The sequence below is a fragment of the Ammospiza nelsoni genome, chromosome Z (genome assembly GCF_027579445.1).
Source record: "Ammospiza nelsoni isolate bAmmNel1 chromosome Z, bAmmNel1.pri, whole genome shotgun sequence".
NCBI classification, from domain to species: Eukaryota; Metazoa; Chordata; class Aves; order Passeriformes; family Passerellidae; genus Ammospiza; species Ammospiza nelsoni.
Window position 1 is genome coordinate 54,223,884 of NC_080669.1, and position 60,948 is coordinate 54,284,831.

The window sequence follows — 60,948 nt, forward strand, 5'->3', positions numbered from 1 at the left end:
TTTAATTAACATAAATAAGGGGTTGTTTCCTAATACAGTTTTGGCAGTCTTTCAGGAATGGTGGTTTGCAATGTCTTCAATCTGAAGTCATGGAGGGAGAAGGTAAAACTTCCTTGAAAAGTCTTTCCATTTGGGAAGAGCCACAGTAGCCAGATAAAGTATATTGCTGAGATGTGAGTGTTCAGCTCTCCTAGATGAACACACAAGAGAGATGACCCAGGGGACAGAGCTACTGTTGCCTGTGGCTCACTGTGCCGAAATTGATGTGTGAGTGAAGCACCAAGCAAATACTATCTCCTTGCATCATCTTGTACTGGACAGTCTTCTTCCCTTCTCCCTTCTCTCCCTCCCTCATTCCTTCGCTTGCCTCTCCATGTTCCACTGAGAGAACTGCAAAAAGGTACACATAAAAGCTGTGGCAGAGATAACAAGAACTGAAGGAGTCATAGCAGGTGTTGAGCATTACAGTACCATCTGGGGCTGTCTAATACCAGCTAAAACAGTCTCCTCCACAACCACTCAGAAGGGTGGGATGCCACAGTTACTCGAGGTCAAGCAGGCAGAAAGAAAGGGAAGCAGAAACTCTGGCTCAAGCTTGAAGATGTTTACAGGAGCCAGCAAGATTGACCTATGCTATTAATTACTAGGCAGTATTCATACAAGTGCCAGCTCACATTCTTTCTCTAATTACTTTCACTGGTGTATCTTGAAAGTATTGGACATCTTGAAATCACCCTTGACTCTGGCTGTGTGAGCCAGATTCCAGAAATGCAGTGTAAACCACATTAGCAAACACAGGAAAAGTATAGACCCTCCCTATCAAGATTAAATTAAGCTGAAATATTTCTCATCCTCCTCAGACAAAAACAGAACAGACTTGAGGCCACCAGAATACACTGAAACTCAAGCACATCTCAAAGCCTGGCACATGAGCCTCAGCAGGTTATTATCAACATTTGAAAGGTGAACCAATATAACTCACTCCAGGCTTCACATCTGCTGTTTTGTTTATCAAGCATCCCCCCAAGTCTAGCAATATTTAGTTATCTGTATTCTCTATCAGCTGCAGCTAATGGGGGAACTTAGTGATTCTCTGCTCCAAAACATGGTCACTGCTAAATGTTTCTGCAGTAATGATCAGCTGAAATGCCCACATTTTGCGTCTGGCGATACTGTGACGATCAACTAGGAAAACTCTTGTAAATTCCTTTAATATAAGAATGCATTTGACTCTGGATCTACTCTTTTATTGGGAAATTAACATGCAATTTTTAATTATAATTCATAACATTTAAGGTATCTCACATGCTCAAACTAAAATATGGTGAAGATCTACAAAATCAGACTTTAGATAACTGGAAGACGATGAAGCTCTCTCTTTTCTGCTCTAGATTTTTTAGGGTTTTTTTTTTTACTAACTTATTTGTATAGTTCTTGTTAGGTAAGATTTTATTAGATGCTCTAGAGAAATGCTAGCAAGCTATTTTGCGCTTGTAGTTCACAAACTTGAAAAAAAAAGTGTTATGATTCCAAATGAACTATCCAGGTGAAGAATGGCTATTCTGATTCAGAAAGCAACCTGTGATTTTATGCTATTGCATTGTACAGCAGAGGATTTATGCAGAACTGATGGTGCATGCTATGATCCACTGGGGATGCCATGCCTGGCAACACTGCTGGTCATTCATACTGTCTCCTCAAACGTTCAGACCAACACACAAAACAAGCAAACCAAAAAAAATCCAGAGGGCCATAAATGAGATTTTAGAATGTAAATTCTATAACTGCCTTTTAAATATATGTACAGCTCATAATGCTACCAGTAGGAGAGAGAGATCTTGAAATTCAATTGGCCAGAATTGCATTTAAGTTTCCCAGATTTCTATTTCATATCAGGTAGATGATTCTGAAGAGCTGAAGCCAACAAACTGAATCATGGAATGATTAAAGTTGGAAATGTCCCCTGAGATTTCAGAGTCCAGCTGTTAATCATCCAGCACCCCCATATCTCCTGGTGTGACATCAACACACCTCTTGAACACTTCAGGACTGGTGAGTCCACCGCTTCCCTTGGCAGCCTGCTGCAGTACAAGAGACATTGGCAAGGACTTGGGTGCACTTTGAGCTTACCCAGCTGGCTGAACACAGACTGAATACTTTGCAAGTTCCACCTTATCACTGTGTCATCTTGTTCTAATGTAAATACATGGACTTCATGATCTTGCTGAGGTTATGTTTAATCATCATTTCTTCTTTGTCATTCTTCAAATGACAGGATCAATTAGTTAGGTAAGACAAATATTCTTTAATTATATTCTCCTCATACATGCTGATTTTTATTTTAAAAAAGGATCAGTGTGAAGGAAGTTGATGCAGTTACATGCAATATGTATATACATATACATTTTGTGTTTGTTATTGCCACATTTGTAATGCTGAGAGGAAAACAATGCTGTAATATTATGATCACAAAAGCTATAAGGCTCTTACATATTTTCATGTATGTTGCATATTCAAGGCCAGCAGCTACCTGTATGATCACAACCACCTCACAGGAGTTAGAGGCCATATCTTCCACTCTGAGCTCTTGGTTGAGTCTTATGATGCTAGGAAAAAAGTGAATGTGCTGTCTTGTAATGTGGAAAGGATAAAACCCAAGTGCTATGATTTTTTTTCCTATATATTTCAAAACCACACCATGCTTTGTAAAATCTACATGTAGGTTTGTTCAGAGGTTTTGGATTCAGTTACTGGTATCACAAAGCCAATATGGTATTTCTAAACATTAGGATTTTTCTTACTGTAATACATAGGAATCAACTGCAGATGGAGCCCTGGAAGGAAATCTTCTGCATAGATGTGCCCTCCTAGGCAGCTCCTGCTTTTTTAAGCAGTCTGTTGATGCAATACAGTAACATCTCAGCTCGTTTTGCATTATGTGTTAGAGTTTGGAAAAGGTTAGTCTTGACATATACTTCTTTAAACTAAATCCAAATGTCAGTGCTAAGCTTATAACTACTGGCCTCTCTTCAGAAAAGCATGCTTTATCACAGATTATAGGCATATAAATGATGGAAAAGACCTCTGATATCATCTTGTCTCTCCCTCTGAGCATGGGGTTTTTCTCCACAATATATGTCAGGCAGCTTTGTTCTTTCTGATCTTAATGAATCTCAGGCTTTCATCAGACGTTTTTACAGTCTAATTTATCTTACTATCATGACATCTATCCAGATGTTCAGCCTACATTTTACTATGCTATGTTTCATCCAACACTTTTGAATTGTTGTCCTTCATTCTAAGCAAATAATTGGGATTTGTGTTCTGTTCTCTTTGAAAGTGGAAAGAATCTGGACTTAAGTAGAAAATGTAAGAGGGTCTCAAGTGCATACAACACAAACAGTAAAGGTGCTCACCATAATACAAACATCTTCACCTCAGAACTATTCAGAGAAAGAAATAAGTTAGCTCTTTTCTAATAGTTTTTTCCAAAATTAGCTTTCTCATTACAATTTTCTGGTTTGGTTTGGTTTGGTTTGAACTGCAGTCTGCACACATCTTCTGTTCAAATACAATAGGTACATTTGAATAGTAGTTGAATAGACACAGTTACTTCTACTTCTACAAACGTGTGTCTATTGTGGAGTTTTCCTAATAATGTCTTTTTAATTGGCTGTTTTAAAAGTACATCTGTGCTAACGCTCATGTTTGCACTGTCATATACTCTCCAGCGTCCTAACATTGATCTTGGTTTCACAGTCACTTGTCCTCCAAAGCATTCTGCTTCATACATCCACATGCCCTTCAGAAAAATCTAGCAGGCACCCACCCTAATTAACAAGAAATGTTATCCAACTAATCTCCTTACAGAGCAAAATCCTGATTAAAATGTCCAGGTGACCAGTATTTAATGGGATGAGTAAAAACATGGATCTAAAGAAAATCCGTAGTTTTAATTGGTTTCAATAAAATACTGGGTTCTTCTGAAGGCTGTTTACAAATAGTATTAACTAAAAAGGGTTCACAATAGTTTTCAGTCAACAGCACTTTCAGTACCTTTTCAAATAAGCAACAGACATATACATTAGGCTGGTCACTATATAGGTGTGTGTAAATGTGTATGGGAATGCTGTTTACAGATATTTGTATATACAGATGTGTGGACTGGCTGTTGTGCTGTTGTTCTTACGGGATTCTTAGCACCCAAAAGAGGGATGTGCAGCAGGAACACCAAATTAGTTGCATCTTTTGTACAAAGAGAAGCACCAACACCTGAAGAGTGCTGTGCCACATGAAACAACAGCTATACCTATCGCTACCTACACCTATTACTCCTCTTGTCACTCTGCCTTTACTTGGTTTGGCACTGTGCACACTTTCTACTACAAAGTGTGTGGCCCAGTCACTCCCGGAGTGGTATTTGCTCCAGCTCTGATGACAGCTCTTTGAAATACAGTCCTCCCTGCTCAAAGTAAAATGTTGCAGCAGATTGCAATAGAATTGGCCTTACTCTAAGCTAGAGTTTGCCAGTGTTTGCTAAGCAATTTAAAGCATGCTAAGCTTTCTAGCCTCTTTGCAGCCTAAGTAAGAACTTTATTGTCTCCCCTCTCTTGAGTACCCTTCTACCAGAAGAAAAGCAAACCTAAGATACTTTACAGCCTTTCTGGCAGGTATTTTAGTAGTATTTTGTACTATAACCTCTGCCTGCTATATTTAATTTGCTTTAGTAATTACAGGTCTAAATTCATCACTGCCAAAAATCCATAGATTCAGCAGAAGACCCCCTATAGCAACCTCTCCCCCAATTTTAACTGTCTGCTGTACATACTCAGGCTCAGCTCTACATTGACCATGAGGTCCTTAGAAAATGCTCATAGAAATATCTCCATCCCATTAGCTCTGCTATGTAGATATTTATTCCAGGAAAGTTTTTCATTATTTCATTCAGTTGATTTCACGGTGCTCAGTTGCAACAATCTGACAGAGAAAATGCATTTGTTTCCACTGGAAGAAATCACCACTTTTCTTTCTCCACTGTGGCAGATATTCACCAAACTCAAAACATCTGCACTAGCTACTGGCTTCAGTAACATTATATGGAAGGAACCAGAGACAGAACCTCAGAGGAATGTAGGTCCCTGAGCACCACTGACGGAGTTCCTACACTTGAAAGCACCTGCTTCTCATAGCTGCTGGAGAAGACACTATGGTAGATTCCTTTTTGTCCCATAAATATTGGAAATTCTGTAGTATCTTTGAAGAAAAATGTCCCCAGTGCCTCTGTCATCGCAGCCCTATTGCAGAGTTTTGATGAAATTATTTCATGTGGCCCCACCTGGGCTGAGTTTTAAATTTGCCATGAATTATGCAGAGATCAGTACAGCCATGAAGTGGATTGAGGAGGCTGCACAGCTGCTCTCCTTGCCTGTGACATGAAGCATGTGCCACTTAGGAGAAACAGGGACAGTCTCCTGCCCCCCTCCCCACCATCCACCAGCAAATCCTCTCCTGATTAAGCAAGTTCACTTAAAGGTTGTCTGTTATCTGGCTTTATTTCATACAGATTTCCCCTTTTTTTTCTGCATCTGAGCCCTCTGCAATGTCTTTTTGGTGAACTTTTATAATTTGTCTTGGCTTCCCATTAAAGATTGGTTAAGGCCCTACAGTGAGTTTGTGTGAAAATACAATGTGTTTTTCTGTGTCTGCATGTGTGTCAGTTTGCAAATCTCAGTAGGCAAATGACTGTAAACTATTTATTGTTCATCTTGTTTGAATGATCATCTACAGGCATTATGTGTAATAAAATTTACATACTAAAATGCTTTCTGGAGATCGTAAAGCTCCAGCCTTGCTTGCATAAACTTAAATCCCTGCACAGTCAGAATTGCCTGAAAAGATTTATGCATACTTATCTCTTCTGGGTGGAAAAGAAACAAGAAAAAAAATCTCAAAAAGGAGATAAAAATGGATATATTATTATAACAACAGAATAATATACACCAGCTAAAATTTCTTACTCATCCATAGAGACTCGTGACATTTTCGTGGTTTGCAGACACAACGATTTGATAATCATGCAGCTGCCAAGACAGTTGTGGATTATAACCAACCCCACAACTCATAGTAAACCAGCTGTGAAATAGAAAAAGTAATTTGTGAAGGATTTCTTTAGTGTTAAGCCAACTTGAATGTTAGCACAAACAAATCAAGCATGCTTTTTCACACACTTAAAAATATCTTGGTCGATTCCATAACACTCACTTTTTCTAAAAATGAAAGTGCTTGTTATACTTACTTCTATGCAAGCCTATCTGCCCCTGGTAATGTTACAATGAATAGTTTAGGACTTAGAGACTGCCAAAGTGACTCCAGTTACTTTAGAAAAGAAAGAAGCTATATAATAGATGAAAGTGCTATAACTTAAAATAATTCAAATACAGAAACATGCTCAAGGAACTTCCAAATGCTTCTGTCTTCAATCTGCCACACAGCAAATCACAAAACCACTTTTAGAATTTTGAGTGTTTTTCTCAAGGTTGTTCAAGTTGCTTTGCAAAGTGCCCAGAAGGGCTGCAGGGATGGGCCTGCAGGCTGTTGATTTTAAAGGCTGAGGTTAGTGAAAAGTGCCATCACCACCACTGAGCACCTCCCACTACACCTGCCTTCCTGCTGCTGGGAGGCTGGCAGGGTGAGACCTGGCTGCACCTGGCAGCTGCTCCCCGCAGCGAGGGCAGAGCGCGGTCCAGAGACCCTGGACAGGATGGGAACATCCTCCTGCCCCATATCCCACCCACCAGCCAGCAGGAAGCACAGCCAGCAGTCACAGGAGTGAGAGAGAGCCCAAATCAAAAGGCACACAGTCTGATAGGAAAAAGAGAGTTAATAATGGCATGGGCAGTACTTGCTTTCCTGTATATTCTCTCTTGCTGTCCTGAGCTTGCTGTAGTCACCTTGTCTGGGTAAGGAGCTTGGGCAGACATACAAACACAGGTGATTCCATAGCTCCTTCGTACAAAAATCACACTTCAGCACAACCCCAGGCTGACACTCAGGATGAGGGTAGGCCCAGAGGCATGGAAATTTGCAGGGAGCTGATGGGAGCTTGCTGGGAGCCCTGGCCAGCTGAGAAGCCGTGCTGGCCTAAAGGTGCTGCACAGAAATGCAGCTGCTGCAGGCACAGACCCCCCCTGACACCAGACAGCTGCTGTGGCCACCATGTACCCCAGTCAGGCTGGATATGCAATGTCCTTGCCACTGCTGACAGCTTCTGCCATGAAAGCTGTATTGTCAACCAGCTGAGACAAAGCAACATCATTTTCCCACAAGCTATGTCTCCAAAGAAGCTGCGCATGTTTCCTTAGCCTGCTGAACCAGACTGAAAAACATCTCCCTCTTTCTGAAAAACAACTGAAGTGGAGCAATTTTGCCAGGAAAGCCTGTACTTGTCTAACCACTTGTGCCACAGAAAGCCTAGCATGCATCACAGCACTGTGCTGCACCCCAGGCCATGTGGGACAGAGTCCTGCATGGGTGCTGCATCCCTTTCAGCTGCAGCACCTCCTCTTGTCCACTCTCATGCTCCTGTTCCTGCATCACATCTATGTGTGTCATCCATTCATTACTTCTAACCAATGTATATCAAGGTTTTTGTTACATTTGTAGCAAAAAAGTTCCTCTTTGCAATTATTTTTTTTCCATTCATATATGTTGTATATATGGACGGACACACCAAGCTGAGAAATTTGAGATTGCATAATTACAATGCTAGGCTTGAGCTAAAAAATCTGGCTTATCTTTGTGTGGGAGCACAAATCAAGGGAGTTTGTGCCTGTCCATCATATGCAGAATAAACACACACAAAGTATTCAAGGGGTCCCAAAGAGCTTTCAGTTTCTTTTGCCAGGCCATATTTTGACCCACTTAGATGGTTGTGCAATCTCTGAAAAGGTCCCCATAGTTCAAAATTATTTTATATAAAAGCCACTTGCCAGCACCAAAATATATTTTCTAAATTTGTTACACACTCATTCTAGATAGCACAGTGAGAAATGAGCACACTTTACAACAGCCCTCCTTCAAACACCCACTGAAGTATTTTAAAGTACATCAGTTCTGTATACGAACCTTTTTCTATTAATAACCAATTAGAATTATTACAGTATTATTATTTCCAGTAAACTGGAACAGCAAAGCCTGTGCAAGCAGACTGCAGCAAAAGAGAGCAGTCTCCCAATTTAGTATTTAACTGTTTCAGTAAGGCCACCTTGCTCCCACAGCCAGGATATCAAGTGACTGAGCACTGACCCATCATGGCCATTTGGAAGCCCTTTGCTAGTCCCAGAACTGCTAGCCAGGTGTGCGACCCTGCTATGGCCTTCCACATATATGGTACTTGACCTTGGCCACTTTTCCTAACCTTTGTATGTTCTTCTCTAGGTAGACTGGAAAACATTGGGAGCTCAAGACTTTCAGGCTGGGTTTCAGTCCTGTAGGACACCATGGGAGCACAAGGCCTGCTTGGCCCTCCCAGTGCCACCATAATTTCACCATAACTACAAAAGTAATTGTACAGGTGAAGGGGATGTCCATAAAGAGGTCTGTAAGTCTGAGAACTATCACAGCTGCATCAAAGCAATAATTAATTCTGCTGCAATCTAGAGTCCAGATGAGTTGCAAATCTGATGCCGCTTGGGATGTGGTCATAGTGTGAGTTTTCTAAAGGATCAGGTTGTTTAGCCCAGTGTTTTTGGACTTCTCCTGAACCTGCCTTTGCCTACTGACCTGCTTAACTTCAACTTCTGACAGTGAGTGCACTACATATAGTGAGATACCAGTTAAATGTTTGCATTTTTGTTTGAGTTTCATTGGGACATGTGTAAGTTGCCACTTCTGGGCAAGTACAACAATGCCAAACCACAGACTTGCATGCTCCATTACTGCTAATGCACTTGTTACCTTACAAACCTGAAGTAAATCTCATAATCCTGGGTAAGATATCAACAGGAGCCCCAGGTATGCCAGGAATGCAGGACTAAATCCTTTGTGTCATAATTTACAGTTTGCATGTAACAGACACCTTTTTTTTCTGTTTGTTTCTCATATCTGGGGCTCTGGCATACTTTGGCAGTGAAATGTAAAATATAGCAAATCAAATGGACATGTACCTTTAACTATCCCAAATACAAGGAAGTAAAAATATGTTAAGCTTTTCTTGTATTTTACTAGTGCATATCTACTACCACAAACGTTTTCAGCAAGGCTCTCAAAGCTTACCATTCATAGATGATTAGTCATGCTCTATACTGTTCTTTGATATCTGGAATGGGACTTCATTAATTTGCAGGCATTCTTAATGCACTGCATAAGGTCAGAGATTACTGGTTTCCCACAAATGAACTTTTCTTCCTCCATTTAGAAGGATTTAATGGAAAGTAATATAAATGTTTCTGCTTAAGAACTGCTCCTGCTGGTTCATGGAGCCAAGTGCTGATCCCACACCACCACCTTCTGGAACTCTGCAGAATCAGAGGACGGCCTTGGAGACTCCTCTCTGCAGGCGTCTGAAAAGGACTGGAGACCAGGGGAGTGGTCAGAGGAAACATCATTCACTGCACACTTGTCCTGCAGATTGCCAGACAACTGCTGGTGAATGCCATTCAAACACTCGTTACTTGGCTAGGAGAACCTTTGATCTAACCTGGAACAGACACTTTTTTTTCACCTTATGTTAGCTTGTAGAATAAACAATAACAGAATTTCTTAAAAAAAAATATAAAAGTGAGGATTTGCACAGAAATTTCTCTTTATCAGTGTAACACCACGAAAGTGTCATGCCCCATCTGCAGCTCCCTGGTGTCACAGACAGGACAGACAGAGACCTGTGTACCCAGGACAGACACACCGGACACGCCGTGACTCTCAGCAGGTCTCCACACCCACCCCATCTGCTCCTCCAGAAGCATACCTGGCTCAAGTACTCTGACAGGCTCATCAAACCAGCCTTACACCATGCCAGAGGCACTGAAAGCAGCTTTACACCTGGAATATGATGAGGAAGTTTTTGGAGGGTAACAAGAGAAAGCTAGAAGATGGTTAGGGTGAGAAGCTCAGTGAGAGACTCCCCACTCCTTCTGAAGAGGGCACAACAATCAGTCTTAGAAAAAAGATTTAATTTGGATTACTTAATTGTAATCAGATTATCCTTTGGTTAAACAATACCCATAAACCAGTAACTGTTTAACAGTCCATAGAGAGGACTTGCAAGAGTATTGGCTCATTAATAAATTTGTTTCACAGGGTGCTCCTGATATCCCAATAAGTCACACCACAAGAGATGCCCTGATCCCATCAAAGTCAAGGGCAAAAAGTCACATTGACTGAGCAGAGGATGTACTTGGCCTTAAAAAATAGGGAGAAAAGTAGAGTAGGTCCTCACTCTGTGAGCACCTCTAAGATACAGGCGTGACTTTATTCTCCTTTCTCTAGTTATTGTTCATCTGCCAACATTTCAAGGGAGGTTTTGTTCACTTAGAGCATCCTAGACCAGTTCCCACCAGCAAACACAGCTGACTCCCTCTGCCTGTTGAGTGCTCTGACTTCACACATCTGAGCTTGGTGCTAATCTTCCAGACAGAAGCAGATGGGGCTCAAAATTGTATGAGGAGTTAGTAATGCACTTTAAATAGTACACAGCATTGTATTTTAAAAGCTTAACAACCAAATTATTACTAGTATATATAAGCTGGAAATGAAGATTGATGGTATCCCTCTGTCAATTTTGGCTTCTGTTCTCTGGATTCCATGCTTACCATGCAATACTGAGGGTGTGAACATTCAGGCTTGTGACACACCCGTGAAGAAAGCAGGCAAGCAAAATTTTCTGCCAGAGCTGCTGCCTCTGCAGTGCTGGCTGCTGGCAGAGCGCCTTACAGACGGGGGCACTGCTGCTCCAGGCGCTCTGCAAGGCGAGAGGCTCATCCTTCCTCCAAAGCATTGGCTGTGCCATTTCGTCAAATGGATGCAAAACCCTTGCTCACTTGCCAGTGTCCTCCGCAGGGGCAAGAGAAGAGAAGATCTCCAAGCTGAGTCTCTGCTCGTGATGGCAATGTGGCACAGAGCAGGAGCTGGCAGCTGTGAGCACCCATGAGCTCTCAGCCTCTGCACTGTGACTTTTCAGCCCTGCTCTGCACACCAGTAAATAACATTTACACGGCATTTTAATATATATTTTGACCACTGTGGTTTCACCACAGCTTTTGCATTCACCTAATGAACAACAATTAGAAGGAGGAGAATCAGTTAATTCTAGCCTACATACAGCAAAGTGCTGATGCAAAAAGGATGCCCATGTTTCTGATACTCCCTCTTCATCAGTTTTCTGGACCACTAAAAACTTTCGAAAAAGCCGAACTACTTCTGACAGAATAAAAAGTCAGAAATACTTTGCTTAAATTAAAGAATAGTGTAAATTAACAATATCAAAGGTACAATCTTTATCTGCTGCCTATGCTAGCCTCTAAGTCTTTTGTGACTTTGTTATCCCTAGCCAGCCAGAGCTGCTTTCATAGGCACTGCACACAGAAGACCATAAGGAATTTTGAGACATTTATTTCTTCCAAAGAAGCAATATGGAAAGTCAATGACTCAAGCCTCCCAAACCTCAGCTTTTTTGGCAGTATCTAAGCTGTGATATATCTATACCGTAGTTGAGGAACAGAACTGTGTTCACCTGGTGGTCAGATCTACATGGCAAAAGGTGTTTTGCTGAAGCACTGGCCTCACTTCCCTTCTGATGGACATAGAGGGGAGAAGATGCCCCCTACACACAAGACACCATGGTTTTCAGTGCATGACACCATGGCAACTGTGGACACCAGTTTCAGAGGAGATGCCAGGCTTTCATGTAGCTGTGAAGGCAAGCTAAGCCCCAGGCAAATGTGCACAGAGCTATAGGGAATATTGTGCCACACATGGGACACAGAAGGAATCAGCAGACAAGTGTTTCTCCCCTAGATTGCCTGGCTGCATACCTGAGTGTGCCTCATTCCCAGGCTAATGTATGCAAGAGTGAGACTGAACCAGTAATCCCCAAAGCCACAGCCTTCATCTCAGGGGCAGAACGAAGGGGCAGGGACACAGCAACAGCAAATGGGCAGGTAAAACTATGAGTACATCATTGACTGAACTGGGTGGAGGAGGGTGGGGGATCCAGCAGCTGTGCCCAGGGTCAGAAATCCTGCGTACACAGAGGACAAAGGGCCTCTTGTCATGTGCAGAAAGCAAAGGTCACTTTTGTGGTCTTTCAAGATCACTAGGGGTGACAATTTGCAGGTCAAAATTCCTGACCAGAGACAAGTCTCTGTGCCTCCTCAATGAAGTCAGCAGCCGTGGCAGCTGATTGAACAGAGTCAATGTATTAGACTAGCCTAGACTGGACTTCACCTGCTGGTGCCACCCCTGGAGCCACCCTCGCCCCAAGGAGATGCCAGTCAGGAGCTGACCATTTGCCCATGCAAATGGTAATATCCTGCTCCCAGATTGCATAGACAGCACTTGCCATACAGTGGGTCCCTCCTCAGTATAACAAGGCTGGCCTGAGACAAGGCAAACCACAAAACAATCAGCAGCAGAGAAAAGAGAAACAGCCTGTCTCTGGATTCTCTGTCTTACCACATGCCTCTTCACAGTTAATCAGATCAGGAGATCACACTGCCACATTCTGGAGAGTTTCAGCTCTGGTGTTTAATTTCAAGCTGTTGAGCCTGTGTTGCTTCCTGGAACATGCGATCATTTCCCAAACACTTAGTTTGAATTTATTCAGAAGGAGGTTCTCAGGATGTGAATGAGCTCCAGACACAACTCTTGTTGTATCGACATGTAGGATATATGTCTCTAGGATGTGCTGTAGTAATAGGAATTGGTCAAAACCCCAATCAATGCTGGTAATCTAGTGTTCAAGGTAGATTCCAAGTCAGTACATTTATTACTCTTTCTTTCACAAAAATAATGTAGCACAAAGCAAAGATCATGAGGGCTCCCTCCCCTTAAAGTACAAGGTCTGAGTTCTCAACTTAGGAAGACAGAGGCCTGATCAAAAACAAAGTGCAAAGACAGTTTGGCACATACTGGGTTTGAAGTTACGGAACCCTGGGTCTGACATCCCCTGTTACCACGATTTGATCTAAGCCAGCCCCCTGTAGCCCACAGAGGGATGCAGGAGAGAATTGAAGGAGTAAAAGTGGATTGACTCATGGGTTGAGTTAGAGACAGTTTAATAGAAAAAGCAAAAGCTACATTCACAAGCAAAGCAAATCAAGGGGTTTATTCATCCCTTTCCATGGGCAAACAGGTATGTTCAGCCATCCCCAGGACAGCAGGGCTCTAACAGACACAGCTGTGACATAGGTAGACAAATGCCATCATTCCTAATGTCCCCTCCTTTCTCCTTCCTCCTTCCTCCTTCCCCCTGCACCCCTATACACTGAGCATATGGAATGGGATAGTCATTTGTGTCACTGGTGGGCAGCTGCCCTGGCTGTGTTCCCTGCCAGCTGTGACCCCTCCCAGGCTCCTCGCTGGTGGGACACACTGAGGAGCAGACAAGGCCTTGACACTGGGTGAGCGCTGCTGAAGGAGAGGTAAAATATCGCTGTGTTACCAACACTGTCCCCAGCAAATCCGCACCTCAGCCCCATACCACTGCTCTGAAGAAAGTGAATTCTACCCCAGCCCAAACCAGCATAGCTGTGCACCGTGTATCTGCTGCACGGTACTAACAGCAGCGTTGTAGCTAACGCTCTCTGCTTCAGCCGCAGCAGTTTGCCGTCAGTTGTTGTCCCTTCACTGTCCCTTAACTGACTGTAACTCTGTGGTACCAAACTGAGGGAGGACGGCCCTGCGAGCTGTGCTCTCCGCGCTGGTGCTCACTCAGGGGGTGCCTGAAGGCACCAGGGGCCTGGCCGCGCTCAGGCACAGGCGGGGCGGGCAGCGCGCCCCAGGGCCCTGGTGAGCCCCGGCGGGCCCTGGTGAGCCCCGGCGGGCCCCGGTGAGTCCCGGTGAGCCCCGACGGGCCCCGGTGAGTCCCGGTGAGTCCTGCGGAGCCGCGACCCCCGGCGGGGACGGGCTGGCTCTGCACATGCTCGGTGTGCCAGCCCGGGCCGCTCGCACTGCCCTCGCTGGGCTGCGAGAGCTGCGGCGCCGCCGAGCTGCTCGCCGGCTCTTGCACTCGCTGAAGACATGGCATTTTGCAGGATCTCAGACAGGCTTCCAGGAGCATCTTTTTAAGACAGTCCATAACAGAATATAATGTTTCCATCAGGCTCTTGCCTTGGCAACAACCTGCAGCCGTAAAGCGTGTTTAATTCTCTGAGAGGAAGACTGGTGACAGCTGTCGTTTAACTGTGTACTGTAATATATGAGATTCTACCCTGAGAACCCTGGAGGTGGCATTTGTCTGGTCTGGTTGTAAATAATGAGATAGATCACAATGGATTTCAGTTCCTCATCCGTGTTTGACCAGCACAAAGGTAAGTCACATGCTACTAATTTCAAAATCCTCTGGTCCTCCAATGCGTCCCATGCAAATGTACTAAGATTACTTGACAGAATAAATAACATTAATTTTTGGGAAATATTAGGTTTATTTTGGTTTCATGTAAAAGAATTTCTTCCATCAGTTTTAGACTGGATGGATATTTCAGTCTATTGCTACAGTGATTTCAAAAAATTAATTTTCAGCAGAATAGCAACAACATCTGGCTACTCTTATGGTTAGCACTGAGATATATATATATATTTATATTGTATTGGTCTTTTTGTGGTTATAGATACTAAAAACAGTTGCAGTACTAGCAAACAGAGCAGTTTTAAATGGACTAAAAAATTTAAGAACAGCTTCTTTTCGTAAGTCTACACTAAAAGGGCTAGAAGCTGGCGAGTGAAATACTTTGCTTTAGGAAATTTATCTGTATAGGTGAGTATTGCCACAATTGCAAATTTAAGATATCACTAAAACTCCCAATGTAAAGATTTTCTACATTGTAAGGTTGCTATGGAAATACAAATGTCTCTTTCTTGTCTGTTTTGAAGTTAAAATGTTAAATTTCATGTCTTTATTTGTCAATGCAAGATTTATGTCTTACATCTTAATCCACTACAAGTGTAGCGACATTCCTTTTATGTTCCCAAAGCAGGACACTGTCATTGCTTGATTATGCCTGTTGCAACAAATTTCTCTTGTAAGTTGGCTTACCAAACAATATGTGTGCAGTGGCCACAGTGTCCAGTGCAGTGGCCACAGTTTCCAGTGCAGACCTGCAAAATACCTGAGCTGATGTGGCCACACAGTCCCCACAACAAAAGGGCTGACAGTGGGACAAAAATGAAAGCAGGAGGAAGAGAAGGCACTGACTTTTTGGGAAGCTGAATGCTACAGGTTGTACTTCTGTGCTTGCCTATACTTCTTTGGTAACCCAAAGAGAATACAGCCCATATAAAGTGGTGGGTTTATGGCTGCCCTTCAGCCACAGTAGCACTCAAAGCCTGAGCAGTCTTGGGAGGACTGGTCTACATCAACCCAGCTGGGACCCCCATGTAATGGGGGACGAGTGGGAAGTAAAACTGAGTGACAAGAGAGAAAAATCTATTACCAACAAGTATAAAGGAGAAAGGGAAGTGCAGTGGTAAAAGGGTGATCTGTACTGCAGGAAAAGAGACAGGTATTCCTAAATCATGTGTGGATGACCTAAGGAGCATTTTTCCCAACAGGACAGAGGTGTGGGGCTGACTGAGCTTCTGCAGCTCCAACCAGCCATTCCAGCCTCTGCTTCTGCAGCACTATGAATGTCCTCTGTGCCACATGCCAGTCCAGCAGGGCTCAGAGTGGGCAGGCAGAGGTAAAATCCTGCATGCTCAGTGCCATCGGGATGGCTGCCAGGGAGCCAGTGGAAGTGGTACCAGGAATGAGGCTGGGATATCACCGAGGCTGGAGAAGGCAAAGCCAAATCTCCAGATTATTTAGGGGGGCAGAAGGCAGTGCAGGAGACCTCGGACCCAAATGATTTTATCCAGGTAGAAGGGATAGTGTTGGGAGGCAACATCTACCTATACCTCCCCTTGCTCCTAATCTGCCCCTCTTCTGCTGCCAGCCCACTCTCCACACTGAGCCCACCCTAATTTCTGTCCAGAATCACCTGCAGCCTGTGTCACTCTCCACCTACATCAGCTCCCCTGCCAGAAGGTCCCTTCACTATACATTCATCACCTCTGCTGTGCCGGCGCTGCAGGAATGCTTGCTCATTAGGTGCTTTGTGATTTACTGTGTGCCTTCCCGGGTAGCTGCGTGGGAGGTGGATGGGAAGCAGGAGCACAAAACACGCAGTAATGGGATACTGAGCTCATTGGTTACTATGCAAAGAATACTCTGTTTAAAACTTACTGTGTATAGTGGATCGTGTCTAAATACCATCTTATTGTGTTGGTACATTATTGATTTAAGCAGGTATCCTTTTTTTAGCAAGGAGAAGGGAAATGTCTTTCATTGCAGCAATTTATAACAATGGAAGAATACAAACTATCTTTCAGACACACTAAATTTCTCTCTCTTGGTCCAAAAAAAATTCAGCTGTCCACACAAACCCTTTTTTCTCCATCCCACACATCAGAAGATTCTCCCAACTATAAATAAAAATAAATCCCCAGCATTTCAAGTCTGAAAATAATACTGTCTCTTTACAATTCTTTTGCTCAATAATATCTCTTAATACTTACAATAGTAACAGAAATGTGGGACTTACAGAAGGCAAACAGCACCAGAACCCATTCCTTCCTAATATTGCTTGGTGCCATTTAAATAAATGTCTGCTGTTTCTGATTTCAAATGTTTACTAAATAAACAGAGAAGCCAGACAAAGGCCTGCGCTGGTGCATGCGCTGCCAGGCACCCACAGGGATTATTACTTTGTTGAGTGTTCAATAAAATTGCAGTAGTAGAGAGTAAGTTACACTTTTCAAAAACTGCCCCCCCCACTGCCCCTGGATGCTGATGTGCTGAAAACCAATAAACTACACAGTACTGTGTCCTGACAGCCAGGTGTAGAAGGTCATATATGGCCTTTGGCTAGTGGTGGAGACAAGGGGGATTATGAGAGAGAGGGTAATAAATTACATGCATAAATAGGTTTTTTTCATAATGAATGTGAATTATCCTATTATTCTGTCTTCAGTTTTTAATATCTTGTGTTTAGGAAGTCCAAAATCAATCATTGTCATGTACATGTACATGAACATGTACACCAAGCTCCTACAAATTTATATAGAACTTAAAAATCCAATGTGCTAGAAAGCATGCACTTACGCGCCTCTAATGTGCACTTTGTAGAACAACAAATCAGCCAACATCACAAATCATGTAAAACATGCACTCTCCATAGTACATCAGAGGAGAATTAAGCAGGAAATTAAGGTAATGAAAAGCACAATTTCACTGCTCTGAATCCTGTAATAATTCTCTTTTGGTATACTCTCTTTCTTGATCAAAAGAAAACTACTTTGCCTTGAAGAAATTATACATTCTTAAAACACTGCAGGTTATTTCAGAGAGACTGATGTGTAACTTTGATTGTTTCTGAGGATTTTAGCACCACCCTCTATCATTTAATCTTTTCTTCAAGACCTTTCTACACCACTACTGTCAGCCTGCAGTTTCTCCCCTGCCTTTCTCTATACACAAGCACTGAAATGGATCTTCTGCCTTTCTGAATGTGAGTAACAGCTTCCTTTCACCAGTATCACAGCAATTCTCTAAAATGTAAAATGTACTTGAAATGGGACCGTACTTAGTGACATTTCTTGAACTGCAGCATAGCAATGGAGTAACTGTAATACATCAGAAGGTGAAGAGTCAGGCATTTGGTTGTTCACAGTCCCTTTCTGCCATGTGGTGCTTGTGACCCAGCCACAGCAAAGCCCCCAGCAGGGTAAGCTCACAGAGGGTGGGACACAAGCACTCAGTACTTCACTGTTGCCTTCTGCAAAATGCCCACTCTCTGAACCATTCCTCTTCTGCCCAGGAAAATGTCTTCAAAAATAAATGTCCTACTAGCTTTGTGCCCATACTTCTCCATTCCTTGACAGGGTAAGCAGGAGGAAGATGAAGTGGTCATGTTGTTCACCTGGAGCCAAGTGCGTCCAGCACAAATGGCATCTGGGCTCTCCCAGCATTTTCTGCTCTCCTTCATGTTAAGCATCAGAGGACCATTTATCTGTCCTCCTTCTCACTCCCCCTCCACAATCACACAGGTCAAGACATGCCACTTGAAGTTGTGTCACCCTACAGAAATGGAATTAGTGTCAGTCATCTTTATTCAGATCCCAACAGGAGCACTCATCCATTCCTCCTGGCCCAGGCTCCCAGGCAGGTGACAGCCTGCTCCACCTGCCTCTCCTTGCTCTGGCAGATTGGACTTGTGGGTGGGGAAGTGTAAATCTTTGTGGCTTCTTGCCACCATCCTTTAACAGGAATAGAGCCTGTGTTCTGCAAGAAGAGGCAGGGGCAAAACTTCACTCCATTCATTTTTCCATCCATCCATCCATCCATCCATCCATCCATCCATCCATCCATCCATCCATCCATCCATCCATCCATCCATCCACAGTTTTACTTCCCCTCCTTATGCAAAAGGATAATAAGCTCTGGGGAAAGCAGACTGAGCCCAGCAGAAGCAAAGGGGAAGTGTCTTGGTTTTACCTAGTGGGGAAAGGGCAGAGAAGTTCAGAGACACCCATGAAGGAGTGCACCCTTGTCCTTATCTTCCTGCCACAGCACCCTCCAGGTAAGAAACTGCTCTGCTCAGGAGATGGAGATTTCCCTTTGGTGGCTAGATTTCTGTGCTCCTGACTCTCAGCAGGAATACTTAACAAGTACCTACAAGGCAAAAAAATAGAGTACAAAATTTACATGGGTAATGCATCAAAGAAGATGAGGGCCCCTTTGATTCACAGCCTGCCTCACTGCATCTCGCAGTTTCTTTCCCAGTGCCTGCAGCATCTTCTCTCTAGCACACCCACACAGCACCTGCACAGCTGTACACGACAGCAGCCGTGAGAGGAGCCATGCTCAGGGCTGGCACCACCCTCTCTGGTTGTACCTCCAGAGACTGGAGGACAAGAGGAGCATCACAAGCTACCAACCACTCAGACCTGAGCTTGTCATTAACATGTTTTTGCTGAGTGTACTGATTGTGGGAGGCATCTTCAGGTCTGATGTAGTAAGGAAATATTACTAACTGAACCAGTGGTGAAATCACTTCTTTTTCTTCACCTACTGATGATGACTGTCCAGCAGCAATGACTCCTCATCCCTCTGGATTTCCCAAGCCCACAGGACAAACCTCCTGAGCCAAATGAACAGTTGCCTCAGCAACAGACCCCTCAACAGAATAAAAGTCAACATTTTTATTCACAAACTTTATGAAGTGTGTAATTTAAAATACCAGTTAAGAAAGAAAATAAATTAGATTCTCTTTAGCTGAGGACAAGTGGAGAGGGAATCTGTGGCAAAGGCAGATTAACATCAGCTTTTTAATATTCCCAGAGTTCCAGCTTTGATAGACTAACCCATTCCAGGGTAAGAGCAGATTGTGTTTCCATGGCAGCCAAATTTGAAGTCCAAAGTACTGATTGCACCCAGTGAGAGAAGATCACGAGCAGAATTAGGCTAGGCTGTGAAATCCAGCATAGAGCTCATGTAAGTTTATCTGATACAACATCTGATCACAACATGAGCAGTGTGGCTAATACTTTACAACATTATTTATAGATCTTTTATCATATTATATTAAAAAATATAAATAGTCATACTATCTCCAGAAGTTTGACAGGACAGATAAGTCACCAGTCACTTAATCTGTCATCAGATTATCTTTGATCAACTCTCTAGTGTGACTTAGGCATTTTCTCCAGCTATCAAGGTAGTGGAGTGGCTGGACAATGTTAGGTTTTATAGCTCTGACCCTGTCCTGGTTTAGCCTGGAATAGAGTTGGTTTTTTCTTCTTAGCAGCCAGTACAGTGCTGTATTTTGCTTTTAGTATGAGACTAATGTTGAAAACACAGTTCTGTTTTAGTTGTTCGTAGTTAGTGCTCGCCCTAAATCCAGGACATTTCAGTGTCCCGTGCTCTGCATTGCTCAGGTGCCCCAGAGGCTGGGGGAGCAAGGCCAGGAGAGGTGACCCGACCTGGCCAAAGGGATGTGCCCTACACAGAGCAGCATGGCCAGGATGGAGCTGGGGGGAGCTGCAGCATGACAGGCTGGACACCAGTGAGCAGGTGGCGAGCAACTGTATTGTGCATCGCTTGCCTTTCTTAGGTTTTATTCATCTGTTTCTCTCCTTTTATTACAATTATTAATGATGCTGTTGTGGTGGCTGTGGTGATGATGATGATGATGTGTTATTTCAATTATTGAACTGTTCTTACTTTAACCCAATAACTTTACTATTTTCTGTTTCTCCTTCCCACCCCGCAGGGGTCAGGGCAGTGACTGAACATTGGGGACATCTGGGGTTAAACCCCAACAGACCCTCAGCCATTGTGAACAGTACAACTCACTGCAGCTGTGCTTATTTTTGAGTTAATAGGAATAAGAAACATGAGACTGTTTCTGACCAACAATACATATCTAGAGCATTTTACCATTACATCAGATTTGACCCTGCACCCAAAAATCTAGTCTTTTGACTCCTTGAGTTAAGAGGTTAATAGTCACTTGAAGCCAAAGAGGGTGCATACATGTGGAGCATGACATGACAAGTCTGAAAGGAAGTGAAAAGGAAAGAAGCAAAGAGAGTCTTATTTCTTTAGAAAGAAAAGCCTGAGGAATGTTCCAGAACAGGTCCTGCAAGGCATCTGCTTTAAATAATAACTCACACTGTAGCTGCCAAACAAAATAAACCTCTCCTGGCTTCCAAGCAATAGTCCACTTTTCCTTTTTGCAGGAATTATCAACACAAACCATTGCTGCCAGAAGTTTACTCTCCTGAGAAGAGAATTCCCTTGGATATTACAGGGAAGTGAAAAGCCTCAGTCTTCTGACTGGTACAAGGATAACACCGAAATTGAAAACACCTGAGTCCTGATTTCATCCTATCTCATAAAAGTGCAGCCAGAAATATTACGAGCTAGTTCAGTTATTACATTTTTTTTCAAGTCATGTTACGTTAGTATGATTTCTTACAAGAAGTGAAAACTTTCCAGAATCTTTCTTAAGTACTTTCAGTGTCTATGTTTGAAAGTTTTTGGAAGAAGTTATGATGAAAACCAATTTTCAGATGACTAACAAAAACCACAGTGCTGTTTAGATACACTTTGTTCCGCCCCAAGTTACACAGTTATTTAAACTCAGTGAGACAAGTGTCATTATTTTTCCTGTTTGTCATTTGTGCTTGCTCTCTCTTTGCTCATGGATGTGGTCCTTGTCTGCAGGTGATGCAGCAGAGGAGATGGACCTGGCTGTGGTTTACCAAGCAGCAGCTAACGGCGATGTGAACACCCTGACTGCAGTGATCCGAGAGGATCCTTCCATCCTGGAGTCTTGTGACAGAGAGGGTAAATGAAGGCCCAGCTTGTTCTCAGGAGATCTGTGGCTTCAGCTTGCAAATTAAACTTTCCATTTTTTTATTCTGATTTTTTAGTTCAGAAAATTATATTTAGTAGCAGAATATGGGAAATTTGAGTTATTCCTTGGAACATCCACTGGAAATACACAGTTTGGATTATTCCTTCCCCCTGTAATTGTAAGATATTATTATATGATTACAAATAAGCTGTTTTACTATGATTAGACAGTCCTTTACCATTTATTTAATTTGTCTTATTTAGGGGTATGCTGAGAAACTGCTGACATTTCAGGGGAAGAATATTTTTACCAATGCCAAATGACATTCTGGACATCTTTAAAGCAGAGGTTATAGTATGTGTACAGTCACAGTTTGAATGGTTTGGTCAAGTAATTTTTTTGCCAATGGTTACAATGTGCAATTATCTAAATTATCTGTTTTATCTGTCAGGCTGTGCTCATTTTGTGTTCCAGTTACTATTTAATGTTATTACAAATTATTGTACATTGGCTGGGTTTTATATGCATCTATTTCCGAAGTGAGTAAGAACCACAGATCTCTGGAAGCTGTTCTCAAGGACAACTTTTTTTGTCAGAGGTATTTTTTTTATTGCAGTTTCTTATAAGGGGTCCGTATGAACACTGTCTTTTCTAATCTTTAACAGCTTTTACCAAGCTACCAGTTTTTCATATACTTTAAACCAGGCATTCTAACTGATATCTTTAAAACATCTACTGGTTAGCAGAGGTAATTTACTCAAGACAAAATGGTCCCTGTCCATTCGTTAATGGGAGAAAGACTAGGTGTGAATGGTGGGTGGAGTAGGAGGAGATGGACTGGCCAGGAGTACTTCAGCTCTGGAACTAACTTATCTCCTAGGTTGTCCATGCAAATGTAACTAAAGAGCAGTATTGCAGCACAAAACATACAGCTCATATCCTGCACGTTTTTTAGGCTGTGCATGACCTCAGGTTGAGTAGCACATTTCCTCAGCAATTCATTGAGTTCAGTAAGAATAATTATTCTTCAACTATAGGTGAAGTTTCTACTAGTCTTATAGTTTCTAGTACTCATGTTTATTCCCAGCCTAGTAATTTTAAAATGCTTTGTCAGATTCTGCAGGAAAATCTCCTGCTGTTTTTCAGCATTTAACAGAATGGAAGGAAGAGGGAGCAATTAAATTGTACAACACTTCATGAAGAAATTAGAGCATTAGGTTTAAAAGGAGATTTCAGGCGTTTCTCAAAATGGAAAATTTTTGCAGAATATTAAAAAAGTTTCTATAAAAACAGGAAATAAAATATCGTAGAGCAAATCCGGACTTCAAATTAAGTTATTGTCTGCATAAAGGGCCAACTTTTATACCTTTGCAAGGGAAACAGCTTGATTTTGAAGTCTTTTGAATATACAGACATAATGAAGCTGGGGTTTGAGAAAATTAGACAAGCACCATCTGGTTACTAGTCATTCTGAAGGATATCAGCCTCCAAAATGGCGTACAAAGCCAAAAGTTCATTTTGGGAACTTATCAACAGAAAAGCAGAGTTAATGAGGCAAAACTTTTGCTAATATAGTCATGCTCTTTTTAAAAACAGTGGTCAGCGACTGTCATAGAAATTACTTCCTGACTAAAAAAAGCTGAGTACAACTATTGGACAGTTGTCAGAGAAAGGATTTGTTAGTTTGCCAGTGTTAAGATTAGAAAATAAGAAACTATATCTTATAGACATGACACAACAAATGTTAAAATAAATTTGGCTTTCTTCCCCAGGTTGCACACCTTTGATGCATGCGGTGTCAGGACGCCAGGTTGACACAGTGAAGCTTCTGTTGAAGATGGGAGCTAATATTAATACTCAAGATGCTTGTGGACGCACCAGTTTATCTCTGGCAACTTATTTGGTACCAAGACTTGGGGGACAAGGATGGAGTGAAGGGAGTAAATGTGCAGACCAAATAAGATTTCTGCTTATACTACAGGAAGAAAGAAAAAGCACAAAACATTTGGTTCTAGACAAGAGAGGAATTGATTTTGAAGCTTTACTACAATGCAAAGCTGAGCAGTGATTATTACAAGAGGATCAGGTCTCCTGTCATACACTCCTGTCAGAGTGTCCTTTCTCTTTTGGCTTGTAAAATCAGTGCATGATATGAGGATCTCACAAGAAAATTGCTTTTTTTTTTGTACACTACAAGTCCCCTCTTGTTGTTATTAGGCAGATTGACTTCTCCCTCTTGCATAGCCAGCATTAGATATTTATGCTCTAGTGAGGGCTTTCCTGTCTCAGACTCTGAAGATCAGCAGGCAAGTGTTACTGCATACTGTATGAACCAGGGCATTGCTTCTTTTCACTGTGATGCTGGACTTTGGATGGCCAGGTTGGGGGCTGAAGTTCTAGGTGCTGCAGGTGCTGGTGCACTTGCTCAGATCATGAACAATGCAGCCCCTGATGTTCAATCTACCTGCAAATTACAGGAGGGGCAGACATCCCACTCAGACATTTGGGAAAAGAATTGTACTTAAGAATCTGTCTGAACTGAAGCAACAATAGTCTTTTTCTCCTTAGTCTTCTACTCCTTGCAGGAGGTAATTCAGGTTTCAGAGAGAAAGTGGGGACCAAGTTAGCTGAGCAGACTGGGCTTCCATCATTAATTGGACAGAAAGGAGGAAGGAGTGTGCCGCCATGGCTGCACAGTATGAGTTAAGCTGGATGACTGCCAGCGCATTTAAACAGACACTGTGGCAGCCTAATTAAATGACATCCCTTGCACGTAGTTTCTTCCTGAAAATTTAGGACAAAAACAATGTTCCTGCTTAGCTATGCAATATTCAGCCAGAAAATAAGTGTAGAAAATAACAAAACAGGCAGTCTCATCCAGTGCAGGGAGCATGCCCCGCTTACTTGACAACAAACATTTCCTCTGCAAGATATTTTAAAAAAATCCCATAACAACTGTCACGCTTCTTTTTTCCTTCCTCTTTTCCCGGAGGAGAAAAATATTCTTTGGAAAAAAATAAATGACTGGAAAAGACTTAAACCGCCCAGGCTTCTAAGTTTCCATTTCCATTTCTGTGAGGGATATAACAAGAGGTCCAGAGAGAATTCTGCTGTGATGTCTGACCAGACAAATGGATTCAGGAGCGTTGCACAGTCAAGACTGTGTGTGGCATTTGGAGGTCTTGTACTTCCACCAAGAGCTCCAACAGGGGTGTTTTGACCCTATCATTCCACACATTTTCCCCAGAAATGCTCGTAATGCGAATCCAAAATAGCTCATACAAGAGGGAATGGTCTTTGTCAATTGTCTGCTGAAGTTTTAACAAAACACTTAAACTCATGCTTGGTTTTCTTCAGACAAGTATATGCTGAAAGATTTATGCAGTCACAATCAGACTGTTTACTTGCTTTTATGTTGAGGTGATCAATAGAAGGTTTTAGTCCAAGAACTGATTCATCCCATCTGTTTTGGTGCTATTTTCAGTCTAACACTGCCACTAGTACAAACTTCTGCAACAACATTTATAAGACCGCACTCTAAGGCTTTTTACCATTGATTTGCCATCTTTGCTAAAATCTCACAAACAAAATCAGATTGAGTGCTCGTGTTCTTGGTTTAATCCAGCATGATTGAATTCACGTGCAAGAATATGTGTAGTATCTGCTAGTGATAGAGGAATTAGCAGATTTTTAATCACTGTTAGTGCTTGCAGGGGGAAAAGAAACAAACCCAAAAAAAACCAAAAAACACAGTGTAAATGAAACACTTCATCAGAGAAATTAACAACTGAGGTAGTTTGAGACTGAGGTAGTAGTTCCAAAGAGGAACTACTCCTAGTGCTTAGAAACCTCTACTGAGGAAAAAATTCCAGTTTCTCTGTTGACAGAAATGGCTGCAATCACATGTGAATCCCAGCATCAAGAAGAAAAGATCTGGCCTTATACTTTTCACTTTCCTCTTTGATCCAATTTGGTCCAATTTCTTTTTTAGGGCTGGCTGGAAGGCTGTGTCAGCCTGCTCAGGAATGGTGCTAAGCAGAACATACCTGACAAGAATGGGAGGTTGCCACTACACGCTGCCACCGCAGAGCCTGACGTGAGGTATGTGCCTGGCTCCCCAAGGAGAGCCCACAGCAGGAAAAATAGTTGTGACAGCTACGCTTGTGACCTGTGTCTTTGTTTAGTGGTTACCGTGAAGGGGGTAGAGAGGAGGAAAAACATTGTGCAATGCTTGTGTACCAGGGATTGATGGCCGGGTAAAGAGAGGAGCCTGTTTTAGTATTGCAATAGCTGGAGGAGGGAAAATAATTAGAAGAGAGATTGAAACCCTACGTTTCCCCTGCCCAACTACCTTTCTGTCCTACCACATGAAATAGTACAAGACTCCTTCTCTGGACTTCTCCTCTGAGTAGCATGGCAAATGTGAGAAAAGTTTTCCACAAGACAACCTCTCTGAAAATCCCCAACCCTAAAGGGGAAGTTAAGAACTGGTGGTCTGGCTCATTTTTAACCACTTTTACTGAAGGTAGAGTAACAGCTACAGAGTGTCTTCACAGAACTCTTAAGAAAGATTCTCTTTTTCTGGTTCCAGCCTGTGACAATAGGACAGTTTAATAAATTTTGATTTGTATATCTGAGTAAATTCAATCAAAAAACTCCCCTAAGTCATGCCTGAAGGTGTAGAATGACATTAGAAACAGGTAAAACATTCAGTACATGCAATATGTTCATGGGACTTCATCACTGAATCCATAATTTTGTTGCTGTAGCCATGTCAGACCAGGCCAGACACCTGGCCATTTCTGCTGGTCTTGTTCTCCAGCCTTTTTTAACAGCTTTATTAATTTTCCACATTGTCTTTGCTTTTCATGCATCACTTGGAGAGAATGATTTGAGGTTTCTGCAGAAAGAAGGTCCCTATCATTAAACAAAGCCCACACAAGAAAGAAGACAATGTTTGTACAGCACCACACATGTTGCTACTTGAAAGGGAACGCTAATCTACTCTACCAGGAGCACACTAGGTCCCCTGAATGTTTTTCACGTTCTCCAAGGATACAGACAGACCCTTCTTTGCTCTGCATGGTTTTCGTCTTCCTCTGTCTTCCCACTGGGTTTGCTCCATGCCCAGACACAGGCCTGGAACACTAAGCAGAGGTTTTCCCGTCATGGTCATTGTCAGTGCCTTGTCATCCTATGTCATTGCCAAAAGAGAATATGCAATGGCCAGTTGTGAAATGCTTTTGCAGCTAAATTTGAAAGCTAGCAGTCTGCTGCTACAACCTCACATGCTGAAGGCAGCATGGGAAGACCAGAGACAATTAATGTATTGATTTGATAATTGATTTATGTGCTCCAGTGCATTCCACAGAGCCTAACAGGCAAGGTGGAAAGAGAATTCATTCCTGATCTATGCCTTTAAGAGTAGATAGCAGAGAAACCTCAGCTGCTTGGGTGGATATCTACATATTTAAATGTAGCACTTATGTTGCCATAGTGGTCTAATGGTGTAACTGAGTCAAAGTTTGTTCATGATAAACATTCTAGTCAAATAATTAGATTTCTTTCACATACAGTGGTGTCATTGATCATATCAGGAGTTGAACCACAGAGTCCTGTATCAGATTACAAAACTATGTGATAAATGGTTTTACAAGCATACTATGGTTATTTCACTTTGGTTTTCCTCTCTAGCTGGTATTTACCAAGACCTGTTTTCAGACACGGAATTTCTGAAATTTTGAGTCATTTTGCTAATCTTTCTTAACTTTTACAAACTTCGACCCAACCACTCACAACAAGCATAGTGTCATCCTTTTCAGATTTCCTGCAGTATGACTCCGAAACGGAGATGTGACACTTCTTTTCTACAAGAATTTGTATCCATATGCAAATGGATTTGAAGTCAAAGCAAAATCCCTGTGCTGGAATCTGCCCAATCATCACCCTTTAGGGACTCTACTTTAAAAGAATCCTAAATTTGGACTTTCAACACCTGGGGATGATGTTACCTATAGATAAGATTTCCACCTGCAGAATTGTCAAAATCATCCCTAAGCAGATGTAAATATCTTCTTTTGAATATTTTATGTAGCTAGTTCTTTATTACCAGTAGGGAAGAACAAAGTTGACATGAAACGTTAATCTGATGCACACACCTGAGCACAGTTCAATCCAGAGGATACACTAGAAGTGGTTGAAGATAAAAAGTAGCAAAATATTTTTATTCAGTCTCCTCTGCATAGAAATAAATGCAGGGTTTTATACATTTGTTTCTGTGTTATCTTTACATTTATCAAATTTCCTTCCTTTATACTTCATTATTTTTTACTTTCCTTGCTAAACAGTATGTCTTCTTCATGTCCATGTTATGAAGGTTTCTACCAAATTCACACCTTTAGATGAGCCACAAGTTTGCACACTGATCCACTGAGGATATATCCTTCATTTTGCTATAATCCTAAGAACTGCTCATTCATATTAGGATTGGCTTTGCTGCAGCATGTGAATGGAAGGAGTTTTTAATTTTCATGGTCCAGCCATGTACATGATCTAAACAATTAGCATCCTGCTATAGAACACAGCCAGCTTTGCCAAACCTGTAGTGATTTCAGAACATCTTCACAAGATAGCAAAAGGAAAAGGTGTTAAAATATTATGGTACTTGAATAATATTTCATTTAACTACGTTATTTTTCCCACCACCAGACAGGAGTGCTTGTAGTCCAATATTCTATAAAATGTGAACCTATGCAGTGCTATATTTTAAGCCATAATAATGGCCTATTCCAGCAGACATTCTGTGTGGCCTTGTAAAATATTGGGGTTTGTGTGTGTAAACATTCAGCAAGCATGCATCTACACACATATGCACACAAATGTGTACATTACATCACATTACTCCGAGAGTTAAATAGAGTGAAAAATCCTTACAGAAGCTGGCATCTCTGTTACTTAGGACATTATAAAATATGTTGGCAGCAAATTTCTAAACTACCAAAACCTGCACACATGTACAATATTTTACATTCTGATTCTAGCCCAGCAGTCAGCATAAGAGTTATTCTGAGTGGATCTTCTTTTAATTCCAAACTCTAAACTTTTGTTGTTACCATAAGCCTTAAAGTCCAATTTGTTTTGCTCATGTGACAAAGCTGAGACCTAAGATTCTGACCTGTGCCAATCACTAATACTGATTTTTCATGAAATTGCACGTTTTGTTTTTTAAAAACTGACGGTTTTTCAAGTTTAGTCAGGAGTACAGAACACTGATTATATCATTGCTTCCACAGGCTTCTGAGCTTGCTCCTGCAGCAGTCAAATCTTAGTGAAATTAATCACCAGGACAATGAGGTGAGTGAGCTTGTGCTACAAATCACAGTCCTTGGTGCTGGAAGCATAGAACTGTTCAATTTTACAATAAGGCTAAGTCAAAATTTTCTATAATGCTTTTGTAAACTCTGCAAAATATTATCTCTTTCTTCTTTCTATGTACTATGCACCTGTAGGCTAATAAAGCTTCCCTCTATTGAGGCAGCTATGAGGTACCTTGAATCCATCTCTTAATTATTTGTCAAGACAAGAATTTCCCTTTATTCTTCTGAAGTTAGACACTGGACCAAGTCTTCACCTTTACCAATCCTAAGTGTTCAAGGCCAGGCTGGATGGAGCTCTGGGCGGTCTAGTCTAGTGGAAGGTGTCTCTGCCCATGGCAGGCAGGTTGAAACCAGATGATATTTAAGATCCCTTCCAACCCAAACTATTCTATTATTCAATGATTCCTTGATCCCACCATTCAATTCCTGTTCTCAGGAAAAGTATCAGAGAGCTGGCATTACACAGAACAGTCATGGAAGCACAAAAATTGGTGCTGTTTTCTTCCATTATGGAGTTGTGTCCTGCATGTACATACATTGTACATAGGAAAGAGTTAACTTCCCACATGTTTTTCTCCAAATAGAGAAGCCAAGACACAAGAGAAATTTTGAGTGTATTTTCATATGTTTCTATTCATTTTGACAGTTGCTCAAGGATGTGTCTCTTTTCCACAGAGTCAGAATGGCCAGAGGGCTGTATATTTTTCTCTTTCTTACCCACTGAAAGGTTTGCAGACCCTGCTCACAGCACTCTAAACCAGACACATGCATTGTCTTGATGTAGAACTATGTTACTAATGAATTGCATGGAATGGTGGATCATCATTTCAAACCAGAATATTTTGCTGTAATGCACCGCTACATGCAATTTGGAACTTTTAGTGCATCTCATTGTCATTTGGCACTGACAATATATTTGTTCAAGTGTCAGTATTAAGCCCTGAATACTCATGTTTTTTGAAAAATGTGGATCCTAATAAATGATTGCAGCTAACAGAGCTGTTCTCTTGGCATAAGTAAAACACTTCAGTTTTCCCATTTGACTCTTGAGAAAATCACCCTAATGAATGCATGAACACATAAACAATAAGAAATACATCTGGAGGTTTCATAGCTTCCACAACCATGTCTTTCTGTGGGTTTATTAGTGAAGTCTGTGAGATGACAATGTGAAGAAACATTCCCTGTAAAAACCTTGAATCTGAGCAAAACAAGTGTCCCACTATATTTCTCACAACCATTTATTGGGGTTTGTCTTTTTATGTCCCATATTGCTCCTTATTTTTTATGAATGTGCAGTTGTTTGTCTATCTCACCTCTAAGACTTTTTTCTGCTGGACCTTCAGCTGTGGCAGTTCTGATACCACTCTCGTGTTTCCACTTGAGAACAGCAGTTTGTTTACCTACAGATGCCACTCCAGGGTGGTATCACCCAGCGCAGATGGGGTGGGCAGGGCTGCAGAAAGCCCGCACGAGCGAGCTGCTGCGACAAACAGCTCAATGCTCTTTGCTCAGCTGGGTGCTCCGAAAGGACGCGTGGAATGCACAGAATATTAGAAAGGAAACGGAGAAGAAAACAGGAAGCTCTGTTTGAATCCTTTGTACAGCCACAATGGCTACAAGAGTAAGCTGAAAAAAGATGTACAAGAAAAGGAACAGAAAAAGGACTACAAAGATGATAATAGTTACAGAGCAGCGTTCTCACATGGGCAGGCTAACTAGAGCATACTAACTGTAACAGGACTTTGAGCTTGGCAACTACATCAGAGGGATGATGTAACTCTGTGATATCATAAATGGTGTGGAAATGAAGAGGGAATTATTATTAATTGGTGTGGAGGTTTGGCATATAAAAAAATGGACACTTCTACAAAAATTACCATTTTCTACAAAAATTATCAAAAATTTCAAAGAAAATTAAAATAAATTTTTTTTTTCAGAAAATGCATCATTACCTTTTAGAGGGCAGGATTTCATATGAAGTCTTTAATCTGATTACCAAAATATTAGGTGGCAGTATATTGTCAAGCCTTGTTCCTTACATTTTTGCAGTAAGCATCCACTACTGATCTCTCTGAGTTTTGTCGTTGTACTATAGCGATTTTTGAAAACTATCCACAGTTTTACACTCTTATCTTACAGCTGATTCTGCTGGCTACCACAGTAGAAACAGAGAGAAAGCTGATTTTTCAAGGATTTTTTTTCTTGGCCATATCAACACAATGAGAGAGGATAACAGAAAGATGGCCTAGTACGCTGTAGTTTCTCTTCTTCAGTGATTTGCATGCTCCCCAGGACCTGTACTCATTTCCCAGCTGGAAGTCACTTCTCTGATGCCTCACAGATAATGTGTGTCCATCAACAGTGCTAGGCCCCTCATGTCTACTGACGTAAATGGCAGAGCTCCCATTAATTTCAGTTGGTGCAGGAGTTTACCCTCAGTTTTGGTTTTACAAAACCGAAACCCCCATGATTAAGCTTTGCAAACCCTAAGTAAAACCAAAACTGCTCTCATTCAACTGCTTTGTTTTGTTATCACCCATACTTGGGCCACAGGGGAACTTAAAAGTCTTATAAGATGTGTGATGAGTGAGAGAAATTAATGCCATGGCATTCAGGCTTTTAGTCAGAAAATCACTGCAAACAGCTTCCACTTTAATGCACTGATAAGCTGTCTGCATCAATATAGCTCATACTTTACCTGGGTTGTTTCCAACTGGCTTTACTGGGGTTCTAGTTAAAGTTTTAATTGCTTTTCCACTCAATTTTTTTTTTTTTAATACTTTTTATCCTTTTGGAAATCAGGCAAGACCCTTGAAATGCACTTTTTTCTCATAAGAGAAAAAACAGCACCTACCGAAAGGAAAACGTTGCCACACCTGAAAATATTAGAAATTTGTTAGAAACATAATAAATTAGTCAATTTATGCAGGAAATTCTTAATTATTATGGATATAGAGTAAAATACAGGTGAGTGTAAGAATGCTGAAGGTGCAAATATAGGCCATGAATTCTCTGATCTATTAAGACTGACTGGATGTCGCTAAGATGGAATAGAAATGCAGCTGAATAACCTACCATTTCCTTTGTTTTCTCCCTGAAGAGTAAATATATAAATGTTTATATTGTGACTTTTTTGTGGGCATCACTCTGTCAGTTCTTTAGCTTGCTGACAAGTGCCAGCTGCAGTAATAGCTTATAATATTTTTTTTGGATCAAAGATAAGACCAAGTACAAACATCATACTGTGTAATGCCAAGACACCAGCCTAAGCCAGGCTTTTCTTGCAGGATTCAAGCTGAGCAGGGAGGAACTGTCCCCCCAGCCATCGTGGCCTTGACCAGGTGTTACTTATAACAGGCTGTAGGCACATATGGAGGAAGCATTTGTGTTTGTATCCATTTTCTGTAATAATTCCAAAAAGCTAATTGCTTGGTTCCCCCTCGTGACTCCACTAATTCAGAAGCTGCTACTAAATATTTCAAATCAGGGTGAAGAGGGAAGAATGTGTCCACCCTGGATGGTTTCAGGGCTGCCTAGCTTATCTACATAGACTTAAAGGGTGCTCTATGAGTGACAATAATTTGCCCTCTGGGTTTGTGGCTTGCAGGGAATGACTTCACTCCACTGGGCTGCATTCCACAACAGACCCCAGCACACCCAGACTCTGCTGCACAAGGGAGCAGACCCAACACTGGTGGACAAGGACTTCAAAACAGCTCTGCACTGGGCAGTACAGGTGAGCCACAACACGGCCCCAGTGGGATGTTTATTGAAATGAGTTGGCTATTGCGCTGTCCTACATACTCCTAAGGAAGTAGTTTGGGCTGTGGAACAAGGAAATTGAATGCTAAAAATGCCCACTAAGCCCCAGCATTTTGCCAGTGAGTATAGATCAAGGATCTAGCATCTTCTTTGGTGACCAAGGCATACCTAATAGAAGCATAGCCCTGTTGCCCCAAAGTTTTCATTTATCTCAAGTGGGACTACGTGTATACTTCATGTTGAACTTGTGCCTATTTTATTTTCACTAAATCAGGGTTGCATAAACTAGCAGCTTACTTGCCAAAGGCCTTTGGGAATAAGATAGCATAAACACAAGTGAAAACATATTTTAAGAGCTACAGCTATGAAAGAATTATCTGAAGGGTTGAGACCCTGCTTCTCTGGAGACTGGAGAAGACATGGAGCTAAACACATTTCTTGTTGAACTGTGTGTTTCTGTCTCATGTGCAAAAGAGCATTGTCAAATACTCAGGCCATCATTAGAGAAACAAACCATACCGGTTTAATATGGCATTAAAAACTGTATTATGTAATTGTGTTAATAAGTGATAAGTCAAATACAGCATAATTTACTGGTATTCCTAGTTTAGTGCAGAAAACTGCCTGGAGGAAATTGTATGTTTTCAAGTGCTCTCTAAGCATAGCAAATTCAGGTATCAATGTTCAAAACACATGCACAACAGGTAAACCAAAATAGAAATCACACAAAGATCCAGCAACCTTTTCATACAATTACCAAATGTTTGCATTCTCATCTTTTGGTCTAAGTTTTCTCTTCTTAAAAGAAGTGTCACCAAGGAAATTTGAAATTCTGAACTGCCATATACAATATTTATTACAGGTAAAGACATCTGAACAAACAGTCTTCAACCACAGCCTCACAAAAAGGATTAACATATAATAGGCCTAACGTTTTTTACTGAAGGATATTTTGAACAGGTATATTTTGACCTCTGAAACTGGTACTATTTCAAAAGTTTTGTTCTTCTTTAATCCTAATCAGTCTTAAATTGGGCTTGTTATTTGCATTAGAAGATTAAAGGTATCTACTCTACTACCTGTTGTGCATTTTCACCAGGCTTATTCCAGTTCTGTCTGCTTCCAGTGGGAAACATTTGAATCCCATGCCCACTCCTGCATGATAGCCAGTGGTCTATATCATAGGTCTGGGGACAACCTGTCTGACAAACAGAAAGACAAAAGTGAATCCACTTTATAACCCTCAGAGTTCCCCTCCTTTCTAGAGGGGAAAGCTTTCCCTGATTCAGTTTTTTGTATGTTTCATTATTTAATTCCATTGTTAACTCTCACCTCCACACTTCTCTCACAAATGTGCAGAAAAAGTCTTGAGAAATGGGGAAACGGAAACTGCACAAAACCCACTTGGCCTCAGGTGGAAGGAACTCACAAATGCCCTCTTTTCCTTTAAACTGCTCCCGGAAATCAAGAGGAAGTGTGCAGAATGACACACGCACACCCCTTTTTCCCTTATTGTGAGATTTCTGCTGTGAAACCCTTTAAGTTACTTCTTCCTTCCACATGCTTCTCCACTTTCTAGGTCCACAAGTGGCATTTGAAATGCCAGAGCATGAAATAGATCTGTTCACATTTCTACATTTCTCTTACTGAAATAAGAAAACTCTTGGCCAAGAAAACAACAACTTGCAGCCAGTGCTCTCTGCTGCCCATTTAGGCCCAGGAGATTTGGATACTGTGAACAGGCACAACTTTCTCTGCTGTGACAGAGAACAGAACAACAGCTCTCCTGGATGGGATCATCGTTATGTCTAATTGCCTCCTCTCCTCTGTGACTGCTGGAAAGGAGATATTTTTCCTTTAAGAATTGTATAAATATCTTCAGAGAACAAGAGACTCACAGAGGTCAGGCAGTACAGCTGCAGGGGTTATTTTTGGCTGAATAAGGCCCTGTTTTTAATTTCTTTTTTTTTTTAAATGCAGTGAGGGGAAGACCAGACACTGCACAGAAACTTGTTTCAGAAGTTGCAGGAAAGAGGCACTTTGTTCACACTGGGCTGAAACACACAGTAGGACCATACGAAAATCTTTGCCCACCATTCAAACCCAAATTCATGAGCATGAGGCATATTTCATATGAAATCATTGTTCCGTGCTGACTCTTTCCAAGACTGCATGTGTGTGACTTTGTCTTCCATCAGGCATCATGGGATGATCAGTCCCATCCATGTAGCCAGACTGACCTTGCCCACACCAAGGCCTGCTCTTTTGAGAAACTCAAGTCTCCTGCCATTCAAGTTCGCATCTCAAGTGCAAATGTATCTGTTTCAAAAACACTGATCATTACTGTTTGGTATGAGAGTATCTCACGGCACATTTTTTACACATGCAGTATTCCATGTGCTGGTGCAGACAGGCCTATTAAAAGTGTCTCAGGAGGTATTTCTCTCCTTTCACTTCAGCCACCATTAATTACTGTAGTGAAAAGGAAACACACCTTTGAAATACAAAACTGTAAATGATACAGGGACAAAGGGTAAAGCCATTCTAACAATTCTACCTAATGGTATTATTGAAATCCTGGTAAAATATAATATAAAATATACCGTGCAGCATGCATTATGATGCTACACAGTTCTGTACTATAACAGTATTAGTAGTACCTTGGAAACAGCCTGGGAAGATTTGGAATCTTGCTACATTGCCTTGCCAGTTGTCATCATTTTTACCAGAATTTTCTTTGTCTTGTTCTCAGTCTCTGGCTCCCAAAGTCAAATGATTACATGAAAATACCAGCTTTCTACTAAAGGAAACACAAAAAAAAAAAAAAACCAGATTTTTTTTTTTTTAAGTAAAGAAATTCAAACCTGTAGGAATAAAAAGAATGCAACTAGAAAGAAGCTATTAAAAATAACAATCTGCCATGGGGAGACGTGCCTATGATTTTTAAATAGGCTGATTTGTAGTGCAAAGTTTTAAAAAATTGGAAGCCAGAGTATTTGTTCCATAGCAACAATGCAGTTATTTCATTCCTCTGTTTCCAGAGAGGAGAGTGAAATACCTGTATATATAAAACACACGTAAAGGAAATGCATAAGTATTAATTTGTGTTTGGTTGGCCAAGCACCGCAGTTTCTCTGTAATTGGTTGGAAGGTGAAAGCACACTTAAATGCCAGGATCTCTAGGAAGGAATGTCTCTGCTGCTGCAGGACATCTTGAGGACACAGCTGGCTATCCACCTAGAGCAGAGGAACGGGCCAGAGAAATGAGTCGTGGCTCAGAATCTCTCCCAAGGGATCACTTCTCTCTTTCTCTCTGCCCAGCATCCAATTTTTTCATGTGGGCTACATACAGTGGAAGAATTCAGAGAGACTTCCAAAGCCATCTTAAAACCCAGTGAGTGTTTCTCTGCTGCAGATATGTCTGTTGTTGGACTGACCAGAAAAGGTGCATTTGCTGGGCATGGTTCACTGTCTAGTTGGTTTCAGGCAGACTTCTTTCCCTGCAAAGTTGTACTTCATTTCTCCTTGTTTCATGCAGTTTTCTAAAGATGGCTTGAAAGGAGGAATAGTGATTTCCTTTTTTATGTCGCTAAGCTTTAAAGACATTTTTGACTGTTAACAAACAAGTCAAAAAGATATTCAACTTTCATTTTTTAAATATACACTTTTAAAATCACCTTCTTTTGTAAATATTGTCATTCTAGCAATGGTACAACTCTTGCTTGTGGAGCCTGGAACATTACATAGCAGCAGGGATCTACAGAGTGAGCTGCCAAGTCGCAAAACAAGATAGAAGAATTTGCAAATATTTTTGAGTAAGAAATAAACTTGCTTTAATACCAGCAGAAGCTTTTTCCATTAAGTGCCCTAAATATTTGTGACACTGTCTAAAAAAGTGAATTAAATGTGCTTGAGTGTTGGCTCTGGCACTGAGGCAAACTATCATGGGACAAATGTGTCCCTACTGCTATACTCTCTTACCCAAACAGGATGTTCATACACAGACCACTTACTGGCAATGATCTGGTATCCATTTTAGCTCCAGCAACTGGTAGGGAAAGTATTAATTGACCCAGGCCTAAAGAATGCCAGGGAGGATTTTAAGAATTATTTGGTACAGACAACTAAATTCCAGTGCTGAAGGATGTTCCTAAGCGCTGCTTCATTTTTTAGGTAGCTGCAAACTATTTCTTCATTTTAAGTTGTCACAGAATAAGCTGAAGAGACTCACAAGGATCAAGTCGAACTCCTGGCCCTGCACAGGTCACCCCAAGAGTCACACCTCTGCCTCAGAGCATTATCCAAACTCTTCTTGAACTCTGGCAGGCTGGTGCTGTGACTGCCTCCCTGGGAAGCCTGTTCCAGTGCCCAAACACCCACTGGGTAAAGAAACTTTTCCTGATATCCAGCCTAAACCTCCCCTGACACAGCTTCAGGCCATTCCCTTGGATCATGTCACTGGTCACCACAGAGAAAGAGGCCTGTCTGCCCCTCCGCTTCCTCTCATAAGGAAATTGTAACTGCAGTGAGGTCTCCCCTCAGTCTCCTCCAGGCTGAACAGAACAGGTGACCTCAGCTGTTCCTCATACAGCTTTCTTGAAGTCCATTCACCATCTCCATTGCCCTCCTTTGGATGCTCTCCAGTAGTTTAGTAACTTGATTATACTGTGGCACCCAGGAGTGCCCCCAGCACTGGAGGTGAGGCTGCCCCAGGGCAGAGCAGAGCAGGACAATCCCCTCCCTTGCCTGGCTGCTGATGCTGTCCCTGATGCCCCCAGGACACGCTTGGCCCTCCTGGCTGCCAGGGCACTGCTGGCTCATGTTCAGCTGGCCATGGACCAGAGCCCCAGGGCCCTTTCCATGGCGCTGCTGCCCAGCCTCTCATTCCCCAGCCTGTCTGTACATCCAGGGCTGCCCCATGCCAGGTGCAGAATCTGGCACTTTCCTGTGTTGAACTCTGTATGGTTGATGGTTGCCTCTCTCTCTAATTTATCAAGGTCTTTCTGCAGAGCCTCCCTGCCTTGGAGGTTGTTAGGAGCTCCTCCCAGTTTTGTATCATCTGCAGACTTGCAGTATTGATATAAAAACTCACAAGTACAGCCAGATCATCAGAAAAACTCTTACTGAAATAATAAATAATAAAAAAGTAAGTCTTTCAAGTGTGAACATGCCATAGACAATGTAATTGTTCACGCCAGTCAAGTGTCTGAGGTAATCAATTGCAGAATTCCCACTGAGCTTAGCAGGAATTTGTCTTGGGCAGATCCTGTAGGTAGGTACAGAATAATTGCCAGACCTCTTCCCAGCGCACAGTCTATGTGTAACTGCACAGTGGATGCCAGAATATGAGTAATGTATGTGCAACACATTTCTTGCATATCTATACATGTCCTGATCTCCTATGCCCGACAAAAAGGCACTTGAAGACAAATACTTCCATTTCTCTGATAGAATAAATCCTTATTCATCTGCAGATTTAAAAAATTACCTCTTTTCCAAAGCATGTAAAGAGCTCATTTGGAGAAATCAGTCCTTGCAACAATGCAATAGCAGGGGAAAGTTGCCAAGTGATTTTAGTCATAGTCATAGTCATTTACACAGTAAATCATATGCACTTAGACTCCAAGGGAAAATAAATTCTCAGAGAGACTTGGCCAGTGTTTCATGAAGGGTTTTGTTTGAGCAAAGAGAGGGTTGGAGAGGCAGGGACATGTGATAGCCAGAATCATGCCTCCATGACTGCCTTTGTCATTCGGTACTTTTTTCCAACACACATGAAGGCTGCTAAAAGGAAAAATATTTTAAAAATATTTTAAATGCCTTAGCTGTACCAGAGGCAGCAATGCTCTGAGGACCACAGGACTTTCCTGTACAACAACACATTTTCTTTCCCACAGTGCCACAAACTCAAGCCAAGCTGGGTTGCTCTGACTCTGCAGAGATGCTGTCTCAGTGGGTGTGTAAAGCTGCAGCACTTGGGTGAGGAGAAGACGAATGAGCTTCTCTCTGAGCTGACTAAGTCTCACCAATATATCTACAGTGGTGTCAGAGGAGTTGTTAATTTGTATTGGTTTGCCATAAGAAACACACTCTGTGAAGTGCCTGGGCTGCATTGAGGGAATCTCTGGCACAGTTTCTCTGGCAGGAGGTAAGATGAAGCTGGTATTATGACTTGCTTCTTTCCTCATCACAGAGACCAGTTTTCCGTGTCCTCTCAGGGTAGAGAAGCCACAGGGTGCTCTGAATTTTTGCTCACTTCTCCACTGCCAAGTTCAGCCATCTAGCAGCCAGGAAATTAGGTAGAGTGAAGGTGTTTCCATTTCTTAGCTTTGTCTCATCTTGGATGCAGAAGGGGGAGGTGCTGGAAGTCCTCGATGCATGGGGGAAAGCACCAATGTGTGCAAAACTCTTCAGTAAGCCAAACTGCCAATATAAAGACATTTCCCACAGCACTGTTTGCTGCAGACTAGAAGCAACACTATGTCTCTGTTTTTGAGTCTGGCATTCTCCATCCTTAAAACAGCAGACACCGCACCTGCCACAAGATAGATTTCTGAGAACTGCCTTAATATCTCATTCCAACCTGACTTATCCTCACAGCTGATGCAACATTTATCTTGCTCTGATTCTAGGGTGAAGTTCTAAATCATATTACAATAAAAGTAATGATGTGATGCACTGCTCCAGTGCTCTGCCTGTGAATATGAGGAAAATGGCACATCAGTGAAATTAATCACATAAGGGAAAAGAACGTATTGGAAGAACAGCTGAGTTCTGCCAGTATAGCTGTACCTAAACACAGTTTCTGCCAGAATAGCCTTGAGTTAAAGACCAAGGCTTTTCAAGATCCAGTCAAGAGAACCATGTGGAAAATAATGTGGAATGGCTTCTGCTTTTGGTAAATACTGAATTTTAGAATAAAGAAAAAGGTTAAAAAGTTATTTGAAGGGAAGGATGTATTTACCAACATAATAGTTTCATCTAGGGTTATAAAGGAAAAAGTCCACAGACAAGTTATTTGTTCAAATTTTGCTATAGGTTGCTCAAAAATACTTTAAATGGCTCATGTTTCCTTATTTCAGCAAAGAGAAAAAGATTTTTATTTCATTTGGCTGTTTTATTTTCTAATGGTCCTGCTGGTGTTACAGTTGATTTCAGATTAAAGTATACTACGTGTGTCTGTTTGTGAAGGATAAGAGGAAAGACAAAAGGGATTCTCTAACATAAAACTCAAACGGCACCCAGGGATAGTTTCCAGGAGGAAGCTAGAAGTACTTATGTAAATGTAATTAATTTTGCTTTTTTTTGTAAAAGTGAGTTACCTCCCAGAGTAGTGCAGTGACAGTATTTGTTTGTTGCTGCCCAAAGGAGTGAAATAATGCTAAAAATCTCAAGCTGCTCAGGGGTAGCTTTGGGTTCATAACTGAGAAATCAGAAAATGACAGAATGGAAAAGAGGAAAACACAGGCAGACCTAAAGTTCAGTGCTAATGATAAGAAGCAACATCAAGAGCTTCTAGTGGGGACTTTCCTGACAAAGATGGCTGTACATATAAGAAAGCTTTTAACTGCATGCTAATACAAACAGACAGGAAATATAAGAGAACTAATATGACCTAACCATATAATCTCCAGAGGCATTTGCTTGGTAGAAAAGTATTTTATCTGGGTTTCATGAGACCAGTTTAGTGATCCATAGCTTGTTCCTCTACCCATCCCATCTCTCCATTACTGGTTGAAGGCTTAGCAGACTCCTTTCATATGACTCCTCTTTGACAACCCATTATCTAGTTTGCTAGAATATTCTGAAGAGGGGAAAAAATAGCCATCTATACAGTGCAGTGTAAACAAAAACCAAACTTCTCAATGTTTATTGACACTGAAAACCTGGCAGAATAAAATGTAATGTTATGGTAAAATATTATGAAAGTGGCAAGAAACTTTCTAAGTAAAATTATTGTTCTGCTTATCAGTTGGACATAGAAAGGGCTGAAATGTAAGAACCATGATTGTAGTAACAATGAGGATAAATTGAGTAGACATAGCTGAAAGAAGTGTCGAAACTGGAAAAGTGTCACAGAGGTTTGGGATTCTCCTCATGGTACTTGATTAGATAGATACTTCCTGAATAATTATTTTCTTATTTGGAAAGCACTGAGAGACGCAAGTCTCAGAAGTCTGACTTTCATTAGCCAACTTATGGAAACCAGAGTTGTAATCAAGTGACAGAGTTAAATATCTGTTAGTGATTTGGCTGTTTGCCATTGTCTGGAGATGATACAAATCTCAGACAAAAATTTGCATAAAGCACAGAGTTTTTCTTACAGGGGCTCAGGGATACAGGCTTTAGGAGATTTCTTCTTCATAAATATCCTGGTTTGAGACAAGTAAAGTCACCCTGGAACAATAAAGTATGTTTAATTGAGACAAGGGATTGAAGGAAGAAAATTTCACTGAGGAGAATCAATAATGGGTGGAAGCAGATAAAAGTGTGAGATGGGAAAAAAGTCCTGGGGGAGGAGCAGGGGAGGGGTGGGGAATAGTCCTGCAAAACTATTTAGAAACAAAAAAAACAAAAACAAATAGCAAAAATTACTGATAATCTCTGAGAACATTTTAATCTCTGCTGTAAAGAATTTGAATACAAAAAGGGAACATGAAATTTAGTGATGTGTGCAGTAAGGTTACAAAAACACATAATTTTCCTATGGTAAATTTACCAGAGAACATCCTGGTCTAACAATAGTACTGTGGTAAATTTACCACAGGAACACTACATTTTTGGTGACCATAGCTCAAAGCTATCAATCTCAGAATAAGGGCTCTGTAAGCATTTTTGGAGAATTTTGAGTGCAATTTCAAAAGAGCCAAGAGGAATTTAAAGATAAGAAGGCATTCCTAAGAAGAGAGAACTGGAAAGCCACCAAGCAGTCGCCCAGAAATCTCATGCAGCAGAAAGTTCAAATATTAGGAAATATTCTTGATCACTTAGAAAATGGAAGTAACAATTTGATTGAATTGTTGAAATGAGGCAGAATTTTTATAGCCATCTTCAAAGCAATTACTGCTTCCTCAGATAAGAGGCTTCTATACCTAATAAGGTATAGTATGTTTGAACATCAATTAATCATTTTAATCCCATGTAATAAAACACAAAAATTCTGGAAAAGTGACAAGATAAAGCTCATCACATGGCACAGAAAGCTTGCTAAGCATGTGGCAAATACAGTGGTCATTAAAAGTCTAATTATTTGTTCCTTTCTCATTTGAGCAGTTTAATGCAAGTTTAATCACATGCAAGTTTAATCACATTGAATAACATCAATAACACAATTTTTATAGGCACAACTTGCTGTAATAGAACTCTCTCCCAGATGTCTCACAGGGGAATAAGCCATCAAAATCAACCAGAGACTTGTATCACACATCATATATTCTCTATCAGCCACATTCAAGACAGTTCAGATAATCTTTGAAGGTGAATATCTCATAGACTGTCCAACCAGGGGTGTATCATAAGAATGTTTTTATTTGTTCCATAATGAGGTGTCAAAATACAGCGCACACATATAACTCACAGTGAAAATCAAATTACAGGGACATCAAGTACTTCATGGCTAAGGATGAAATTCAAAAAGATTTTGAGAAATTGTAGGAATTAATTGAAGTTAATAAAATAACACTGTATACAGAATTGTGAAAAAATTAAAGGGTTTTGTGCAAAATTAAGAGTAATAGACTAGCAGATTACAAAAGTGGTAAGAGTTTAGGTTATGGTGTTGATATAAATCAAACAAACATTATTCTGGGATTTATTAACAGACATATGGTACATGTGGGCTGCAGGAAGTAATTTTCAATGTCAGGAGAGAAGCCTCTGCTGGATAATTGTGTTGTTTGGAGTGCCAGGTTTGAAAGAAACTGTAGACAAACTGGAAATAGGCCAAAAGCAAGCACCAAGTATGATAAGTGCATTGGAAAACATGACCTGCACAGGGCAGTTGAAATTGTTTGTTTAGTCTAGAAAACAGAAGATTGGTGGGAGACAGAACAGTCTGTAAAAGTATAAAATGCCAGTCAGAAAAGTGGGAAATTTCTTATGTGAATGCTAAGAGTTGTGCAAGAACATGGAGGGACTGAAACTGCAGCTGCAGGGTGTGAAATTTGGACTTAGCAAGACAGCGTAAAACTGGAGGAATAGTAACTAGGAACATGAATACAGAAGTAGTAAGGTACTAATGTAAATTATTTTTTGTATCAAAACTGACTTAGAGAAGGATGATAACACATAGATATTTATTATGGTAGTCCTAGAAGTATGTAATAGACTTCTAGATTTAGCTGGCCTTGAATGTGACTAGGGATTTCACTGATGCTAATGATGAAAATATGTAACTGGGAATTATTACCAGTATGGAGGATATTGCTATCTGGCATAAGGACTGGACAATAAAAACAGCAGTTATTCATAGGACCTCAGTATTCCTGAATATGGGGATCAACCCTCCTCTTCCTAGATATTCAGACAACCATAACTTAATTTGAGCATGGTTAATCAGGTTGTTACAAAATGCTGGCCATAGAAAATAAGCTTGGATTACATGATCAAGATTAGACTCTAAATTAAGCAAAGTACATGTAAAACTAAATTCCTGATTTCAGAGGGACATGTTTTGATAGATTAAGGAAATTCTCAGCTGGACTGAGTAGTTGTGAGATCACAATGTTCCAGGGACCTGGAATGTATCCTCTCAATGGTTCAAAATATGGCAGGAAGCTGAATCCCAAGAGCAGAGAGGAAAAGTGTATAGTAGAGTCTTGAGATAATGGATGTCTACCCATTTTTAAAAGATATATTTAGAATAAGTAGCTATCTTACAAAATAAGATACAAAAGTACAGAGAAGCAAAAGAAATTGTATCTTAAAATCCAGAAAACAAGAGTGTGATTAAATGTTGAATAGAGGCTGGAAGGAAATTACTTTCAGGGATAAGACTTGATATTACTCTTGTTTAATATTTTCATAATAACTTGACATATAATACAGGAGCTTTGTGATGAAATCTGCCAATAATAAAAAACTGAAAGACTAACAGGAAGGAATGGGGATATCATACAGGGTTATGGATCACCTTTAAATCTTGAGCAATATAAATGGGACAAAATTGGATAGGATAAAATGTATAAGTCAGGCACTTTGGTGTTAGTAACAGAAGGTCCTCCCCAAAACTAGAAACTCTATGCTTGGAAAAAAACTTAAGGAAGTACTGAGGTGCAAAGGGTCATTCCAAAATGACTAGGAGCTTCTAATGGGACGCAGCTGTGAATGAGGCAAATGCTGTTCTGTGACATACTAAAAGAGGTATTTCTAACACAAATAAGGAAGAGCAGTGTCACTGTAAAAGATCTGGCAAAAACATCTTTGTATGACTAGTACAATTTTAAAAATCTCTCTTCAAGGAAACATAACTAAAACACAATAGGAAATTGGTTACTAGGTTAATGAGAGAAACAGAAAGCATATTTAAAAAAAAAAAAAACTTTAAAAGACCATGATTGGTTAGAGCAGCAAGAGAACAATTCAAAAGAGATGTGATGATTGCCTATAAATACATCTGAAGAACAAGTACCAGTAAGAGGAAAGGAGTATTTAATCCAAATAATAATGCTGGAACAGAAACAAAAGGATATAATCAGCCCTGAGTGTGAATAGAATTTAGAGATACAGATCATAAAAACAAAGAAGTTCTTGAACTGTGTTCCTTTGAGAGTAATGGGGGCAAAAGTAACCTAATTGCCTTTAATGGACAAAGTTTATAAGAGGAATGATGTAACATAGCTTCAAGTGATTGCAGGGATTGAATTTGATGATACAGAAAGACCTTTGCAACCTTGTGTTTCTGTTGTTATAAAAAAGTAATGAATTCTTTTGCTCTGTTTCCACTAAGGTAGGATATAAAATGTTCAATTTCATTTGCAGGTTAGAGAACAACGTCGACTTTCTATTAAGACACCAGACACCAGAGCAAACTAGCTAAGAAGGTTTTCAAGAAGCACTTGAACAAATATTTGACATGGCTTTTCTAAGTGTACTGAGACAGACTTACAGATATGGGTTGGTTTTCTGAGGTTCTTTTCAGCCCTAAATTTCTATTGGAAAATATAAGCTTCTGTTTCTGGACTCTGGCTTAGCAAAACAGGAAAAACCACAAGTAATTTCTATTAAGTAATTTACACTCTACAACTTCTGGAGATATTTGCAGTTGTTCATTATTTATTATTTTTCCAGTGTTCAGAGTGTTTTAGAAAATTCATAAAGTAAGCACAATTCCCAGCTGGAGATTGGAAGATTTTGGCTTTTATATCTGGAGATTCTGGTATACACACAGACGAATACCATTACTGTATTTAGCATTCTCTAGCAGAGAAGATGCAGCCTGGTGTGAGCTCCATTGTAAAACACTTTCCCTCTCTGAACTTCCTTCCAGAGTGGCAACAGGATTCTGTGTTCCATCATTCTGGACCACTGGCAGGGACCATCAATAATAAATTGTGATGATGAGAATGGCAAAACATGCATGCACATTGCTGCTGCTGCAGGCTACAGCGATATCATCAGTGAGCTGGCTAAAGTCCCAAAGTGCAACCTGCAGGCCCTTGATGTGGATGACAGGTAACCATGGAAACTCTGAAATTGCTGCTCCCTTTCTAATAACCTGAGACCAGCTCTGTCTTGTAATCATGTTTCCTGTTTCACAGGCCATGGCCTAGTAATGCCCTGCACTCCACAGAGAGCTGTGCTTGCTCAGAAACACTGCAAACCCGTCCAGCTTACATGTATTGTACTTAGTACCATAACTGACTAGAAACAATTATATTTAGCTTTCTATTTGTTCTAGAAAAAGAGCTTATTTCTGTAAGGACTTTGCCACGACTCACCTAAGTTTCTTTCAATCAAAAATGAACATTATTTTTAAGACAATACAATAGGATCCTGCAACTTGAAGCCAGGATGCTGCTGTTATTTGTATTTAAGAAATGGCAGTGTTCTCTTGTTGTATTTAAGATGAAAATATCATACTCCTACAGGACCAGAGGAACCTCACCTTCCATTCTGAAAAGACCTGTGATTTCTGCTGCAATTAAATCTCTATTTCATAAGTACAGAAGAGTCATCTTTCCTCTTTTTCACCCCACACCTACCTTCCTTGGAACTTTGCTCATAAATGTATTTAATGCAAAGAGAACCAGCTGGCTATTCACATTGATTATTCTGCTCAGTGAAGCAAAAGCCAAGGTTTTCTTGGCTTAGGCCTTTAGGTACTTAAAATAATATCATTCTTCATGGAAAAGTGCAATAAAATGGAACAGAAATAAAATGAACAGGGTTCTGGAGCAGTTTCTAAACATCATTAAAATGTAGTTGAGCAGGCTGTGTTTCTATGGAAAGAAGAGCAAAGGGAGCAAAGCCTACACTTCAAAGTCCATTAAGATATGACCACCTATTCCATGTGCTCAGATATTTCCACAGAATGTATTACACTCAGAGAGGGAAAAGGTAAGCTTTTCACTACAAACATATCTATAAGATTTTCATTCTGTTGTGTTTCTGATTGCACCCAAACTGAAATCACTGGGACTGAAAAGCAATAGAAAGAAAACTTTCAATTTTATTTTTTTTATTCTTAACACTTCTTTTGTGATGTTGTCTGTGCTTTCAGGTTTTTCACAAGAACAATTTGGAAACAGGACAAAAGTTTCTAAATACAGGATGCAGATTTTATGCCAACAACAAAATCAGTTTGATTCTTCTGCAGAGATTCAAAGAAATTATATGTGCTCTGGTCTGTGCCTGTACTAGAACTCAGAAACTGACAAAGTGGCAGTCTGGTAGATGTGTTCAGTCCTTGTCATTCATCTGGGAGAGGCTTCTCTAATTACCTTCATGGAGAGTCCTCTGCCAACCATGGCTAATTGTGGTTGGTGTAAAGATGAGAAGAGTTTCCCCCTATGCAGTGGACAATGAATTTTTTTTTCAAATTCTACTCTGAAAACTTCAGTCACTTTTCCTACTGTACAATTCCAGCTGTGGAAGAGATGCTATTGTATAAGGTATAGGCATTTTGCAGCCCCATGTCTACTTTATCTGCAACTAAATAAATGCAGCTGCAGCCGTTGGCTGCAGAATTTCTTAAAATGTATATTATTAATCTGCACAAGCATATCCTGTGCACACCTCACTATGTCATTAATAGCTTCAATTGTAAATCTATTCATCTATTTTAATGATACTCCCCCTTTCCTGTAGGACTCCTTTGCACTGGGCTGCAGCAGCAGGGAAAGCTGACTGTGTGCAGACACTGCTAGAACTGGGGATAGACAGCAGCCCTCGAGATATCAATGAAAACACTCCTCTGACATATGCAATATACTGTGGGCACACGGCATGCATCAAGCTGCTGACTCAGGAGAGCAGGTAAAAGCAAAGTTCACATCTTGCTCACATGTTGCCACTGACTAGAAAACAAATTTGTTGGGTTTTGAATACTCCCGAAGGGTTTGGGCCTTCAGTGGTGTTTCCCTGATCCATAGGCAATATTTGTTTCATATTCCACCAATGCTGAAACATTACAATCAGTTCTCTTCACAGAGACTCTTCGCTGAGGTTGAATACTGCTCTAGCAAGCAGCAGAGGGCTATGAAAAACAAGTGTGTATAGCTCTTGCTCAGTCACCTTCATGTAGAAAACTTGTATAACAGAATAATTTCAACCCTCAGATATATGTAACTTGCACTTCTTTGAAATCTCTGCACATTGTCTGTGTGCTCATATAACCAGATGGACAGATAGACTGAACACAAAGGCAGATTTGACAGAAAATAAAATAAATCTTGTTTTCTTTCTCAGAGTAAGGGTTTGGTAGTATTATCCTAGCCTTCTTTAGTTCTTTACCTTGATGTGTTTTTTTATTCTGAGTTCTCATCAGTTAAAAAATATAACAAAAGACTTACCGGTTACAGTCTTCCTTTCTTTGTATTCTTCCTTTTTCAGCAGCTGTTGTCTAATTAATTTCCATTCTTCTACTTCAAGTATGCACTTACATTTATCTCCCCATTTCTTTGCACTTTCCCCTCCTTTCCAGTCAGAAGTTAGTATTATGTGAGACACAGGTAATATTACCTCTCCCTTTTTCCTGCACTCTGTATATTAGAGAAGGTCAGAAATTAACAAAAATTTTGTCTCAAAACCACTACAGCAATACTGACACCATTTTTGGTTTTGCTTTTTTTATATGTTCTCTGCATTCATCGTGCTTATATTTGTAGTTCTGTAGCCTATTGTACTAGTGGCTAGTTTTCCCAGTAATTTTCCATGGCCTTTCCCTAGGCAGAAAGACAAAATAAATTCCAGAGCTCCAAGTCCCATGGGGGACAAGGGCCCCATGCTGTCTTGGTTCTTCCTGGCTACCAAGATTGAGAACAACTCTGTGAGATACATTCTCATGGACAGAGTACAGCTAGTACCAAGGGAGGGGCTCAAGAGAAGGGGCTTGATCTGGGGCGGGGGGGAATTCCATCACCACCCATCCTCCTAATTGGTTCTTTTTATCAATTATGCTAATTTCCTAAAACCTATAAAAATGTACTCGCCCTTGTGGCAGTGGGCTTTTTTGGACATCTTTCCAAAACTGCTCCTGAAGACCTTCAACAAAAGTCCACTTTTATATTGCCTCCCATATTAAAATTCTCTTGAGTTTCATTTCTAGTTTGGAAAAGGCAACAACATTAGTGTAGGTAATTATCTTGACCAATCTGAAACTGTGCTGGACCTCTTTAGCATAAGCAAGGCAAGGGAAAGGGCAAACGGGAAAGAGGAAAAAGGAAAGGGGAAAGGGACAGTAGGAATGGAGAACTAGTGCCTTTTTTTACAGTGTTTGCAATGACCAGAAATACCTTTTTCCAAGTATGACATAATACAAATACCTGATTTAAAAGATCACAGCATGTTCTTCTCATTATCATTAGATCTTCACATCTGGTAGATACTGAAGCCACAAAAATGTGTTTGCTTTTTTCCCAGATATCTGTGCTAAGTTACAATCATTAAGATGATTGTAAGATAATTCACCTATAAGAAAGAGTGACTTAACACAGTAGCATTTTCAGTCTTTTAATTACCAATTGGGATCCTAATTTTCTTGAACCACCCATGCAATATTGCTTCTTTAATGGAGTAACACAATTGATATTTTCTCATTGTCTGTTAGTATTGACATCACATTTTGTTTTGTATTTCCAGTAGATCTGAGTCAGTTCATCAGTTGCACTCCCAGAACAACAGACTTATAAAGAAAGAAGGACGATTCAGCATGCTGAACCAGATCTTCTCTTGCAAAAAGAAGAAAGATGATCAGAAAACCAGTCAGAAGGAGAGAAGCGGGGATCGGTATCCTGGAGAAGAGACCTCAGAAGTAGATGATATCATCACCCGTTTTGATGGCATTGTGAATAAAAATTGCAAAGACATTCCAGATGCATGTAAGACCACCCCTGACTTTGAAAGAAGGAGCACAGACACTAAGTACTTCATAGCAGAAAAGAAGAAATCAGTATGTCAGGGACTCCCACCCATCACCACCCAGAGCTTCCCTCCAATCACTGCAGGCAATTCCTTCCTAACTGCTTCCCAGAGCAAAATGTCAAGCTTCTCCTCCAGCTCCAGAACCCACCATTTTCCATTCAAATCTCAAAAGAGTAGGGGTGAGCACAACTTGCTGGACAACACAGACAGCTGCCAGGCTTTGCTGGATGGTCCCTGGAACACAGATTCTAAACAAAGGCTCTCTTACAAAGTCTGTACTAGGACTTCTTCAGACAAACTGATGAATGGCTTAGACTCTGATAGGTCTCACCATGTGCTTTTGTGCCCTCCCTGCCTTCCCTCACTTCCCAGTTCTCCATCAGGTAATTTTTTTTCTTCTCTATATCCTAAATCCTATAATAGCTACTCATGTAGCAAATTGAGACAGAAAAAAAATAGAGATTAATAACTTTTCTGTTTTAAATTTTTTTTCAGTGTCTCCTTTATGTGCCCATCACAGATAGCATGTGGGTGGGACATCAGTTGGAAGCTGAAAAGAATTAGGAGAAATAGGAGATTTAATAGGTCTGATGAGCAAGCAAAAATGCAGGTATCTAGGAAGTATATAAGGCACCTGAGCAATAAGTGCCTCCATGTAATATGTATGTGCTTTGTGAATTGCACATTAACACCCACTACCACACCTGCTGCCTTGTGTCCACATCTAGTCCTGGATGTAGGTGTGCAAGGGAACAGTCTTGCCCTCAAATCTCTAACTGTGCTGAGAGCTGCTTCTGGATCCAGCCAAGTCCAGTGCCATGCTGGACAGCTTTATGCCATGTCCCCTTACCCATATAGTTATATTCTGACTCCAGGCTGCAGTGGCACCTCTTCCCACCCTAAACACACCCTGAGTGCCAGCTCTTTGGTCTGATGTGCTGTTCTTATGGTTTCTCCAAAGCTGAATTAAGGTTGCTAAATTTACAGAGCTGGGACAAATGCTTTTATGCTGTGGTCTGGAAGTTGTAATGCAGCAGTAATGAAGCAGAGCATTAGCATTCTAAGGTGAACTTGATACCAGAGTTTGGCTGGATTTGGGATCTAGTATTTTGTTTGACTCACGTCCATGTTTAAATGAATCTGCCTGGCTGGCCTGCATTCTGGAGTTTACTTTAACATATCAGTGTCTCCAAATTCATCTCCTTTGGGATTAGTCCCATGCCAAAATTAAACACATCTAGCATACCTTCCAACCTCTGCAATATCTAACTGAAAATGAAGCAAGCAAAAGCAAACCCCAAACTTCCAGTATACCATTAAAAGGAGTAAAAATTTTACAGTAAGTTAATCTACACTTAGCCCAAGAGACATGAGCCCTTACCCTTCAGTGGAAAGAGGAGTGAACAGAAACCCTGAGAAGAGCCCCCAGTTAGCTGCGTGATAGTGCAAACTGTTCTGAAATCTAAGTGAAGTGAACTACAAAAAAGCAAATCTTTGCACACAGGTCTGACAACTAGAGCAGAGACAGCAATTTCAGAATGACAGGCCATTATACATACAATGTGCAAATAAAGGCTGGAAATAGCTTTTTGGTGTAAAAAGGAGCTACTTTAAAAGTGCCCCTTCCTGGATGCCAGGCCACATTCCTGAAAGCTTAATAGAACTGCTCCAAAGGTGTCACTACTTTTTTACTGTGCACTCTTCAGCTGCTTACTCAACCATAAGAGCCCCAGACTCCTCATGCCCAGCAATGATTGCTCCTGCACGACTCCTTCCACACCAGATTCTGCAAGGTTCAGCTCACATGTGGAACACACGAATACCTGCAGGGCTACTTTACAGCCTCACTGTAATAGGGTACAGGGAGGCTAAGATATTTGAGATCATTGAACTTGACAGCAGTAGCAGAAATGAGTTCAAGCTGGATAAACCAAACTGGAGGGCAGCTATTTCTGGGAAAAATTCCTGTTGGAATTTGCTAGACTATTTATACATTTGATATGGAAGTAACTACCATGTTATTTAAAACGTGATTATAGATTTTTCTTAATATTGTAGTATACTACAGTGCTAAGAAAATGGCTAAATCCTTGTCTGCTCTGGACAGAAGGATAGGTGGTTTTCCTGGAAAAAATGTTTTTGTGGAAAACCTTTGACAAAAATCTAGTTGTTATAATGGGAGCCATCTTTGAATGCCCAAATGGAAGGTAAGTTATCTTATTTCTGACAGTTTGTTATCTCTATCAGAAAATAAAAAGCCTGAATCTTCTTTAAGTCTTTTCTTTGTACCAACTCCATTTTAAAATTTAATACCATTTTCCAATAATGAAACTATGCCTGTAGCTGGCAAAAAGGACCTTCCTCTGAAACATGTGAATTAAAATTCTCTAAGGAGGAAGAGAGTGTCTGACAGGAATGCATTGCACAACACAGATATTGTCTCACATTTCTTCATGATAAAAAGATCTCCTTATCCCTCTTCATGCCTATGTGTGTGGTTTAAATCTGTCTGCTCCTGTAATTAAAGCCACCTGACTTTTTGTGAATTAGAACTGCATTTACTGTATGAGCTCCAGGGCTCCCAGGTCTCCAGTGTGCTGTGCCTGCAGGACTCACAGGGATCAGCAGCAAAGTCTGGTTCCAGCCCAGCCAGCAAGGCTGTGCAGGCTGCCCTCTCTCTGAGGAAAAATATCTTTTGTTGGTTTTTGTTGGCTTATTGTTGGTTTGGGGGTTTTTTGGGGGTTTGGGTTTTGTTTTGTTTTGTTTTGTTGTTTTGTTTTGTTTTGTTTTGTTTGGCTTGGGGTTTTTTTGGGGGGTTTTTTGATTGGTTTGTTTTTTTGGTTTTTTGTGGTTTTTTTTGTTGTTTGGTTGGGTTTTTTAATTGATTTTTCTTTCTTTCTGCAGGAGACTTAGCTGAGGGGGGAAAAAGCAACATCCGGTTTTTGAAGACACTGAAATGTTAATACTTCATTTCTCAATTCATGACTGGGGGGGGACTACATGTAATTTCCTAATCACTGAATATCTAGGCCAGGATTGTGGGTATCAATATTCTAAGAAAATGCAATTTTAAAATTCCTCTCTGTGTTGACACAGAATGTTGATTGTCTTGCATGACCATGTCTATTGTCAAAGTCAAAGCTAATTTTTGTGCTCACTTGTTACAAAGGCATCTGGCACATATATGTGTCAAAGCCTTTGGAGGTTTTTTGTTCTATTATCTGTACTCCTGGGAATGAAAAATGAGTCCATTTACTAGCTGAGCATTACCACTCACACAAAGAGGAGAGGTTGCTGTGTGTAGCAATGAGAATTACCTTACTACTGTGCCATTGGTTTCTCTCAGAATTACTGCCCTCCACTGAGAAGAGCAAAGACAGTCTATACTAAAAACTGTCAAAATTCCATGAAAGTTGGCCACCCACAGTACTGAGCTAGCATCAAAAATCTGAAGCATTTACTTATGAGCTTTGCAATCATCTCTTTTTGCAAAAGGTACTCCCATCTACATTCTACAGGGAAAAAGTGGAAGTAGAAAATTCCAAGTGATATGGGTAACAGGAGCCTGTCTCAAGTATAAGACAGCTCTGAGGTGCCTCTCACCCACTTGTCTTTTGCGTTACTAAATTTCCAGATGTAAGATGATACTTTATTACAGATTTTATTACAGTACCTTCTGTTTACTTGAATAGGTAATGTAAAAAATGGGCTATTATTAAGTTTATGGTGGTATAAGCAGTATGGTATAGTTCAACAAGAAGCATTTTTTTGCTAGGAAAGCAGAGCAAAGCTGATCAGTGTGGCTGTCACTTTCTCAAATTTAAGAACCAATTTACTCTGAGACATTCATCAAACATTAACAACTTTTACGCAAAATACATTACTATGTGGTTCACCTTCCTAAATGCAAGGAAAAATTAAAAGAAAAAAATACAGCCTCTAAAAAGACCCAAATGTAGTCCTGCATTTTATAAGAATGAAATTGGTTTTTTTCCATTTATTCAAAAATAACTGCAATCATAAATGTGCTCTTGGGGACAGCAAAGATGATATTTTAGAGAGAGAAAAACTGTTTTTCCAGATGTTACGTGAAACAGATAGAAAGGAAAAGTAGAAGAAAACTTCCACTTGCTGCCAAAACTTTTAACAAGGATTCTTTTACAAGCATTCATATAATCCTTGCAAACATGATTATGTTTTGTACCATTGTTTAGCTGACAGATATCCCATTTATGAAATGAACATATCTCTTGATAGCAACAACTACCTCCCATCATCAAAGCCATAATGGTACCTACACAATAAGCCATTAGTTCTCAATATAAGCATCACAGAAACCAATATAACTTGAATTGCTCTAATGAGAGCAACAAACGATTCTCTGCTATATTGGAATTGATATATTTAGTCCTTTGTGCAAAGTGGATGCAAGGTCTATAGAAGAAATTTACCAACTAGACACTAGAGATATTAAAAAGTAAAACACAGGGAAACCAGACTGAAGTCTGTTAAGCAGAGATTCTTCATGCTTTAGCTCAAACACATCAGCTTAACCACAGGATCCAGCAGACTGACCCAATGTCTATCAACTGTTGTGGCTTTTAGACCAGATCCTTGCTCCATGCTGGACTGAAGGCTGCACTGTAACATGGTGGTTTGCCTGACCAACACCACAGTAACTCCTTTCACACAGAATCTGTTTAGTCATCAACATAGTTACAGCAGCCATGACAGATACTTCTGTGCACCTTTAGAAAACTTTTAGAAAACTGTTTTTCTACAGCTTTATCTTGCACAGCCCAACAACACATAGGCATTTTCAAGTACCAACTGCAAAGCCAGAAAGGCAATTAATGTCATTCCATCTCTTCCTCCTGCTTAGGATATCCTGCTACATCCACCCCGTGTCTCCCCTTGTCCGTGTGCTGACAGAGCATATGCCTGCTCTTCAATGAGCTACGTTGCAAAGCCATGCTGGATGAGCAGCTGCTTGACAAGACATCCCATTGCATGGCTCATCACAGACTTGGTGATAACATGAAAAATAATTTGAGGGACTCAAGCATCACAGAATAAGATCAGCTCAGGAAAAAGATCTGGTAAAAATGTTAACTTGGTGCTTGAGTTCCTACTTTTTTCAGTATTAGACGTGTCCTTTATGCAATGAAATGCATTACATCATCTAACTTACTGTCTTTTTTAATAATATTAGACCTAAGTTAACTTTAATCTTAAATAATGACATGCCAGAATTTACCAACCTTTCCTTTTCCAGTATATACTCTTCTTGATGAAAATGGTACTGCCATAAACATGGTTTTATAAGGATCAGTATAGCCTTCTGTCAGTTATGATGTGCTTTCATCTGCAAAAAAACCCTTTCAAAGCTCATCTTTACTGCTAATAGCTTTCAATGTCCTTTTCCAACCAGCAGTTGAACTCTGGTTTTGTTTTAATACTTATAAAGGCTGAGACCCTATCAGGACATTTTGAAAACTAAAGCTTCAATTTTAAGATGAAATCATCTATTTGAATAATTTTACAGGTTTAGATTCCAAAGATTCTTACAGAGACCTAGCTAATAAACTGTGCCCATTTTAAGACCTAAAGCTATATTATATGAGAGGAAACTATAAGGGTATATGTGAAGGTTGTACTCAATCAATCAGCCCTTTTTGTGAGTTAGTGAACTACGCAACAGCTTCTTTTTTTTTCAGTCAGTGGTTTCTTGTTATTACATATTTCTGAGAAATACTAAGTAAGTTTTCTTTTCTGGAAGCCAGAAATGCACAGTTCACCACACTAGTTACAATTGTTTCCATTATGATTTTCTTTTTCTTTCACAGGTAGAAGTTTTCGACAGATGTCCATAGACCAACACAAAGTGAAAAATGTTATACCTGTACAGAACAGCCTAGCTCCAATACCCAACCACAGTGCTCACAAAAGTAAGTACAGACAAGTGTCAGTTACTGTATCACACTGCATGCCTCCATCTGAGTGCTTGAGAGAGGTTTCATGTTCGTTTTCCACAGCATCATGGAATGGCTGAGGTAGGAAGACACCTTTGGAGACTGTCTGGCCATCCTCATGTCCACAGAGAAGTCACCTACAGCACATTGCCTAGGATCACACCAGTTTTGTTTTAAATATCTCTGAGAATGGAGATTGAGACTACACACTTTATCTGTGTCATCTCTCAGTGTTTGACGACCCTCAGAGAAAAAAGTTTCTTAGTACTGATTTGTGGCCATTGATTCTTTTCCCTCCGTAGGACTCCACTGAGAAGAGTCTGTCTCCTTCTCCATTACTCCACACAATCAAACATTTATACATATTGACAAGATTCTTTGAGCTGCCTTCTCTTCTTGAGGCTGAACAGCCCCAGCACTGTCAGTCTCCCTTTTAAGGCTGACACCCCAACCCTTTAGTCATCTTCATTGCCCTCCATTGGATCTGTTTCAGGATGTCCCCCTCCCTCTGTGTACTGGGAGCCTCAGAACTGGACTCAGAACTCCAGATGTGCCTCAGCCAAGCTGAGTAGAGGGGAAGAATCACTTGTCACAATCTGCTGGCAGTGATCTTCCTGAAATACACCCACGGATGCCGTTGGCTGTATTTCTGCATGGGCACATTGTTCAGCTTGGGGAAGCAGTGGTCCCAAGGAGCAGGAGAGCTTCACCCCACTTCCAGAGTCCCAGCAGAGTGTCAAGACTGGGATTGTTCCAGGCTGTAGTTTTCTTCATACACAGACATCAGCCCTACTCCCAGCAGCATCCTAACCTCACATTCTTGTGCTCAGTGGATACTGGATGAGGATTTACAGTTTTCTGACTGTCATCCTGTGGATCAGCCAAGTCCAAAAGACATTCAGATCTAAATTTAAGATTCCCTGTAATGTATAATCTGAATGTCAGAAGCAATTCTGCAGTAATGACAATATTGCTAGAAAATAGGCAGAGACAGCCTTACAGGGACCATCAGATTGGGTGGGGATATACAGAATCCTGTGCTGCTGCTGTTTTCTACATGAGACAGGAAGAAGAAAAGGTGTTTGAATTACTGAGGTGGTATTCTCTGTCTGCTCAGGAGGAAGAAAATAATTTAATTGCTTTTGATTGCTTTTAAAATCCTAGGTCAAAGCATTCTAATTTTTAAGCTTTCTACTCCTGTTCTCTGTGTCTTCTAGTTATAGTTGTAAGCAAAATCCTTAAAAAATCTTTCCTAATAATTGTTGTTCTTGCATTAATTCATACAACTGGTCAAGAATTTAGTTCTAAACTCATGCCAAAAACTGTTTTACAAATAAGATACAATTGTCACAATTAAGAATAATGTTCTTTTAACTAACACAGCACATTTATCCAGGTGCCATTACTGCTTGAACATTAGTTCAAGCCAGTAACAGAAAAGCAAAGTTATTTGAAAAATAGACTGTATTTCTTGTTAACACAAATGACATATTTGCTGATAAAGCTTTCTAAATTACTGTTTCAGAGTCTCATCTCAGTATGAGATTTCACACTCATCCTCCATCCAGCCCTAAAAATATTATCCTTTTGGACATAGCCTTTATCCAGGTAAAGTGCTCCAGCAACAAAGTCTGAGTATAAATATTTGTGTTTTCTCTAGTATTTTTAATACACAAGATGTGTGTTAAAAATACACTAAGGGAAAAAAAAAAAAAACACCAAAAAAAACCCGCTATCAGGAAGTTGGAACAATAAAATAAGCAAAAACTAGAATGAGAACTGAAACTACTCAGAAATAGAGAAAGAAGAAGTATCTCCCCCCAAAAAGGAAGGGCAATGAAAAAAGAAGGAAGACCTTTTTAATCTCTCAGTAAAAATGTTTTAAAATACACATTAGAAAGAGGACAATAGGAATGAAACAGTAGCCTGGGAAGAGTACTTGAGTGATTTTAAACAATAAATTCTCACCCTTCAGATATTCCCAGGGCCAGAGATCCTTCACATGACTTCTTGAGTAGCCTCAGCGCAGACTGCATCTCCTATTCTGCAGGCTGCTGCTTCATCCCCCACACACTCTTTCTATCTCATCATGCAACACTTCCAACAACCCCTGGAAAACAGACTGTCACACACTCCCCACAAAGTGCCAGAAAAAATCTTCAAAAAAATATGGAACTTCTAGATGTAGTTAAGAAGGTCAGATATTTCTGGAAGCATCAGAGGAGACAACATGTGTCTGATACACAAAAAGGTGACATTATTAATTGCTGGGAAAAAAAACACCACAACAATAAATTCAAAAAGCAAACTTGAAATCTGTTTCTATAGGTGATTTAACAATATTTTCTGGAGATCTGTTGTTGGTTTTTGCCATTTTTCATCATGATTTGACGTTTCTTCTTTCCCAAGTTAACAGCAAAGCATTCCACAAAGCACCCACACCACTGCAGAAGGCCACTGTTGTCCAGTGCTTGCAAGGGAGGGGAGTCTAAGACTCATTCTTCTGTTGGACTCCATATTCCTTGGGCAATGCCTTTCTGACAGCCTTGTTTTTGCCTCTGCACTTTGTAATAGCAGCCACTCCAGAGTCTCTGCTGAGTGGAAAAGGCTTCCTGAACCAGTAGCTCCTGCTGTTCAGGTCTTTGGTGACCAACTCTGCCCTCTGTGTGAATCATTAATGGTGCTTTTCCTGTGTGTAGCTCCTGGGGCCTTAAGGGCTCTGCCTCCCACAGATGCCAGCTCTGGGTCCAGCCTCGTGTGTTTCAGTACATGTACTAATACTTGTCATTATATGCATTGTTTCAGAGCCGTCCATGTACCAGCCCTGAAGTCCTAAATTGAATATCCTAAACTGAGCACAGTATGTGGGACAGTGTGGAAGGCATTGGTGTTTGGATTCTTTGAATGAGCTTGAGTTTGTGATGGCTGCTCAAATGTTTATGATTTGCTGACATGGGGTTGAAGTTAAGCTACAGTATTTTTGGCCTACTTAAGTCCATCATTTAATGCTAATGTACATAAAGCACATAAGGCTTTATAGATATTTTTCACACAGATGTGAACTTTGAATATATTAACATATGACTATGTTCCAAAGAGGGACACAAGTAAGCCTCTCAACATTTGCTGAATGCACACCAAAATTTCAGTGAACTCAAAGTATTCTACCACATGCCAGAAAACAAATGGGCTCATTTATTGTATATAGCCCTCCCAGACTCACACAAATTCAGCACCAACTAAAGCAAAGTATTAATGATTTGGGTGTTTTTTATGGAAAGGAGAAGTGATTTACTGAATTTCTGAACATGAATGAATCTTAAATATGACCAATGAATTACAGTACACTGCTGGAGGCCAGGCAGCTGTAGTAAACACTGTCTGCTCAGGTAATCACAACTTGAATAGTAATTGAAATTAGCTTAAAAAGAAAAGAATCTGCCCAGTTTCTAAATCCTCTCTATAAAGATCCTGCTTTGGCCTAAATCCATACCTGGTAAGCTTTAGAAAAGTACTGCTCCTGAAAAATAAATAATCAGTTATTAAATTAGTATAAGGTGCATGCCACAGTGGATTATGACAAGAACTTTAGCCTCTTTTGTACCATGTGTATAGTTAGATAGATAGATAGATAGATAGATAGATAGATAGATAGATATAGATGATATAGGTAGATAGATAGACAAATATATGCAGTGAGGGCCCACAGCCAACATTAGAGAGGTAGCATTTATTTTCAGTGGGGCAAATTAAATGAAGCACAAAATTTCCAGCAAGAACACTGAAGAGGAAAGTGTTAATAGCCTTTCAGATAATTCATCACAAATACACAGATGGAAGGAAATCACAAATACAATGAGAACGCAACCAATAAAAAAATTAATGTAAAGAATTGCAAAATTCTGTTGCCAAAACAGAGATGATGTAGCTCCAGAAAGAACTCTTTATGTGCTTAAACTATAAAAAACAAAACTGTTTGTATACAAAGAGCTTGTGAATAAAATAGAGATCAAATGAAAAGAAGCTAATGCAATTCACGATAAATTGACAGCACAGAAAAATAGGTCTACAATTATGGCTTTGAATTCTCCTTTTAAAAAAATCAGGGAATCAGTGAGTTGTGTGAAGGAAGGATCCTGATAATTTCAATTTAAAGGAAATACAGAACTATATTAGCTAAGAAGCACAAACAATGTTACACTGATGACTGTGAGCTGGAGATTAGGCATTATCTAAAGCCACAGTTTCTTACAAGACAACAACAGAGATACATAATGGGTGTGCCTCTCAAGTGTTTTGGTGTGTCTTGGTGTGCTACAGGGTCATGGGCTACTTTTGTGGCCCATGAATAGTAGAGCATGTGTGGACTTTTGTTTATGATTGACTGTGCCTAGAGGAACCCAGACACAACATCCCACATTCTTCATTTCATCTTCTTTAGATTTTGATCAGCATTTACCTTCAGCAATAGAACATTTTTGTTAGAAATAATATATTCCCATGGAACACTTCTGTTGCAGTCAGTCTGTGATTTCTAATGAAAAAAAATATTGTGAAAATTTCTCAAACGGACCAAATCTCCTCCAGAAAAATGATGGGTTCTCTGCTTATCAAAAGTGAATTTTTGAACTTTTCAAGACTTACTGGTCACTAAATCAAAAGTAAATCACTTAACACTGGAGTTGTTTCCTTCAGATGAAGATAATCCTTGCCAGGCTTATCTTCATCTGAATACAAAAATACAATATTTTATTAGTATTTTGATCACATTTTTAAAGTACAGGCTTGAGTACACACAGTAAGAGACAACAGTTCAAAGGAAGTTGCAAAATCATTTGTAAAAATGCCATGCTTTTCACTTTCTGTGCACTTTCTCTTTTTTCCTATTTCCTCTAGTTCAGCTGCCATCTCAGGATGCTAAGAAGGTTAAGTCCGTACGGACTGGTGCAGTTATTTTCCCACCAGCTCCAGTCTCCAGATCTCCGAAAACAGGACATTCTCAGAGTCAGATCCTCTATTCTCTCCTGCCTGGTCTATCAGGAGAACATCTAAAACCAAGCTGTGTCCTACCTGCTATCCCAAACCAGAAGAAATCTAATCCTGAAGAGGAGCTTGAGAAATCAGTTGCCAAATCAGATGCTGAAAATTAATTAATTACAGTGGCCTAAATTAGTTGAAATGTGTCCAAGTGGCTGCTTAAAAGATAACTTTATAGTTACTGTTTAAAAGATAACTTTACAGTTAAATCTCATTAATTTGCACTAATGATGGAGCATAACAAAAACCAAGGTAAGGTAGCACATAACAAAAGCTGCGCTGTGTGTGTATATATGTATATGCATTTGCATTAAAATTTTCATTTATGATGAAATTACTTAATCAACATCTAATGTGTAGTAAATTTATTATGTGAATGGAACCCACCCTCATAACATGATTTTGATGCAGCAATGTGCTGTTAAGCCTTTCACAGAAAAAAGGAACAAAGAGTAAGGTTTTCTGCATGATTTAAAAGTTGAAACTAGGGAAACAAATTGACAGGGCTTCTCTGTAATTCGTAAATGCAAAGGTGCTGATTCTGATGCTGTGTGCCGTAAAAAGAATCTTTTTAAGATTGAGAAAATAAACTCAAAATAAAAGGCA

General features: G+C 40.4%; 1 protein-coding gene across 1 annotated transcript; it reads left to right on the forward strand.

Annotated features, from left to right (window-relative positions):
* The first annotated feature begins 14,485 nt into the window (after positions 1 to 14,485).
* ANKRD55 (ankyrin repeat domain 55) lies at positions 14,486 to 60,455 on the forward strand. Its single transcript, XM_059492845.1, has 11 exons — positions 14,486 to 14,525; positions 21,479 to 21,601; positions 23,384 to 23,514; positions 25,603 to 25,712; positions 28,904 to 28,964; positions 32,598 to 32,726; positions 45,240 to 45,424; positions 47,060 to 47,227; positions 49,052 to 49,716; positions 55,180 to 55,281; positions 60,202 to 60,455. Exons 1-11 carry the CDS (start codon positions 14,486 to 14,488, stop codon positions 60,453 to 60,455), a joined length of 1,968 nt encoding a protein of 655 aa, XP_059348828.1.
* Positions 60,456 to 60,948: the final 493 nt, after the last annotated feature.

Excerpts from the sequence above, each read along its gene's own strand:
- ANKRD55 (XM_059492845.1), top strand. The coding sequence starts at position 14,486 with ATGGATTTCAGTTCCTCATCCGTGTTTGACCAGCACAAAG. Across the intron at positions 14,526-21,478 it reads CGTGTTTGACCAGCACAAAG|GTGATGCAGCAGAGGAGATG; the intron begins GTAAGTCACATG and ends CCTTGTCTGCAG. Across the intron at positions 21,602-23,383 it reads GGAGTCTTGTGACAGAGAGG|GTTGCACACCTTTGATGCAT; the intron begins GTAAATGAAGGC and ends TTTCTTCCCCAG.